Raw genomic sequence first — 61,549 nt, 5'->3', positions numbered from 1 at the left:
TTTGCATACAGCAGGCAGTAACATAGGCTATGCTGCATGCCTCTACATCAACCATATCTTTGGAGAAGCCCAAGAGGACAGGTAGGCTTTGTTATACTGTCTTCCTACTCCGACAGGTTTCATTTAAACTAAACCCTCTTTCATATTTTCTCGGACAATGCATGTGTTTAACATGATGAGGAACAATTTGTAAGGAAGTTATTGCCTATTGAAAGTATTTTCAGGATGCCAATTGTAGTATTTGAGGAATTCCAGTTCTCTCTCTCTCTCTCTCTCTCTGGAGGCTTCATATTCAGGCAATTTGGTCGAAATGGAGGAGTCTGAGCTGGTACAACAAGGCTTGAGCCACAAGAGAAACCCTCCAGGAGACCGGACCCCACCCACGAGCCCCGGAGTCGCAGTGAACCGAGCGTCACCGAGTGGGGCGGACCACCATCATTTCTGGCACGGCCCCCACAGACGGTCTTACTGTCAGGAGAACGAGGAGTTGGAGCCACCTTTACCACTGAGCTCTGACATCGGTTGGCAAGAGTTCTACTCCCCTCCGCCGCAGTGCCGCTGCACACACCTACAAAGTAAGAGGAAAGAGTGGCTTTCTTTAAGTTGACCCTTTTCTAGTGATCGACCAATGAAATGCACTCACATTCACGTATGGCGGCCGCCCACTTCAAACAGACTTTCTGCTTCTACTGGTCGCGAAAAAGGGCAGGAATACACCAAAGCACTTTCCAAATCCTAGGATTGCAATCATATAGTGCACACACTATGGGATTTAGGAAGGACAAGTGGTCATAGAGGATCAGGCAGCACACACTGTAGGAGGCAAAGGTAAAGATTGCAAAGATAATATCAAGTGTCCCAGAGTTTATGACCACGGCCGTACTCGGCAAAACCAACTCCACTGGACTATTGTTTGCATGAGGATAGGTATAAAAAACAACTCCCCATCTACGGACACTCTCAAAAATGAAAACACCTTCCGCCCTAATTCGCGGAGTGAGCGGTCGTCGGTCGAGGGATCTAAGAGTAAAGAAAATAAAACGCCTCAAATCTCGATCAAGTAGAGAGGAATCTTGTGAGAAGCTGAGAGGATTTGGGACAGATTTGGCAACACGGCTTATAGAGGAAGAGATGTCGGATAACAGCGTTACCCAACAATCGCCATTCAGTTTTTTGCAACGTATGTTTTCATGTTTTTTTGCAACAAAAATCGGAATTGAATCACCTTTAAAGTTCACTTCAAGGTGTCAAGCACCAGCATTCCCCGACCACGTTACCCCTTGAACAGATTATGATGTCATAAGGCAATTCTTCTTGCAGTTAAGCTTTCTTGTCCGACCCCAGGTGCCGGGCCTGCTGCAGATATGAGGTATTCCCACTGTGCACGAGAGGGACAACACAGGAAGTTTGCATATAGCTCCACACCTGACTACGGCTACCAACCTCGGCCACATCACAACCCTTTTACCTTCCAACATGGAGGACCGTGGCATTATCCCCCAAACTGGTATGAGAAACTGAGTTGGGAACTGGAGGTGGACTTGAACGTTTACTCATCAATAGTCTCTTTTGCAAATTCGTTTTTCTTCCCTGGCCAATAACGCATAATGTGTGCTTAAGAGTGTGTTTATTCCAACCAGGCTTCATCCTCGTGGAAACTTGACGGGAGACACGGTGTCCCGAGCAAGTTTCTCGGTTAATGTCCCGCAGTTCGCCGTCCCTCCAGCAGAGGGCGTCTCACAGCTCAGCGTGATGAACCCGGGCTCCCAGGGGGCAGCAGCTTTCTCTGAAGCAGGCGAGAGGAGGAAAACCGTCAATATGCCTGACGAGTGCCGTGAGTCGGCGCCCGATGAGTGCCCTTTTTTTTAAGCATTAAATAGCATTTTCATTACATCACACGTGCTATTCCTCTTGCAGGGAACATTTTTATAACCTATTCGGTGGACACAGTCCCCGAGATGGTTCCCTTTGTGGAGTTTCTCACCAAGCAAGGTTTTCGACCGGCCGTGAGTTATTAATTGTACATTGTGTTATTAGTTAATTGTCTTGTATTCGATCTCACTGGATGGCTTCACGAGGTTTGCTGCACATAATATTAACACAGGGCTTCCATAACGATGAAACGTTATTGAAAACCTCAACCACGGTCTGTCCGGTCTCCACAGATTGACATATTCGAAAACCCCATGAGATGCATGGACATCAACAAATGGATGGACAGCTACCTGAAAGATGTGGGTCGTAAATGCTCATATGATATGATATGATAATAATAGCTTTAAAGGTTGTGTAATGTTTTAATCCGTGATGCCTTTATAATTTGAATTGGAGTGATAAGCAATTATTGCGTCTTTCCACAGCAATCCGTCCTGATTATCATCGCCATCAGTCCCAGGTACAAGGCGGACATTGAAGGAGCCGGAGTGGACAGACATGGTCAACAGACCAAATATATTTATTCTTTGGTGAGAATACGGTGCTGTACTTTTGGGGAGGTGAGAGGTCTTTGTTTAGCTGCATGTAACATTAAAATAGCGTGTTGCTTTCCAGATGCAGAATGAATTCATTCAACAGGGGAGCTTGAATTTCAGATTTGTGCCTGTCCTCTTCCTTAATGCAACCCAGGTGGGAGAGGTTACAAAAAAATAAACCAAAAAATAATAGTTCATGTAATTAACTGTTAATTCTATTAATGTTCCATGTTCCCACCTCCCTCTCCTACTCTACCCTTTATGTGTGTGTGTGTGTGTGTGTGTGTGTGTGTGCGTGTGTGCGTGTGCGTGTGTGTGGTGTTCAGAGCCACATCCCAGGTTGGCTCCAGAACACACACGTTTACCGCTGGCCGGCGGACAAGGAGAGCCTGCTGCTGCGTCTTCTCAGAGAGGAGAGGTTCATCGCCCCCACTGTGCCCAGGGAGCTTACCCTCATCATCAGGCCTGCTGCGCTGAATGCCACTCTGTGAACATATACTGTATGTATTGTTCCAGCACATCCCACAGTTGCTAGATCGGACCCTGACCCCGGCCATCCACATGATGTAGAAGAAAATGTGATTCAACAGACCAGGCCACCTTCTTCCATTGCTCCATGGTCCAGTTCTGACGCTCCCATGCATATTGTAGGGGCTCTCAGCGGGGGACAGGGGTCAGCATGGACACTCTAACTGGTCTGCAGCTACGCAGCCCCATTCGCAGCAAGCTGTGATGCACTGTGTGTTTCTTACACCTTTCTATCATAGCAACATTAACATTTTAACCAATTTGTGCTACAGTAGTTCTACTGTGGGATCGGACCAGACGGGCTAGACTTCACTCCCCACGTGCATCAATGAGCCTTGGGCGTCCATGACCCTGTCGCTGCTTCACCGGTTGTCCTGTGGGAACTCCCCACAAGTTTTGGAGATGCTCTGACCCAGTCGTCTAACCATCACATTTTTCCTGCTTCCAACACATCAACTTTAACAACTGACTGTTCACTTGCTGTCTAATATATCCCACCCCTTGACAGGTGCCATTGGAATTAAATGATTAATGTTATTCACTTCACCTGTCTGTGGATTTAATGTTGTGGCTGATCTGTGTGTGTGTGTGTGTGTGTGTGTGTGTGTGTGTGTGTGTGTGTGTGTGTGTGTGTGTGTGTGTGTGTGTGTGTGTGTGTGTGTGAACAAAATCACAATAACAAAAGTAGCTGTCAGGGTGATTCATATTTGGTTGATTGCCAGCTCGCAGTCTGTGTCTCACTTTGACGCGTGAGATTTCAAACCAACAAGTGCCAACTAACAATTAGGTTCTCAAGAGGCCAAATACAGTAGTTGGACGCGTCCGTGACCAAGAAAAACAGAATTCTTGTGTCGAGAGGAACGCTCTCATAAATCACGTGAGCATCTGCCAAACCCGGAGAAACTGCAGCAGCAAAGAGGCTCTGGGTCGCAAGTGGATGCTTGCCCACACGGACGGAGGGACTCTGAACAGGATGAAGGATAAAAGCCTGAAGTAGCACAGATATTTATCATCCTGTCTGTGAACCAGCCTCAGCAAAAACTACACGCCGTGAGTGGAATTCATGGCAGAGCCGCCATTTAGGAACTTCTTGGGTCTGAGGCAAACCAACAATTGGACGGCGATTGCGATTGGAAGAAACAAAAAACAAAATTCAAGTCTGATGAGTCATCGTTTGCCCTACAGTACCGTATACCCAACATCTGGAGGGTTTTGCATTTGGAGATAACCAAAGGATCGGTCATGGTATCGACTCCCATCTTGCACGAGCCATTTGCAGCCATTTATACAGGACCTGGTTTGGGGGATCAGAAGACCATAACGGCCCCCGAACGCGCGAGCAAATCCAAGATGGTTTCACGATCATCGGGATGCAGTCGACCGCCTGCGATGGTCCGCAGAGCGCCACTGAACCGGAGGGATGGGACGTCCTACTCCTCATCCAACCCAGTGTCCGGTGTGTGTGCTCCAGTGTCCAGGATTATTAAGGCCTTTATCATCTCGCCTTTCTGAGTTTAACGCTCTTATGTCTCGCTTTGGTTTCCGTTTTTGTTTCCCTTTCAATGCCTGTGTGCGACTGACTCCTCTTATTTTCGTTGCTTTTGTTTTTTAAAGTAATTTTATTTTTTATTTTTGCTCCGGTGTCATTTAGTTTCAGCTGACTGCTCCGTATTTAAAATGGCCGGTGGCTCAGAGAGCGCTGGGGCCGTGGTGTCAGCGGTCCTCATGTTATCAACACGTTCTATATGAAGCGCAGTTCACACTCTTGTTGAGTCGCCATCATTCAACACGTAAAATAAATGGGCTTGTTTTTCTTCTTTTCTTAAAGGTGACTGGTGCAGAATTGTCCTTCCAATAGCAGAGCAATACATGAACAACGTCAACAAAATTATATGTGTTAGAGATGAATCATATGCGGGTACTGTCGGGAAGATAATCGCGTTATATTTCCCTCTCATGCGTTTTGGTTCTTTTGCATGGAAAATACAAGTTATTTCCACTTTTAAAACCTCCGCAGTGTACGACAGACGCAAATTTATTTTGTCCTACATACGTGACCCGTCGTTCTCCCTGATTTGCCTGTTGCTGTACGAGCAGGTAGATCCCGTCAAACAGGTTGAAACAGGAGTCGTGCAACAAGGAAACATGGCGCACGGCGCTCTCTGACTCGATTCTGACTCTGATTCTGGATTAAAGATGTTTGCCGAGGTGTTTTTAATACGACACATAATCACTGAGTAGTTATTGGTTTTGATTACATTTTGAGAGAACCACGTTCATACGACACTGCAATCCAAAACCGTCGGCGGTTGCAAAGCAGATCACAAGATGGCGCCATTTCAGGACGCGCACCAGGGGCACCTCATTATTATTATTTTTTTTTTCCCCCGACCCAAGCGGCGTCGCAGGGTTCGGGGTTGTGAAGTTTGTTCTGCTTTTATTAGGACGTGTTTATCTCGGAGGCGGCGATTGCAAAGTCGATTTGGAGAGGGAGGGAAGAGAGACGACATCGGTGCTGGAGATCAACGTCGTCCCCTGTGTCGTTAATTCAGCAAGAGAAATAAACGACTATTTTCATTTTGTAATTTCTCGCTTGTATATTTTTTCTCTCCACAGAGTAGTTTCCAGGGCTTTTCCAGCAGCAGCCGCTCCGCCCTCCCTCCCATTTGGCCAGCATGTCACACACACCCACCCTCAAAGGCCTAAAAAGGCCTGGCAGAGCGGCTCCAACTAAGAATAACCCGGAGATTCAGGGGGATAGGGTTACCTCGGGGCCTCTGCGTGATCCGCTTTGACCTATACCCATGTGAGGCTCCGGGGGGTTGGGAGGGTTTTAGCGTGCGTTCACCCCTCCGTCCCCAGCCCCCGTTTCGCTCTCCATCACCTCCACCGTCCCCCAGACCCCCCTCTGCAAAGCTGCCGCCGCGGCAGCTCCCGAGTTCCCCCGCCCGGCAAACGTGCCGCTCTCAGCCGTCTTCCCGGTCCCTTTCTTTCTTTCTTTCTTTCTTTCTTTCTTTCCTCGGAGAGGGTCGGACCCGTGCGTCACGCGGGCCAGCGGGCGGGCAGCTCACCCATTCATCCCGAGCGGAGCCGGAATAACTGATCTGACCGGGGCCGCACGTCGACGCAACGAGTGGATGCCGACTGGATTTACAAAGGCGACCGGTTCTTTATCTAGAGGCACCGCCACCTCCGGCAAGCCAAAGGAGTAGAATCGCCTTTTTACACCGCCATGGCTGAAGGTAGGTGCAACCACCTCCGCCCGTCTACCTGCACCTCTACCCGCCTGCTGACGGCCCTCTGTGTGTCACACAAAGCCTAGAACAATAGCAATAGATGCAAACCCTTCGATGCGTGACGGTGCTGTTTGTATGATGTTACCCCCTCTTTGGGAAAAGTGCTGAAAGCCGGTTGCTATAAATACAGGATATCATGTCGCCTGTCGGGGCACCTCTGGGCTTGAGATTTCCATGGCATCAAAGACAAATCTCCATCCTGATATTGTATCTAGAGGGCTGTTATTAACAGCTAAAAATACCAGAAGCACTATTTCGTAAAAATCCACTGTTTCCCATAAGTACAGTATGAGTACAGTATAGAGTACAGTGCACCTGTCGACATTCAGTGACAATGCTCGGTCGTGACACCACCTGTGGGAGGATGGAGGTCTTAATCATAACGGCCGCATTGAATAGCCGTTTAAAACGCGATCCAGCGTTTGTTTTTGAGGAAGTGAATCGCGCCGCGCAGGCGTTAGTCTGGGGTTTATTTGCGGTGGAGGTGTCACCGAACACCTCGGCACACGGCGCTCCTACTCGACACCGCCGCTCCCTTCACGTCTTGGACGGCGATCGCGGAACGTCGCCAAATGCCTCCCACAGCATTTTCCACCGCAGGTCGGCGGAAAAAAGGCGATCCCCTTGGCGGAACGTTGGGATTGCTTTTGTACTGAAAAGGGACCTCCAACCTCAGGTGAACGTCAGGTCCCTCCTACACCCGACTCCATATTTAATCAATCCCTTGGTGTTATAAATCAGCAAATCATCCAATAATATGTTCAAAGTCCAGGGACTCTCTCATGTTATGCTGAAAACTGGAGCGTTATATGCGGTGACGTTGAACCGGGAAATATCTCATGATGATCCCTCTTTTTGGACAGGCCGTACTCAGATGACTTTCCTGGTCATAGAGTGCAATATAAACAGGATATGTCTATGCTTATCTGTGTGTTTGTATGATGCCTTTCCCGTCGTTTGTAAAGAACTTGGAGTTTCCCTCGTGTAAGAAACGTGTGACACAAATAAACTTGCCTTGCCATGAAAATGTGTTTCATATCATAACATTGTAAAAATAGGGCGTGAGATAATCCATGCGGGGGGTGAAACGACTGCTATTCCCGAGATGGGATCCTGTGCACATTTGGGAGACAGGACAGTCATTGATTGAAATTCTCCCAAAATGTCCCCCACTAAAGGAAATACTGACTTTGATATTTGATGGATTGTTGTTTATAGTTAACAGTTGCTTGTTCGTATAAGTTGCTGTACATAACGGTTCTCTAGTGCACTGTCAGTTTTTGCTTGTAAAGTGAAGACGGCGTTGACTCTTCCGAACTTCAAATCCATGAAAGCAATTTTGACGCCCGGCGTTGTCCGAGGCCGGGGGGTTCAAACAATGATATTTTTGGGGACGTTTGCTTCCCGGCAACGAGAGGTTTTATTATTCCGCTGATGTTTTCACTTTCATCTATCGATCAGCGTCTCCTTCAGTTTCGAATGGTTCAACGGGTGCAAACACATTTTGACCTGGTTCGGTGTGAGACGCGTTAGAAAACAGTTCCACAGTTCAGGATTGAGGACACTAGAATGCTAAGACATGGACGTTGTAATGCAGTTTTCTACGTATGAAAACCACAAAAAGCCGCCTGGGTCCGGGGTTGCAGTTTTACACTTTCACACGCACACGGCACCTGATGAAGGCGGATGATATGCAGTATGCATGGGGTAAAGGGGGATCTTTCTCTCCCTCTCTCCTCCTCTGCAGCCCGTGGGTCCAGTGGGGGGTCCAGCGGGACCGGTGGGGGGTCCGGTGGGACCTCCCTGAGGTCCAGGGGTCTGGGTCTGCTCAGGAAGCTGCAGGTGTCGATGGAGCTGCTGGTGGCCGTGGTGGCTCTGCTGGGCTGGCTGGTCGTAGGAGTCGTCATGTTCAACGTGGTGGAGTACAAGGCAGTGCCTGGTTGGTCTCTCTCTCTCTCTCTCTCTTTCTCATTCTTTCTTTCTTTCTTTTTTTCCTTTGTTCTTTTTGTGTCTTTCCTCTCTTTAATTTATTTCTTTGTGTTCTTCCATCTTTTGTTACCTTCTGTTCCTTTCCTCCTTTCTTTCTTTCTTTCTTTCTTTCTTTCTTTCTCCTCAAATACATACTGTACATTGTTAGTGATTATAATTTCCTTGTTACACCTCGTTACACTCTGTGTGTGTGTGTGTGTGTGTGTGTGTGTGTGTGTGTGTGTGTGTGTGTGTGTGTGCGTGCGTGCGTGCGTGCGTGCGTGCGTGCGTGCGTGCGTGCGTGTGTGCGTGTGCGTGTGTGTGTGTGTTCTTAGACATTCAAGAGATTATTTTGGACCCCGTGCGAGCTGTGAATGATGCTGTCGATGAGGTGACCAGTCTGTTCAATAAGTTTCAAGGTACACACACAAACACACATACGTGCACACACACACACACACACACACACACAGACACACACATGCACACGCACACTATTACAGATGATAATGATGACACTGAAGTAATGTTATTCGTAATAGTATAGTAATTATAATTTTTGTTGATTTGATTATATTGTTTTTTTGTGGTTGATGTCTTTTCTAGATGTATCCTCCGGTTAAAGCAGCAATAATGACTAATTATAAAAAATATAACGATGAAAGTTTTCCTCCATCAACCGTACAGACCTGTTACCGTGACAGCCGCCCCATAACCTCTTGTCGCTCCCAGAATGTTCCCCCGACCTCAGCGACCCAGCCTCCGCGGCCAACTACGCGCTGGAAGAAATAATAGAAGCGAAGGACGGATTTGTGCGGAAATTTTCTGACGAGGACGGTACGACAGCTGCACCCTACTGAGCCACGCGCTGCCTATGTCCACGCCTGCTGGATTTACCCGTTATTCAACACGTTCACGCTTCATCCCACAGGAATCTTCTACCTCAGCTACGTGGACCCGGTGGTCTTTGGCAGAAAAGCCTTTCACTCTGCGAACGCCTTGATGGGTGGCCTGGTGGGCGGTGCCAGGGACCTGCTCTGCGCCATGTTGGACACTGTGCTGGACACTATAGCGGGTGTAAATAAAGGTACTTCTAGGTTTTGTTTAATACTAAAAATACACAAATAGAATGAAAACAGATTATTTGCAGTAGTTACTTATCTAGTCGTTATTTAACGGCTTATCTCAAAACGAGTCCTAATCCTGTTCCGAAACAGGATTAGTCTTATTTAAGACAAATTATAAATGTTTGACTTTGAAAAAATAAACCCTACCTCAGGGTATTAACAATATACATATATTATTATTATTATTATTATTATTATTATTATTATTATTATTATCATTATTATTATTATTATTATTATTATCCTTAATATTATCATCATCATCATCATCATCATCAACATTATTATTATTATTGTTATCATAATTGTTATCATTATTTTTGTTATTGTTTTTGTTATAATTATTATTATTATTATTATTATTATTATATAACAACAATAATTCCTAATGGGTGAGACCTCTCCTAAAAAAAATGAAGACAGTTGATAATATGCTTTTACTCCTACGTATGCCTAAAAGTAAGACCACTTTACCAATTTTTTGGGGTAGTTTCGGGTGCAATCAACAACAGACAGAATCGTAATGTAATTGTGACTTTATTCCCTTTTACTGACACATGAATTCTCTTTTTCACCAACTTCTTCAGGAGAAACTGACCTTAGCTTGGTTGACCCCGTGGTCGTAGGCAGGAGTGCCTTCACTTTTACTAACGACCTGATGAAGGGAGTGACGCGCTACATCCAGGATGTGCTCTGCGCCGCCGTGGACACTATTCTGGATGTAGTGAAAGGTATTTGCTGCTAACCTCTAAGAATATTATAATATGTAACGTTATTTACTGTGTATGGATTGATGGCCATCGTCTTGGGAGGGTGCCTCAATGCTAATTCAACACAAAGGCACATGACGCCACATAATGGAATTATTAATTTATTATAATAACTAATAATCAATAATCAATGACTCACATTTGTTTTTTATTTGTATTATTATTTCAACGTAATAAATTATTTTCTAATAAATAATTAATATTAACAAACACTGTTTATTACGGTTTATTACAGATCCTACCGAGTGTATTTATATTTTTTCTTCCATTTTATTCCATTTTTATTTTTGCTTTCTTTTTAATTTCTTTTTTAACTTTACATTTTACTGTATGCTCAATACCAACTGAGAGTCAGTGTGAAGTGGAGTCAAATTCCTTGTATGGGTAATCATACTTTTTTATTATTGATCAAATATTTACTATTTGTGGCGTACAATTACTTATTTTTCTACTTTGTAATAACTATGTTGGACCTGTAAAACCCTGGCAAAAATTCACAGTCGTAAAAAGAAAGTAAAAACGACCATTCAGATTACACTATGTATATAAAAAAAATTGTTTTATATATAATAATCAAAATAATAACCTATACTTATATATAAGTTTTCATACACAACATGCAATCACAATGTGCTTTACTTTAAGAGAAGGCAAGCAAAGCAAACCAGCACAATGCATGTTTTAAAAATAGGTAAAAACAAGTAAATATTCTCTTCAATTTCAGTTTTCGTTCATCAGTCGAGACCTTGACGGTTCACGATAATTCCTCCGCGGAGGATTTTCAGTCGTCATTTCTCTTATTTATTGGTCTCCAATTATTAGTCTTGAACTACTCCGAGCGATTCTCAAATAATTCTCAATATACAGGTTAGATATTGCTCTCAGAGTCCCTTCCTCCAGTTGGAATCGGATGCCCAAACTTTCTATCAGTCCTGTACAATAATATGAAGACAAGGAGTAATAACAACAACAAAATCATGTAAAAAAGGAAAAATATGCAATTAAAAATACATCCAACACTGTGCAAAATACAATTATGAATTTGGTTATTTAACGCAATTTTTACTGTTTTATTTGCTTCTCAGGAACCTACGACATCAGCTTCATGGACCCTGTCGTCATCGGCAGAAACGTCTTCAGTCTCACCAACGACTTGATGACTGGAATCGGGGGATTCCTCCGCAACGGACTGTGTGCCATCCTGGACGCCATCCTGGATTTAGTTAATGGTAGAGCTATATTTTTGTTTTTGTTTTCTTTTCAAAATAATTGCGTTATTTTGGTTAAATGTAATCCTCAAACCATATAATAATAAGTGTATGTTGTAATTGACTTTGGGCATGTGCTTCCTATTGACGGTAATACAACCTGAGAAACGTAACTTTAACTTTAACTTTAACAATCTGTCCACGAAGTTGAGTTTTCAGACTAATACATTTGTGCTTTCTAGCGACCACTGACCTTAGCTTTATTGACCCCGTGATGATCGGACGAGACGTCTTCCGTGTTACTAACGACTTTGTTGGTGGAGCCTTGGGTCGCGTGCGCGATGTGCTCTGCACTGCCCTGGACTCCCTTCTGGGTTCGGCAAAAGGTATCGTATCTCACCCCGGTGCTAACCCGTCGCTGATCCTAGACTGTAGTTGATTGCTGGTAACTCCTTGATTCCTCAGATCTCCAGGAGGCCGTTGGGTTCAGCCCCGCGTCGGTTCTCAGCAGAGTCGTGGAAATCACCACCGAGCAGATGAACCAGCTCGTGGCCTACTTCTCCAACCTGCTGATGGGGGAACAAGGTACTCACATTTATTATTATTACTATTATTATTATTACATTATTATTACTTAAGAGTAGGATACTAATACCTTATCCTTAAGTAGAAGTAAAAATGCCCTAAAATAAAGTCTACCCTGTCAAGAAGCCCACCGTTCAATATTCAAGTTAAAGTACTATATCTACATATCAAATGGACTCAATTGTCAAAGGTAAAAGATCATGACCTTGTACCTTAAGACCCACTGTATCCTTAATGCTTTAACCACTTTTGGTTAAGATACTGTAAAAATGTTTATCTCATTTTGGTTGCTTTCTTCTTATTATGGGCACCCGCTTGCTTGTACGTATAAAAAACTATTTTAAGTAAAAATAATTTAAACTATTTGCGCTGATGTTTGCTTTGTAATGCAGTAGAGTACAATTCTCCTAAAAAGGAATCATTCAAGCGCAAATACAGCCTCAAAATTGTACCCAAGTATGGTATTTGAATGAAAGTAAATTTTTTTCTTTTTCACCCCTGCTGCTATTACCTCTGTCACAATGAAAGACAATAACACAAGGAACAGATATAACAATCTCAAACACTTTTTTTTTTTACGTATCCCAAGACTCGTGTTATGTATTGCAAATATTTTAGGAATCATTCCTGAAGTGACCATCGACCCGATGCAAGTGATCACCGACGCCGTCGTGGAAATGACCGACAAGAAAGACCTGTTCCTGGGTTTCATGTCGAGCATGCTCACTGGCGATCAAGGTAGTAAAAAGAAACAAAAATGTAATTACGTTAAAAATAACCTTGATAAATAAATATGCAACATAAAAATATGTTTTACATTGTGTGTTAACCGTTTGCATTTTTTAAAAGGGGAACCTGTGGCCACATCACCCGTTGTAAATGTGGTGACAGAAAAAGGTTTGTGGGGTTTTATGATGTTGTATTAATTATTTTTAATTACTGTGCGCACTACCGCTTTCACATGTTTTTTTCATACCTCTGTTTAGATGACAAAGTGCATTCATCATCTGACATACATTTAGTTAGAAGGAAAGGTGAGTATTAATTATTTAGATAACAAGACTGAAGATTGTGCATTAAAAATGACAATAAATGTCATAAAAACATATTTCCTTTGAATTCAGGTGAATTTTTGCCACCATTTGAAAAAGGTAAGCAAAATGCCTTTATACATCTTAAAAATAAAGATTCTCTCAATTAAATTTTAAATTGCTCATGTTTGATAGTTCATATTTATTTTCAATTATTTTCATAATTTCTAAATATTTGCTAGTAGTAAGTGTGGTTGAAGTGTTTTTGTTTTATCTTACTAATCTAACCTGCATAGTATTTATTTCTGGTATTTCATGCATGACAGCATTAAAATGACATTTCCTACTTCTCAAATAACGGAAAACCTAAATTCGATGTCAGATCCATTTGAGTGAAGTCCATTTTGCAACTATCGAGCCATTACTGTAAATACAGATCCCTGCATGATCAAATATGCATCATTACTACTGTATGAGTTTAATAAATAAATATGTGTATCCAACCAACTGAACATGGTTTTGGTGAATTTGTCTTTGTCACACTCACAGTCCAGTGAATGCAGCCGTTAGCCAGCATTTCATGAAAGTTTGTCTGCGTTGCCCTACGTCAGCCATGACTCCAATCGTGAACTTTTTTGTTCTTGTCAAATGTTTTAATTTCTCTGACGTATTGAGCATGAAAAGTTGTCATTAACGCGGGTGCTTAATTTAATGTGGGTGCATTGTTTCATATTGTCCTCATGTGCATTGTTCAAGCATCCCCTGTATTGGATTTAATGTAAAACAATGTGATGAGTGTAAATGGATTGTATGTTCCACACGACTGTCATTTTTCTTTCAATTTCAAACTCAAATGTATCTTTGCATGGCAGCATAATCCATATTTACCAAAAAAGAAAACGTATTGTGTACTATACAATTTTACTAATATGACCGGCATTTCATTATCATATCCCATTTCACTCCATAATTCCCTGTGTCAACCCCCCCCCCCCCCCCTGGATATGTATCTCCATGTTGTATACCACAGTTAAAAGTTGAGGGGTAACGGGCAATGTCACATGGTTTGGTAACACATTTGCAGAGATGATGCATGCGGCCAAAGAGGAAGCTCCCGCTGCTCCAGATACAAGTGTTAAGGCGGGAGGGATGCCCACTGACGCTTCAGCTGAAGCAGAAGAACAACCTGGTACTTTTATTTTGTGTGTACATACTGTTAATGATTATGCTCACCCAGTCAGGTGAAAAGGTAGAGGCGGTTGCAGACGACTAAATTTGTTGGTATCACATCACTAGCATCACACGCTGACAAAACAGAGGAAGAGCCATCACTCACGGGCGACAAAGAAACCTCTGATCGTCACGACGAGGAGGTGGAGGAGGCAGAAGGAGAAGAGGAGGAGATGCTGGACACTGAGGATGAGGAGGAAGAGGAAAGAGAAGATGCAACAGCCAAAGGGGCAGCGGTGGAGGCACAAAATGAAACTTTATCCAGGGAGGCAGAGGAGGTAAGAGGAGAAGAAGATGACAGTGATGAAATTGAGGAGGCGCTGGCAGGTGAAGAAGAGACAGAGGAGCAAGAGCTGGATGTTCAGGAGGAGGAGGAGGAGGAGGAGGATGGCATAGATGAGGCAGCACAGGAGGAAGAAGCGGACACAGCGGACAAGACAAAGGAGGGAGAGGGATCAGAGGAGGCAGATGTGGAGGAGGAGAAAATTGCAACAGAAGAAGTTGCATTAGAGGAGGAGGAGAAGACAGGGGAGGGCCTCTTAGAGGAGGAGGAAGAGGAGATGAAGACAGAGGAGGACCTCTTACAGGAAGAGGAGGAAGAAGAGGAGATGAAAGCTGAGAAGGACCTTTTAGAGGAAGAGCAGGAGGACGAGGAGATGAAGATTGAGGAGGAGATGGGGAGAGAGGAGGACCTCTTAGAGGAAGAGGAGATGAAGACAGAGAAGGACCTCTTAGAGGAAGAGGTGGAGATGAAGGCAGAGGAGGACCTCTTAGAGGCAGAGGCCGCGGGAGAGGAGATGAAGGCAGAAGAGGACCTCTTAGAGGAAGAGGTGGAGGAAGCAGAGATGAAGGCTGAGAATTACCTTTTAGAGGAAGACGAGGAGATAGAGGAGATGAAGGCTGAGAATTACCTCTTAGAGGAGGAGGTGGAGGAAGAGGAGATGACGGCAGAGGAGGACCTCCTAGAGGAAGGGGTGGAGGAAGAGGAGATGAAGGCAGAGGAGGTCCTCTTAGAGGAAGAGGTGGAGGTAGAGGAGATGAAGGCTGAGAATTACGTCTCAGAGGAAGAGGGGGCGGAAGAGGAGATGAAGGCAGAGGAGGACCTCTTAGAGGAAGTGGTGGAGGTAGAGGAGATGAGGGCAGAGGAGGACCTCTTAGAGGAAGAGGTGGAGGTAGAGGAGATGAAGGCTGAGAATTACGTCTCAGAGGAAGAGGGGGAGGAAGAGGAGATGAAGGCAGAGGAGGACCTCTTAGAGGAAGTGGTGGAGGTAGAGGAGATGAGGGCAGAGGAGGACCTCTTTGAGGAAGAGGTGGAGGTAGAGGAGATGAAGGCTGAGAATTACGTCTCAGAGGAAGAGGGGGAGGAAGAGGAGATGAAGGCAGAGGAGGACCTCTTAGAGGAAGTGGTGGAGGTAGAGGAGATGAGGGCAGAGGAGGACCTCTTAGAGGAAGAGGAGGAGATTAAGGCCCTGGAAGAGCTCTTAGAGGAGAGGGCGGAGGTGGAGATAGAGCAGGAGCTCAAATCAGAGCTAGAGACAAAATCAGAACTCATATTAGAGGAAAGGGATAAAGAAGGAACAGAGGAGGGAGAGGAGCTGAAAACTGAGGAGATCAAATTAGAGGAGGAAGAGGAGGAGATCTTAGATGAGGAGGAAGAGGGGGAGATCAAAACAGAGGAGGAGGAAGATGAGGTTGTCCTCTCAGAACAAGGGGAGGAGTCCAAGCAGAAAGAGGAGGACCTCTGCCTAGACGATGAAGATGACCACGCCGACGAAGAAGAAGATGTTGATGAAGATCATGAAGGATTTGGGGCTGAGGATCGGGACTCTGAGGAAGGGGAGGAGAGCTTTTTCCTCTCTGGCAGCGAAGAAGAAGAGGGTGTCGAGTCCGGAGAAGAATTCGAAGAAGACCTCGACAGCGAGGAAGAGGAGGCTGCAATGGCCAACATGAGCGATCAAGTCCTAAAGGCTGACCGAGCCCATCCAGAGGTGGAGACGGAGGCCGGGGCTCCCGAGGAGGAAGAGGAGCAAGAACACCAACAGGAAGACAACATGGAGTTTCTGATGGAGGAAAACACGGAGGAGAGGGAGGGCGGAGACGACGGAGACGAGCCGTCGGAGGAGAAGCTCCGTCTTGAAACCCCGGCGGCAGAGAAGCCTGACGGCGCCGCCGAGGAGACGGACGTGACCTCGCCGCCCGTCTCTGGCCGAGACGACGACGGCAACGCCGTCGACGACGAAAACAACAACAACAACGAGAGCAGGAGGACTGAACCGCGGCGGCGCAGGAAAGCTCAGATTGGGCTCGAGAGGATCAGGGGGGCGGGATCCATCGCCGCCGTCAAAGACGAAGAGACCCACAAGAGCAAAAAGCGACAGCTCGCTCAGCTCGAGAAAGGTAGAACAGTTTCCATTCTCATCACATGTGTTTCGTCATTCTTTCACCACCAGGCGTGATCATCATGTGAATGGCATGCCAACAGGGGAAGGTGGTAGGAACCTGACCGTGATGTCATGAATACGATGCATCGTTGTATAGCATGTTTTTAATAACACTTTCTTTCGTTCCTTTAACATGTCACGTTTTTAATTAACATTTGACAAACTCTGTTCTTTTGCGTTCTACATTCTTAACAAACGATTTTATCTTCACTCTGCTCATCTTGGTTGGTAACTAGATAACCCATTAAGGTTTCATTGGAGACATATTTAGAGGATCATTTCAATTGTGGGTAAATACTGTATGTAAATGAGTATGGACACAATGATACGTTTAGAGGAGATGCCCATCGTGACTCGGATGTGAAGCGCTGAAAGTAAAGAGGATCTTTAAAGTCCCTCTAAAGCAATAATACATGTGTTCTGAATTTGTCAAACCGCAGAAAAATGTGTTATTAACCACCCAGCCAAATTTGAATGGTTAAAAAAATCGCCAAGTACATAAAATTTGGTTTCAAAATCATGAAAAAAAGGCAGTTCCCTCTGCTCTGAGACGCTGGGGGCGTGTCCGCTGAAGGCGCTGAAACCTGTTTTGGGTAACCCGGTAACCCTAACAGGGGTTCCCAAAAGATCGCTCTGATTGGAGCTGCGGAGGATTTATGTGTGTTATGTTTATACATGAGTGTTAGGGGAGGGGCCATGCCAGGTGGCAACGTGTTATGCCACACGTCCCTGATTTAGCCCCACCCAAAAAATCAGGACCAAAAAATGGTGAGAAACAGTTTAACGGTCCAACTCCACAATTCAGGACTACAATCTTTCACAGTCTTTTTACGTGTTTTCAGCAATTACTTTCTAACTCGGTGTGATGAGTTTAGAAATAAATCACTGAATTTACTTTACAGGGACTTTTAAAATGCTAAAGGGGTCTCCTGAAGTCTCCTTAAATTGTATGTATTGTGTTTAACTAGCTGTTATTGATTGGTTCTGTATTAAATAATTGTATTTGCCTTACCTTTAAGCCATTTCATTTAAGTAGTACTAAGACCTACAAGTTGTAGTATAAGTATTTTCGTGTTGTAGGTGTGCTGGCATGTACATGCACACACAGGGCGAGCACACATTTACAATTCCTCCATAACTTGTCTAGTTTTTACTTATATCCTTATAAGGGAAGATCCTCATTTGGCTGCAAAGGTTCTTTGGTTGCAAAATAGATTTTCCATTTCATAGATATTGTATTTGTACAATTATTGTATTTCCTCGGTACTCAATACAGAGGATCAATGCTTAGCACTCTGATGTTGCTGTGTTAAAAACTCGAACATTATTCATCATTACACTGAAAAAGTCAATCAGCCTTCCACTGTGCTTATGTGATAAAAGTCATAAATGATTAACTTGCCCTTCATTTTATGCAGTAATGGCCTTTCATGCTTGTGTGTGTGCATGTCCATTTTTTTCACAACTAAATATAATATCATTCTACAATCTTTCCACACAAGTTTTCCATACAATAAGAATTCCTCAGACTTTTTCTATATGATATATTATAGTTCTCAAAGAGGCAAAGCACAGACGGGCGACCCAAGAAGTGGAAGATGCCCTGATAAAAGGTAAAAATCTGTAATTGTCTACGTTAATTTGAACCTTTTTTAATTCTAGCATTTTTTTTGCGGTACATTATACTCGCAATTCTGCATTTATCATGAATACATGCACAAACATCCCATTGAATGTGCTCTCTTCTTTCCATCTTTACATTTAGAACTCAAGGCCACAGAAACCAAAAGGGAAGCTGATAACGACGACTCTAAATCTGAGCCAAAACCCTCTTTGAAGAAAAGTGAGGCACCACTACCTAAAGGTATTGACACTTGGGAAATATACATATATTGAAACAACAATTATGTTAGTTCCAAGAATGTGAGATTAGTTCAAGGATCTTGAATTAAGGTAGATTCATTAATCAAATAACTATGTCATTTAATGTCGAGAGAAATTCTTGAAACAAGTTAGTGTTCTATTATATTACTGTGGTGTGGGGATGGTGTGGTTTGAGGTCCTGGGTTTTTGTCCTGGGTCCAAAGTAATTGGAGCCCGGGATCAGAGTGGCTGCATACCTGTTGCTTGTTGGTTGGTCTAACGAGCAACAGGTAAAACCCCCATACCCACACACACCCAGGAGAGGAGTCCTTGTCATAACACGCATCCATCTGTCCCTGGGCTTTACAAAAAAAAAAAACAGGACAGGTGTGGCTGCTCAAACCACACCATCCCCACACCACAATTACTAACAGATTCATTTCCATACCAATACGGTTTGATTCAAAGCAAGATATACTGTTCATAATGATTCAAGATGATCTGTTCTGCTGCGAGAAACAATCCTAACTGTGCATCCTTGCAGACAAGTGTCAATTAGTATCATCATATATCATATATTAATGTAGATTAATGTGGTTTAACGTGGCTCATAAAACCAATCTACTGTAGTTAATGAAACTCAAATAAGCTGGATTTGGGGATAGAATTTCAGATACTTTTCTTGTAGTTACATTACATTGTTGTATGTTTGCATCTAGATGAGGCCAAAATAGAAGAAACACTTCCCAAAAAGGAGAAATCAGAAGAGACACCATCTAAGGAAGAGAAGGAGACGCTTTCTAAAGTAGAGAAAGAAGCTCAAATACAAGAAATAAAGACACCTACAGAAGAGGAAGATGAGAAGAAAGCTTCCAAAAAGGAGGAAGAGCCAATGGAGCATGCTAGGGAAGGCGAAGAAGTAATGAAAACCTCAAATGAAGAAAAAGTGAAATCAAAAGAGAAAGATGTAAAGAAACAGACAAAACAGAGGCCCTCCAAAGAAGAAGAAGAAGAACCAAAGAAATCCCCCAAAGAAGAGAAAGAATTCAAGAAATCTTCAAAGGAACACAAGGAAGTGAGGAAACCTTCCAAAGAAGAAAGTGAACCACAGAAACCCTCAGAGAAAGAGAGAAAGGTAAAGAAAGAATCTGAACAAAAGAAGAAACCACAGAAAATATCTAAAGTAGTAGAAGAAGAGAGGAAGCCCTCTAAAGAAGATAAAGATGTAACCAAACCTTCCAACATGGAAAAGGGAGCAAGGAGGCCAGAAGAGCTGGAACCAAAGAAACCCTCAAAAGAACAGGAAAAGACAATTAAACCATCTAGAGAAGAGAAGGAATCACAGAAACCCTCAAAAGAAGAAAAAGAAGTGAAGGAAGTTAGAGAGGAAACTGAACAAAGTAAGCTCTCTAAGAAACACAAAGAAGAACCAAAGCAACTGCCTAAAGAGAAGGAAGTAGAGCCTTCCAGGGAAAATAAAGAAGTGAAGAAACCTTCGAAGGAAGAAGAGGAACCAAAGAAACCATCTGAAGAAAAGGAAAAAGGAAAGAAGCCATCTAAACATGAAGAGGAAGTACAGAAACTCCCAAAAGAGAAGGAAGCAAAGACACCTTCCAAGGAAGACAAAGAAGTGAAGAAACTTCCCGAAGAAAAGGCAAAGGCAGAGAAGCCATCCAAACATGAAGAAGAACCACATAAACTCCATGAAAAGAAGGAAGTAGAGAAGCCTTCTAGGGAAAAGGAAGAACTGAAGAAACCCTCTCAGGAAGAAGAGGAACCAAAGAAACCTTCTGAAGAAAAGGAAAAGGCAAAGAAGCCATCCAAACATGAAGAAGAGCCACACAAACTCCCTAAAGAGACTGAAGTGAAGAAGCCTTCAAAGGAAGAGAAACAACCAGAGAAACCTTCCAAGGAAAAAGAGGAACCAAAGCAACCATCTGAAGAAAAGGAAAAAATAAAGAAACCATCTAAACATGAAGAGGAAGTACAGAAACTCCCTAAAGAGAAGGATGTAAAGAAGCCTTCTAGGAAAGAGAAGGGAGCAAAGACACCTTCCAAGGAAGACAAAGAAGTGAAGAAACCTTCCAAAGAAAAGGAAAAGGCAAAGAAGCCATCCAAACATGAAGAAGAACCACATAAACTCCCTAAAGAGAAGGACATAGAGAAGCCTTCTAGGGAAAAGGAAGAACTGAATATACCTTCTAAGGAAGAAGAGGAACCAAAGAAACCTTCTGAAGAAAAGGAAAAGGCAAAGAAGCCATCCAAACACGAAGAAGAACCACGTAAACTCCCTAAAGAAAAGGGAGTAAAGAAACTGTCCAAGGAAAAACTCCCTAAAGAGACTGACGTGAAGAAGCCTTCGATGGAAGAGAAACAACCAGAGACACCTTCCAAGGAAGACACAAAAGTGAAGAAACCATCTGAGGAAAAGGAAAAGGCAAAGAAGCCATCTAAACAAGAAGAAGAACCACAGAAACTCTCTAAAGAGAAGGAAGTTAAGAAGCCCTCTGGAGAAGAGAAAGAAGTAAAGAAACCTTCGAAGGAAGAAAAAGACGTGAAAAAACCATCTGAAGAAAGGGAGTTAAAGAAACTGTCGAAAGAAGAAACTCAAGTGAAGGAACTTGAGGGGGAAACTGAAGCACAGAAACCCTCTAAGAAACTGTCTGAAAAAGTAACTGAAGCAAAGAAACCATCTAAGGAAGACAAAGAAGCAAATAAACCTTCTAAGGAAGACAAAGAAGTCAAGAAACCTTCTAAGGAAGACAAAGAAGTCAAGGAACTCAAAGAGGAAACTGAACATAGTAAGCCCTCTATGAAACTGTCTAAACACAAAGAAGAACCAAAGCAACTGCCTAAAGAGAAGGAAGTACAGGAGCCTTCCAGGGAAAAGAAAGAAGTGAAGAAACCATCAAAGAAAGAAGAGGAACCAAAGAAACCATCTGAAGAAAAGGAAAAAGTTAAAAAGCCATCTAAACAAAAAGAAGAACCACCGAAACCCACTAAAGAGAGGGAATTGAAGAGGCGTTCTAGAGAACAGAAGGAAGTGAAGAAACATTCTCAGGAAGACAAAGAAGTGACGAAACCATCTGAAGAAAGGGCGCCAAAGAAACTCTCTAAAAAAGAAGCCGAACCCAAGCAACCTTCAAACGAAGAAAAAGAACTGAAGGAAATTACTGCGGAAACTGAACCAAAGATTCCCTTTAAAAAACTGTCTGAAAGGGAAATTGAAGCAAAGAAACCATCTAAGAAAGAAGAAGAACCAAAGAAGCCATCAATGCATGAAGAACAATCACATAAACCACCTAGTGAGAAGGAAGTAAAGAAGCCTTCTATGGTAGAGAAAGAACCAAAGAAATCATCTAAAGAGGAATATGAACCCAAGAAATCTCAACACGAAGAACCACAGAAACTCCCCGAGGAGAAGGTAGTGAAGAAACCTTCTAGGGAAAAAGACCTTAAGAAACCTTCTAAGGAAGCAAAAGAACCAAAGAAACCATCTGAAGAAAAGGAAAAAGGAAAGAAACCATCCAAACATGAAGAACAACCACATAAGCCCCTTAAAGAGAAGGAAGTAAGGAAACCATCTGAAGAAAGTGAGCCAAAGATACTCTCTAAAAAAGAAGCTGGACCCAAGAAACCTTCAAAAGAAGAACCAGAAGGGAAGGAACTTAAGGAGGAAACTGAAGCACAGAAACCCTCCAAGAAACCGTCTGAAAAAGAAACTGAAGAGAAGAAACTGTCTAAGGAAGACAAAGAAGTGAAGAAACCTTCTAAGGAAGAAGAACCAAAGAAACCATCCGAAGAAAAGGAAAAAGTAAAGAAACCATCTAAACAAGAAGTACCACAGAAACCCCTTAAAGCGAAGGAAGTAAAGAAACCTTACAGGGAAGAGGAAGAAGTAAAGAAACCTTCCAAGGAAGAAAAAGAACCAAGGAAGCCACCTAAGCACGAAGACGAACCACATAAACTCCCTAAAGAGAAGAATGTAAAGACGCCTTCTAAGGAGGAGAAACAACCAGAGAAACCTCCTAAGGAAGACAAAGAAAGGGAGCCCAAGAAACTGTCTAAAGAAAAGGAAAAGGTAAAAAAGCCATCCAAAGATGAAGACAAATCACACAAACTCCCGAAAGAGAAGGAAGTAAAGAAGCCTTCTATGGAAGAGGAAAAACCCATGAAACCTTCTAAAGACGACTATGAACCCAAGAAATCTCAACACGAAGAACCACAGAAACCCGGAGAGAAGGAAGTGAAGAAACCTTCTAAGGAAGACAAAAACGTGACAAAACCGTCTGAAGAGAGGGAGCCAAAGAAACCTTCTAGAAAGGAAGCTGAACCCAAGAAACCATCAAAACAAGAAAAAGACAAAAAGGAAGTTAGAGAGGAAACTGAACCAAGGATTCCCTCTAAGAAACTGTCTGAAAAAGAAACTGAAGCAAAGAAATCATCTAAGGAAGACAAAGAAGTGAAGAAACCTTCAAAGGAAGAAGAACCAAAGAAACCATCTGAAGAAAAGGAAAAAGTAAAGAAACCATCTAAACAAGAAGCACCACAGAAACCCCCTAAAGAGAAGGAAGTTAAGAAACCTTCTAGGGAAGAGAAAGAAGTAAAGAAACTTTCTAAAGAAGAAGAACCCAAGAAACCTTCAAAAGTAGATGAAGAAGTGAAGGAAGTTAGAGAGGAAACTAAACCAAAGATTCCCTCTAAGAAACTGTCTGAAAAAGAAACTGAAGCAAAGAAACCATCTAAGGAAGACAAAGAAGTGAAGAAACCTTCTAAGGAAGAAGAACCAAAGAAAACATCAGAAGAAAAGGAAAAAGTAAAGAAGCCATCTAAACCAGAAGAAGAACCAAAGAAACTCCCTGAAGAGAAGGCAGTAAAGAAACCTTCCAGAGAAGAGAAAGAAGTAAAGAAACCTTCCAAGGAAGAAAAAGAAGTGAAGGAACTTAGAGAGGAAACTGAAGCGAAGAGAGCCTCTAAGAAACTGTCTGAAAAGGAAATAGGAGCAAAGAAACCATCTAAGGAAGACAAAGAAGTGAAGAAACCTTCAAAGGAAGAAGAAGAACCAAAGAAGCCATCTGAAGAAATGAAAAAGGTAAAGAAACCATCTAAACAAGAAGAAGTACCACAGAAACCCCCTAAAGAGAAGGAAGTTAAGAAACCTTCTAGGGAAGAGAAAGAAGTAAAGAAACTTTCTAAAGAAGAAGAACCCAAGAAACCTTCAAAAGTAGATGAAGAAGTGAAGGAAGTTAGAGAGAAACCCGAATCAAGGATTCCCTCTTGGAAACAGTCTGAAAAAGAAACTGAAGCAAAGAAGCCATCTAAGGAAGACAAAGAAGTGAAGAAACCTTCTAAAGAAGAAGAACCAAAGAAACCATCTGAAGAAAAGGAAAAAGTAAAGAAGCCATCTAAACAAGAAGAACCGACAAAACTTCCTGAAGAGACGGAAGAAAAGAAACCTTCTAGAGAAGAGAAAAAAGTAAAGAAACCTTCCAGAGAAGAGAAAGAAGTAAAGAAACCTTCCAAGGAGGAAAAAGAAGTGAAAGAACTAGGAGATGAAACTGAAGGAAAGAGAGTCTCTAAGAAACTGTCTGAAAAGGAAATAGGAGCAAAGAAACCATCTAAGGAAGACAAAGAAGTGAAGAAACCTTCTAAGGAAGACAAAGAAGTAAAGAAACCATCTGAAGAAAAGGAAAAAGTAAAGAAGCCATCTAAACAAGAAGAAGAACCATCGAAACTTCCTGAAGAGAAGGAAGTGAAGAAACCTTCTAAGGAAGAAAAAGAAGCGAAGAAACCTTCAAAGACAGAAGAAGAACCAAAGAAACCATCTGAAGAAAAGGAAAAAGTAAAGAAGCCATCCAAACAAGAACAAGAACCACCAAAACATCCTGAAGAGAAGGAGGTGAAGAAACCTTCTAAAGAAGAACAAGAAGTGAAGAAACCTTCTAAGGAAGAAAAAGAAGTAAAGAAACCATCTGAAGAAAAGGAAAAAGTAATGAAGCCATCTAAACAAGACCAAGAACCACCAAAACATCCTGAAGAGAAGGAAGTGAAGAAACCTTCTAAGGAAGAAAAAGAAGCAAAGAAACCTTCTAAGGAAGAAAAAGAAGTAAAGAAACCATCTGAAGAAAAGGAAAAAGTAAAGAAGCCATCCAAACAAGACCAAGAACCACTGAAACTTCCTGAAGAGAAGGAGGTGAAGAAACCTTCTAAGGAAGAAAAAGAAGCGAAGAAACCTTCTAAGGAAGAAAAGGAAAAAGTAAAGAAGCCATCTAAACAAGAACAAGAGCCACTGAAACTTCCTGAAGAGAAGGAAGTAAAGAAACCTTCTAAGGAAGAAAAAGAAGTAAAGAAACCATCTGAAGAAAAGGAAAAGGTAAAGAAGTCATCTAAACAAGACCAAGAACCACTGAGACTTCCTGAAGAGAAGGAGGTGAAGAAACTTTCTAAGGAAGAAAAAGAAGTGAAGAAACCTTCAAAGACAGAAGAAGAGCCAAAGAAGCCCTCTGAAGAAAAGGAAAAAGTAAAGAAGCCATCTAAACAAGAACAAAAACTACCGAAAATTCCTGAAGAGAAAGAGGTGAAGAAACCTTCTAAGGTAGAAAAAGAAGTGACGAAATCTGAACAAAAGGAAAAAGCAAAGAAGCCATCTAAACAAGAAGAATCACAGAAACTCCCGAAAGAGAAGGATGTGAAGAAGCCTTCCAGAGAAGAGAAAGAAGCAAAGAAACCTGGAGAGGAGAAGACACCTTTCAAAGAAGAGAAAGAAATAGAGAAGGTGCCTGAAGAACCACGGAAGCCATCAGAAGAAGGGAGGAAGGAGGTGAAGAAACCTCTGAAACTATCTAAAGTAGAGAAAGAAGGGAAGAAGCCCCCTACAGTCGCGAAAGCGCCAAAGGAAACATCTGACCTGCCGGAAGCGGAAGCACAGAAACCCTTGGAGAAAGAAAAAGAAGTCAAGAAGCCTCCAACGAAGGAGACACAGGTTGAGCCTTCAAAGAAAAGAGACACAAAAACAGGTTTGAGTTTGTACACGGGGGTTGATATTAATTACTGGTTTTCATTTGTGTTTGCATCATCATTGTTTCTCCCACCCAACGTTGAGAGACACATGCCAGTTGCCACATGTCACATGCCGCAGGTGCCAGTGCAAGCACCCTTATACTCTTAAGCCTGTTAAGGTATTCAATCCACACAAGCTGGCAGGTTTGTGCCTGGTGCCACACACTTGAAATTTCAGAGGTCATTATTTTATTTGTAGATATCAAAGCGGCATATCCACAAACATCTCCAAAATAAGTTAACGAACCAACCAAAGAAGTTAAGAGTAAAGAACAGAGAAGTCAAAACAGGCTGAGCTGATATCTTCAAATGTTGGGAAATTATAGCCATTGAGGTATTCTGCAAATAAAATCATGATATTCTATTTTGTCAACATCGCTCAGCCCAAATAGTTATTTTTTATTGGTCTTTGAAAATAGTATTAATCATGCAAACAACCTGCCCTGTCCATGTCTTGGCTACTACTACATATTTATAGCCAATTATTCGGTTTAATTATCCTCACAAAAAGCTCTGTTAATCCAACACTATCAGAGCCAAACAACATCATATGCCACAATATTTGTAACACAAATTCTGGGCTTTTCTGGTCCAACTTCATTCATCTTTTCTCTTTCGCTCAGGTGATAAACCCAAGCTGCCTCAAAGGGTTGTTAGGGCTGCGAAGAAGGAGGATGTTTCTGTCTTGAAAAAAGAACATCTTAATGTTACAAAAGAAGGTGAGATAACATGCAGATGATCCTCCGGTAATGCCAACAGCACTTGTTATAGTTCAATAACCCCAGGGGATAACAATCATTGTGTCCTTGAGGTTGTGAACTTATTGAATTACAAATCCTTGTGTGCTGTATTTAGTTAAAAAATGCAGAGAGGGTACGAGGGCAAAATGTTACTTCTCAGAGAGAAGGCAACACTGAATACCATGACTGAATTGGCATACAATAAATAAAAGGCTTTAATATTTTACCTTAACAAACTCTGGGTGATGGGAATACATACTTGCACTTTATTATCCATTACCATATTAGCACTAAAATTTGATTAAGGGTTGAAAATAATAGAATGCCATATAGTTATTTCATGTAAGACGTGTTGACACGCCTAATAGGTTTGATAAAGCTTTACAAACACATGTTTTTCGTATTTTTAAATCATTTACAAAATATATTTCATTAGCTCATTTGCCATAGTTATTTTGAATTACTTTAGTAAAAACATAACTTGTTCAGTAAATATCAGGTATTCAAAAATGTGTTTTAGAGAGTATTTAAATAAGCATTATTATAGTATGTTTATCATATATTTTTACTTTATGTCAGTTTTACCATTTACCAAATATATGAATTGGATTTACAATATTATCAGCATTTCCGTGTGTGAGTAAATTCAGTAAAATTATGCTGTTATTTTTATTCAGTGGAAGCCCCAAAGAAAGAGGTAAAGAAAGAAAAGAAATCCAAGCTTCCTGACAAAAAGCCACCAGTGACCATCAGTAAAACAGGTAAGAAAGTGTTGTAGTGAATTTGGGGAACTCCTCTATGTAGGTTTGAAACACATGAATTCAATCAACTTGATCAGCAGTGCTTTGCAACTTAAGATAAGATTTAGGTGAAACTTAAATTGCATCATGTTTTTTTATGAAGATGAACCCAAGAAGCCTGTCAAGGTGCTGAAAGCTGATGCAAAGAAAACAGTTGCTTTCCTCCAAAAGGCACATCTCAATGTAACAAAAACAGGTACTAAATATCCCACTCAACTTATTTATTGGACATTGTTCGGACAAGCATGAAGGTGACCTGATTGCATGATGGTTCAGGCGCTGCCGTCGCAGGATCAAGTCCGGATTTTTTGATCCAAGAGTTGTTCCTTTAATCAAATGAATGGAGAAGACGACCAAGCGAAGACTTGCTAGCGAAGAGATAAGTCGCTGTATGGAGGACTTGAGGGTTCCATGCCGTGTGAGCTTTTCAAAGGTGGCGCTCTGAGGGCGCGCTGCAGGTGATATGATGGTTCAGATGCTGCCTTCCAGCACTGCCGTTGCATGTTTTAAGGCCTAGTCCTTTAATGAAATGATTGGAGGAGACAATCAAGTTTCATGAGACTCAGTGGCTCAAAGAGGTAAGCCGCTCTAGGATGGCTTCAGAGTTTGAGGACCTCAGGATGCCCCTACGTTACAGGAAACATTATAGAGTGTCCCTATAGCACAATAGAGACAATTTGTCATTGAGGGTTCGATATCAGGTGAGCTTCTGAAAGCTGGTAACATACAGTATGTGTGCATTTAAAAGCGCCAGGAGACCAGGGCCAATTGTGAAGGCAACCTGGTGACAGAATTGTTCAGATGCTGCTTTCCAGCGCTGCCATTGTAGGTTCAAGTCCTGATTTTTCCTGTCCTATTCATTTAATCAAAAGATTGGAGTCGACAACCAAGCTTTGTAAGACTCAATGGCTCAGCCGCTGAAGCCGCTCTAGGAGGCTTTCAGGGTTCAGAATCAAGACTCAGACTGTCACGGCAGCACTGGAAGGCGGCATCTGAGGCATCATGGTCTCCTTCACGCTCAGACCTGGTCTCTGGGCGCTTTTCAAACACACCCATGGGGTGCTGCCTTTCAAAGTCAAAGAGTTGTATTCTCAAATGCAGAGTATAACACAGGGTCGTTCTGAACAGTGGAATTATTGTGACAAGGCAAGACTCCAACTACGTAGAAGGCATTGAAAGAAGATATTAATTTGTTCAAAAGCTCACTCGGCACCCTGAACCCTGAAGTCTTCCTACGGCGGGTTATCTCTTTGAGGCACTAAACAAGGTTGTCTCCTCTGATTAGAGAAACATTGGCGGTGACTTGAATCGAAATATCTGGACTTGAACCTGTGACGGCCCATCGCACCACAGAGTTGCGCTAAGTTGCAGTTTATCTGTGATGACCGGCCACCCCCACAGTCATATTGTATCGTATACTGTAGTTCTTGGTAATTATATCTTGAATCTTCACACAACATCGTTTTATTTACCTTTATTTGGGCATTTAGAGGTTCAGCCTAGGAAAAACATTACCGAAGAGGTAAAGAAGGATGTGAAGATTGCACCACTTAAAAAGCAAGCACCTAACCCTACCCCTACCCCTACCCCTAACCCTAACCCTAACCCTAACGCTAACCACCTCGAGAAAACAGGTATAAATGTTCAGTCCAATTCACGCTTATCTTCTTTGGCAATAATGATGCGCATTAATATCAACAGTAATATGGGTAGTTTGACATGCCAAACAACTACCGCAAGTCAAAGTGTCTATTTGACAGTTTTCTTTCATTTAATTTCTTAACGCAATCTCACCAATTTCAGGTGAAACACAGAAGCAGCGAGTGGAAGATATAAAGGCAGTAAAGAGAACTGAATTGCCTGACAAAAAAGAAACCACGAAAACAGGTCAGTTCATGATCTGAATAAGTTAAGTTTCAGTAAATTGGTTAAACCCATGTGAGTATAATTTATCAAAGCACACTGTTTTGACTGCAATAGTTAAGAAATGGCAATTGTGAGTTCATATGTTATGATTGTATTAGTTATAACATTTTTTTGCTGATTGTGCTTCATTGTGATAAAAAAAGTGATAAAACCTTGAATGGCAGTTGTTTTATTGTGATTATTTTCTGTAATGTACTTGGTAAAGAAGATAAATTGACCATATGTAATTCTGCTTATATTTCTAATTGTATTAATTACATTTTTTTTTTAAGAATGTACCTTACGCCTTGGGAAGGTGTTAGGAGGCACTTTACTTTTTTTACATAAAGAACATTTTCTTGTCATTCTGTGCCCAGCGGTGGAAACTTCACTGGAGCCTGAGGAACCAAAGGCGAAATCCAAACCTGAATCGGAAAAGAAAGGTACAGCAAAGATTCAAAACTCGATGAACATAACTGTTATATATACTTTATATCGGTATATCCATTATTTCTCATTGGGACATACCAAAATAAATCCTAACATCAGTGAACAGAAATCTGTGAATTCACTATTTGTTTCGTTGGAAACGAGAAGCAAAGTTCCCTGATTTCATGAGCGAGTTCACGCCATCTCCTGTCGTTACTATGACAACTGCATGTACATTACAGTACAGTGACTGCAACTTATTTTTTCCACACAGACACCGAAGCTGCAAAACAAAAGAAAAAGGTGTCGTCCGCAAAGAAGGGTAGGATTGATTTACTGTCCTGTAGAGTTCATAGTTTCCACCTCATGAGACACATGGAGGACTCATCATGGACACACTGTCTCATCATCCTAAACTATTTTAATTTTGTTTAAAGATGCTGAGGTTACCAAAGTGAAATCAAAGCCCGCTCCCGCAAAGAAAGGTATTTATTTTTTCTTTCCTTTTTTAGATTTTGTATGTTCTGTAAAGCACACTTTTTTACATATTCTATTTGAAATTGTACATATTTAGATGCTGAGGCTGACAAAGAGAATGCTGTTCCTGTAAAGAGAGGTAAATCCGTTAATGGAACTAGTAAGGTATTTTTTAAAGTTTACAGTGCTGACCTCCACTGGAATTTGACAAACTTAAAGGCAATATAGTTATAAACATATATAGTTATATAGTTAAAGCACTATACTTATATATATAATTAAGACACAAAAAGGTAATGGGTAACCTAGTATGTTTGAGGGAAACAAATAAATGTAACATTTGGCCGTAAGGCATGTCCCTTATCACGGTATTTCTATCGTACAGAGGAAGAAAAGATTGAACCCGCTACATTGAAAAAACGTAAGGCTGTACACAACATTATATATATTTAAAAATATATATATTGTAATGTAACCATAACGTAATGCAATGTAAATAATTATGTTATTATTTTCATGGACAGACCATGAGGCCACTCAGAGAAACGCTTCTCTGGTGAAAGACAAAGTCAAGATTGTTCCTCTGAAGAAGGGTATTTATTTTTCCTGAAACTATTCGGATTAACTATCTTACCTTTCAGTATCCGTCACATTTTTTTCTAATATCTAATATTTTTGATCTCGGTATCAGGACATTTCATTCAGAATAAAGCTTAACAACTGCCTTCTTTCATTCAGAAATCACAAAAAGGAAAGTCCAAGCAGCACCAACGAAAAAAGGTACTGAAAATCAAAAGGAACAACTAAGGATAATTCATAATAAAAAATAAAAAATAAAAAATAAAAATCTTGCTTTTCAGAAGCTGAGGTTCCGAAGGAAAAGGCCAAGCTGACTCCGTCAAAGAGAGGTAGAAAATCCCCTCAGAGATCCAGATGTTCCCAGCGTAACCTCAGTACCTCACCAACACCATAGACACATAAACTTCTTGGTTTGGCACGAGGGCAACTTCTCGCAACTTGAATGCACGAACAGCATGTATGCATTCATGCTGATTTTCAAATACTACTTTTAATATCCTTCTTCTCTTCTCCAGCAGATATGGAAGTTGCACCCAAAAATGCCTCTCTGACAAAGGGGAGGGGCAAGGTTGTGCCTTTAAAGAAAGGTGCAGTATATCTTGTTTTCTTTTTAATATGTATTTATTATTTATTACTTATTTATATATTTCATTATTTATGTATTCATTATGTATTATATTTATTTAGATTTGGTTTGTGTGGTTTGATGTACAACAATTTCCCACAAATAGGAATTTTGCTTTTTATAATGATCACTATGACGTATTTATTTATGTTGACATTTAAACCCTTCATTAAGGTGTTAATTTTGAGATGATTATAATTCTTATATATATAAAAAATATATATTTTTTTTTTATAAGTTAATTTTTATTTTATAAATTATGATACACTCGGTGTATAATACTTTGGTGAAATGCCATTATATTATTTGATTTAGAACCAATTGCTCAGAAGGTCAAACTAGTGACTCCCACAAAAGGTTTGTTTCTTTAATCAGATGATGTTTTTATAAGTAATTTCTGGAATGAAGGAAAACATACTTCCACGAGGAATTACAATGGTCACAATTTTATAAAATAAAAAATACTGCTTTTTCCCCAGAACCTGCGACTGAAAAGGAAAAGCATCGACCAGTCCGTGCTCGAAAAGGTATTCTGAATAGTTAAATAACTCTAAGACGAAAAGCTCCGTCCTTGAAACTATTTTCCATAATGAAACCATTATGTTTTACAGTTGATGCAGAACCTGAAGACGCAAAGAAGAAATCCAAAGCAGCTCCTGCAAAGAAAGGTCAACTTTATCATCCTATTAAGATTTTACTTACCATCCAAACATCAGCAGAAGCCTTTTGTTCCTGGAATCATCATTTAAAATAAAATTGTGGATTTTCATTTCAATTTGTATAGTTTAAAAAAATGGACAAAAGTGAGCCTGAATAATTGTATTATTTAGTGAATATTTCCTTTGTTCTCCCTTTTTACTCAGAAGCTGAGGTCCCAAAGGAGAAGGTCAAATCAGCTGTCACCAAAGGTATTTTTATTTTTTTACCCGTGCTGTCAGCAGGCTGGATGATTGTGCCATTGCATCCAGGTGGAGTTCACCACCAAATTCTCAACCTGCAAAGACAATCTTTATTAATCATAAAGAACCGCCCACCGCCACTTATTTTTAACGCAACCATACTGCGGCACTTTCACCTGCCACACGCCACCCGAGTTGTGTTTTCGGGGCCCTCCGACACAGAGACACGGACGATGGGGTTGGAAACACACCAGTATATTGTAGAGAGGGGGCTAGGTGGAACAAGCCCGGAGCAGATAGACAGCATGTCATGACAAGGGCTCCTCTCCTGTGTGTGTGTGTGTGTGTGTGTGTGTGTGTGTGTGTGTGTGTGTGTGTGTGTGTGTGTGTGTGTGTGTGTGTGTGTGTGGATGGGGGTTTTACCTGTTGCTCGTTGATTGCTCTAGCCAGCAACAGGTGTACAGCCACACTGATCCTGGGCCCCAATTACCTAGACCCAGGACAGGTGTGGCTGCTCAATCCACACCATCCCCACACCACACATACCTAAGCTTCAAACCACAAAACTGCCTAAAACCCCCAAAGAATATAAGTAGTAGTGCAGTGTGGATTGTACATGTAATGTAAACAGTTTGTTGAAGACATTTTCTCATGATATTTAATTGAAATTAAAATTCTTTATTTTACCCTTCCAGAGCCTGAAGGTTAAAGGTTACGATTATTTTTTTCTCCTCTTAAGTTACAATAAATAGTTTTAATCTTAGTTTTCTAGAAATAGCAATTATTATGAGTCATAATTCTCGTTTTCTCATGTGATACAGTGCGGCAATGCGCTAAAAAGAAACCATTTTGTGGTTGAGTTTTGTCGCAGACATACATAAAGTATAACATAAAAATGGATTTATATCCTTACTTTTCATTTCTTTTACTTATATCTTATAGATCTAGAAACTCGCAAGGAGTCCAAGCCAGCACCGGCAAAGAAAGGTACAGATCCACTTATTTTTCCATGTTATTTCCTTTCTGAGATGAATGTTTGATTTGTTTATGATGTGTCAATTATTCATATGCACGTATTGTATTGAAACAGAGGCTGAAAAACCTAAAATAAAGGCTGCTCCAGCGCCGGAAAAGAAAGGTAAAGTCAATTCATGTACAAAATCATCAGTTTATTATTTGATTTCTTTATTATGTCTTTATTACAATTCTCTGCTAAATACTCTCCTAATGAGTTTAATGCAAGTAGCGTATGTTAATCAAGAAAAAAAAAATCCGAAAAGCTCCCGATGTAAAGTCCACAGTGTCGGTGTGTGTCAGTAATGGTGTTTATTTTTGATTAGTTTAATCGTTCACTAAAAGCTTCTTTTTGAAAACTCTTCAGCGTCCAAAGCAACTCCAGTCAAAGCTGCTGCAGGAAAAGGTGAATTTTTCTCTTCACTCCCTTGAGATGAATCTCATGAACAAATACTACCAATAGTGCAACTCACATTAAGCATTGTAACAGCTCCAAGTCATCCAGCTGGATGATGATTCATGTGACTCACTGAAATACCTCTGATTGCCGTTGTCTCTGTGTTAGAGTGATTTATTATTATGCTATAATTGGTTTCAATATTTTCCCCTTGCACTTTGTGCGTTTCCAAAGCAGAGCCCGAGGTTTCAAAAGAAAAGGTCAAAGCTGCGGCAGTGAAGAAAGGTAGAGCACGGCATCGTTTTTATCATGACATTCAACATTTAAACGCAATCAGAGGACCTGTTTGATACGCTGTGTATGAGTTCAAAGGTGAATCCCAGAATCCATGTGATCTGAAGTCAGGATCCAGAGTTTATTCTCAGAATTATGGGATTGAGCTCAGAACTCACAGTTTTCCCGCCAGTCGGCCCTAATCCTCTTCCATATTTTGTCATTGTTTACAGCAGATAGAGTTCTTAAAGAGAAACAAGAGGCTGTGAAAACAGGTATTTTGATGGGTTGTTAAAATACTACATTCGTGAAAAGAGCAGTCGGTGTTTGCGCTCCCATGACACACTGATCGACAACGATCCCCCGTTCCGTGTTTTTTTCAGAAAAATCTGTGAAGAAGGCCGCCGCCAAAGAAGAGGGAGTAAAAGGTAGAATGCACCCACATACATAAGGGATACTGTACAGCCAACAAACACAGGTCCAGTGTCACACTGAAGGGGGTTCCCTTGCAATGAGATGGAATGTTAATTTTAAATGATTTCATGAATAGAAAGTCTAGTTCAACAGCTTCTACTACGAAAAACCACATGGCGCACTATTTGCACTACACACAAAATAATGTTCCTACGTATGACCTATGACCTATTTAAATTTAAAAAAAATAAAAACTTAACAGGACAGCGGGAGAGAAGGGTAAAATGCGGGAGAACCCCGTTAAAAACGGCAGGGTGGACAGGAACCAGGGGGAGAAGTGGTTGCCCGCGACAACGGACATTATTAATCAGATCCGTGGTGATTAGCAGAAACAACTGACCGCTGATTGCAGCTATTGACCAATCAGAACCAAGCATTCCACAGGGCGTGCGTAATAATGCGTTATATACTGTATATGGTGATGTCGTCTTGTATTGGTATTGCGCTTCGACCAACACCGTGTTCTCATTTTGGCAGAACCTTCGATAGCCGACAGCTACATCATGGAAGGTAGGCGGGCTCAAATCGCACAGGGCCCCCGAGGTCCCATCACCAATTTATTCATTCACTCTCACGCTCAGTTAAGTTAGGGCTTGACGCCGTCCTCCTCCTCCTCCTCCTTCCAGACGAGATGCCCTACTTCCAGTGCTTCTTTGTGGACGAGGACGAGGCCCCGTTCCCCTTCTACGCCTTCTCGCCGCTGTAGACGCGCCGGCCCCTCGAGACGGACCCCGGCCCCCGAAAGTCGAGCGTTTGCGTGTTCGCTCGGAGGCGAGTCGCCGGTCCCCGGGGGCGTCGCCCGAGCGACGGTTTCAACGGTCAAACAGACTCCGCCCGAGGACGGAGGGCGACGGAGGCGTCTCCTCGCGGGACGGTTCTCATTTTTCTCTTTTCCCATCATTGGTTGAGCTCTCGTAGTGAATACAGGCAGCCAGTGGCATTCCTTTCTGTTTCTACGTCAGGTGTTTGTCCAATGTGTTCAACTGGAGCGATTGATATGAGTCTTGATTGCGGTTGAGTTTATTTTCTAACTAAGGGGACATGTGCAAATATTTGTAATATACTTATTGTTAATTTCATGCATCTACTTTTCATTTTTTTATTTTACATGTGCATAATATCACCAGTTAAAAAAAACAACAACCTTTATTATTGTCGCACCAAGCTACAGATTGATTTAAGACTGTAACAGGGTACACCGTGCCTTCACCACGCCGAGGTGAGGGAGGATTTTGGCGCTCCTATTATTTATTTACTTGAAAATTTGGTTCATAGTCGTACCTTTTGAATGATTCTTACACATTTGTGTTTTATTTTTGTTTCCCTTCATTTTGACTTGAATGGCACGGTTGAGGTGTGCAAGGCGCCACACTGCTTTTATTGCCAATAATATTACGCTGGTGCCTGCATTGATCTTTGATAATTCCGTTCTTGATAATATTTTCTCATTTTATTTCCGCGCTTCGTTGTTTATGTCAGACTTTCCTCACTTTCCTTCTAGTCTGTTGTAGCACAAATAAGATGGAATCAAGATACAGTGATCAGAAAAACAACTTTTTTTTTTTTTTTCTTATGACGTTAATTTTGATCTTTTGTTGTTGTTATTACTATTATTTATGGGTGGAAAGGAATGACCGTGCACTGCCTGTGAGAGCTCCCAAATGGGAGGATCGAGGCCTGGACAAGTCTTATGAATGTATTGAATTTGCCTGACATCTAAAGCAGCTCCTCATTCTGATACGATGCTTCCCGTTCGGCGTCGCGGCGTCCGATCTCGCGGGATGAGGCCGGAGATCATTTTTTACCGAGCGGCGGTGTTTACGTTATTTGAGTCCCGAAGGATTTCGGCGCGCGGCGTCTCGTTGTGAGTTCCCCCCGCGATGCCGTCTCCTTTTCATCCGCACCGGGTTGCAGCACCGTGATCAGTAGTGATCGAATAATGTTTCATTGACTAGAAGGGAGCGGGACACATTTCCATCAGATCAGCGATACGTTCAAAAGGAACGTTTGCTTTTCGCCGATCGACCAGAACCGCTCTTACCAGCTCATTGTTGAGTCATTTATAACGATAATGACGATGAGCAGTGACAAAGATCAGGAAAAGCTTTAATGGTTTGAACTGTTGTATGATAAGTAATTATACTTTATAATTGATTATAACTTTTTTTTATCTCAATAAAATAATTGTAGAAGTAATTCAATAAATATATGAAATTAGATCAATTAATACTATGTTCTGATACCAGGTAATATGAGAATGATATTAGATCTAATAATTGAACTATATGACTGAAACTAAATGGCATTAAAGGAAGAAAGGTTTTATTTGGGGTGGATTTTGAATGGTAGGTCGTGATTAAAAAGCCAGCATTTTTTCAAATCGCAGACTGATAAAAGTTGAAGACGAAAGAAGGTTTAAGACAAGGTTGACGTTGGCCACCTGTAGACGTTCGTTGCGGGTTTTAGAGCGGAGAGCGTTTGCGAGCGTGAGTAAAGTCGGACGTTATTTCGAGGTTTGTCTGAGTCAGCTCGTCTCTTTTATTCTGCAGCAGCTGTTGTTGTCGTTGTCGTTGTCGTTGTCGTTGTCGTTGTCGTTGCTTACACGCGCGTCGCTCCTCGGATTAGGCCGTTGTGACACATTAATGCAGATTAATACAGGACGTCGCCCCCCCCAAAACTGGGGCTCCGCTGTGCTCCGGGCTCTGCCGATTCAAACTGAATGACGGGAACGCATCTGAAAACGCCCCAAAAACACAAACAGGCTCACGGAGTTCACTGAGTTGACTCTGTTTGTTTGCTTTCTAGTTTCATGAGGAACTTTAAATGGTAAAATGGATCTTTTGTGACCCTTGAAAGGGTTTGTTTGTGTGTGTGTGTGTGTGTGTGTGTGTGTGTGTGCGCGCGTGCGCGTGCCCAAAACCAATGCGTGTCACAGTCGTGGCTTTGTTGGAGCTGCACATTTTAAGCCAACGCAACGGTTTCATTGTTGATCAGACGTTTTGAAACAGCGACCGAGATATGTTTTCACATTTTGACGTTTTGAGGGTTTTTTTTGCATTTCGATAATAATATCGGGGTGAATGTAGTTACAGTATGAAGAGAATGAGAATTTTAGGAGGATTCTAAGCCACCCAAAAGCGACATTTTTGTCCAAACTCTTGAGTCGCTGAAAGGACTGCGCATGGTGTGCGTTTGTTTTTCTGCTTTTAAGTGATTTCCTTATTCACTATTTTTGTTTATGTTGATTTCAAATTAGATACCATTTTTAAAAAACAAGTAAAGATAGATCCCTGTGAAGATGGCAGGGCAGCAGATGTGTGGAGTCTGGGTATTATGAGCTATGAGTGTGGGTATTTAATAAGCAATTAACATTTCTACCATTAAGATGTTACTCATGAAGATTGTAAATGCAAATAATTATCAAAAGTATTCATATAATATACGAGTAATCTCACTGTGTAAATAGTAAAATGGATGGAAAATTCAAGGGAAATGACAGTTAAATGAGTTTTATCCTTGAGACATTAGTCAAACCTCACCAGAAGGAATTCCTGGAATATTGAAATGTACCTGGAGGAAATAAAACCCGTTCTGGTGAAATCACTGCCACAACCTGTACTTTTCTTTTACAAATATGTGCACCATCCAAGTCCTAGTGCCAAGTACGTATGTGGTATCTTTGTATTAGTAGTATTTAGTTTCTCCAAGTACATCTGTGGTATTTTGTGAATATATAAATAATGAGTTGACAATTTGACATTATTAAACAGAAATGCCAGTGATCCCTATTTTTTAAACCCTAAAACTATTTTATCTTTGAACGCTGCAGCTTTCCTCAGAACGTGACCTTCTCTGTGTGGACAGTGAATTATTCATGTTCACATCATCAGCACAATGACAAGACGCTCGACTATCATTCTGTTCAGCGATATAACTCCATAAAACCACATAAACGTTTTGGAATTGCAGCAATTTCGCTGATTAAAGTTAAAACTGAATTTATTTCAGAATAACAATAAGTTGCTTTGTGTATTTAGCTGGGATATAGCAATTCCCTGAGATGTCACTTAGAGGGACAATTATTCAACCAAATAAATCAGCTGAGGTTGATGGGTTTGTGGCTTATTGATCTACCAGAACTTTGTGTGTGTGTGTGTGTGTGTGTGTGTGTGTGTGTGTGTGTGTGTGACAAAACAATGGGAGCCAGACAGCAAGACAGACACAACGACCGACTCAGAGGGAGAACAACGGGATGGTATTTTCCACGATATTTCCCCTAATGAGGCCGGAGAGAGAGAGAGAGAGAGAGAGAGAGAGAGAAAGAGAGGAGAGGGGGCGAGGGAGAGAGAGCCAGAGAGAAAGAGCGAGAGAGAGAGGAGAGGGGGTGAGGGAGAAAGAGAGAGGGAGAGAGAGAGAAAGAGAGAGGGAGAGAGAGAGAGAGGTTACTACAGGTCAGCTTGTACCACTGACACAGATTCCACAGAACGAGGACAATCCTGTCCTTCATTAAACCTCCCTCTGTCATTCTGTCTCTCCTCCCAGGAATAGGACTACCGCCTCCCTCAATTTAATTGCAAAACACGACTCCGTGAAAAGCTTGTCTTGAGCGATACAGCCGTGTGCGTACAGTAAGCGAGGTGGAGGCGGGGACGCTCATTAATTTGTGGGGGCAGCGGGCAGATCACTTCCACTCCGGTTCCCACGGCTTGCGCGCCGCTGGGCCTCCTTTCACCCAGCGAGTCGGAGCAAATGAGAAGAACCGACGCCGCTCAGCAGGCCGCACACAGGGCTTCATCTCCGTCCGAGTTGCCGGTGTCGATGTCAAACTCCAGGAAGCGACGAGGGCGGTTGCGGAAACACCACGACACAAGCTCGAGGACATCGGTTCCCAGTGTCGCGCCATATGGCCGTATTATTAACCACCAATTAGGGGACACTGGTTTGACACCAATTACCCGGCATCCCTCCCTCCTGCGCACCTCGTCCCGACGTCCTGTCACGCCGGCGCCGGACCCCAGGCTGGAACAGGGTTGGTCCAGAGCATCGAACGATGCCGCTACGTAATGACACCACACTTTAAATCTGATTATCCAAAGGCCAGTGATGTCATCCCTCCTCCTCCCTCCTCCTCCTCTTCTCCCTGCTTTTTTTGGGTGGGTTACTCCAGGACATCCTCACTGCCCCCATCACCCAGCTGTCACCTGGGAGCGACCAGTCACAAAGACCCCATTGTCCTCGCCCCCCACCCACACCCTTTTTTATTTTTATTTTTTTAAAGGCCTGATACAAATGTAAAACTGTACACAAGAGAAGAAACCTCACTGCAAGGCAATTCTCTTGATATTCAATGGTGCTACACCGTCAAAAACCCCCGAATAACAATCGCAATATTTCAGAAAAGCATCCGACCGAGACATTTTCTTTTTAGTTGCGTCATTTATTTGCCTTCTCGTCAGCGATCAAACAGGATGAATCGGTTTTACAGACAACCCAAAGTACGAATTGCTTAAAAAATGTGTTTCAAAAGAAGATTCCCACAAAAAAAAAAAATAATAATAATAATAATGATAATAATTCACGACAGATTGGGTGCAAATTGCTGCGTACAACGGAAGGACATGAAAAAATTGAAATACAAAAGAATCTTTGTTGATCATCCGCAGCGCGCGGCGAGAGGGGCCGCGAGGTCCGTTACGCCTTCTCGTACGTGCGGACGGCCGTGACTCCCTCGAAGGTCAGGGTCTACGAGGAGGGGAAGAGAAAACATAACCAAGTTAGAAATCTGATGTTCTGGATGAGCAGGCAATCCCCCCGCCCACCTCCGGGTGACGTTCTTTGATTTCAGCGCCCGGCCACGGAGCGCGCCGCTTCCCTTTTGCGTGTAGCTCGTCTCTCACCATCACCATCTTGCCGTCCTTGATTTCTCGGACAAATCTGGTCTCCTTCCCGTCCCACTTCTGCACGTGCACCAGGTTGCTTCCCTCCATGGTGAGAGTGGACTGGAAAAAAAGAAAAAAAGTGAGGGGTTGGGGTACCTATTCGACCTCCCATTCGAGGCCGCGCCACGCGACGCGATGCCACGGATGAACCCGCCGACGGTTTCAGAGTGTTTCCTCGGCGCCGGGACTCACTTTGACGTTGCGGTCGTCGGCCGTGGCCTCGTCAAACTCCTCTCCCAGTTTGGAGGAGATCTCCGTGTTCTTGAAGGTGCTGAGGGTCTTCACCTCCACTTTGTCCCCATCCTGGCTGATCACCACTGTGGGCTTGGTCACGTTGCCCACTTGCCTTGTGGCAAAACTGACACCTGTAAAAAAAAAAATAAAATAAAATAAAGTTTTTAATTAAAAATTTAAAAAAACAAAACAAAAGAATGAACAATTTTGACAGTAATGACTTCAATGATGGGATTTTTTTTTTCCACTGTGTTGAAATGTGATTGAAATGTGAACAAAATGGAACCTCTTATGCACTTGGATAAAGATGCACTTAGATCATTTTCTGGGACATTATTACAGATAGTAATAATCTACTAAATCTACTGAGAATGAACAACAATGTGTAAATATTACTCTACATACCACAACTCAATATAATATAGTATTACATACTGTATAAAGTGAATGTATATGGTAATAATAAAAATTAATTTTTATTTATTTTTTTAATTTCTCATTAAAATTTAATTTAATCAAATTGTTACTCACCAAGTGCCTTCATGTAATCATCAAAGTTTTCACTGTCGACCAGTTTCCACGTGGCACAGAATGCATCCACCATTTTCGTAATATTATAGCCGTCCGAGACAAATAAATGCTAAATTCCGGGTTTTGACAGACACGCAGTACACAGGACAGGACAGAGAAGTGACCAACTGCCCGCATGCTAGATTAATACCCAAAAGGGGGCGGGGCGTCCCTGTCATCCAGTGCTGTGATTGGTACATTGATACACTTTGTATTCCGATTGGTTGGAAGATTAGTGAGAAATTGGATGGTTTGTTCATTGTATACTGTACACTGTTATCCGTTATCTTATCTGACCATGTAAAAAACTAAAATAATCATGATTTCTTCTTATGTCTCAGTATAAGTTACAAGAAGCCTTGAATTTGTGCCACAGTTCTCCATTGTGGTCTTCTTCTTTTTTTTTTTTATAATAATGAACAACAGTTATGGATTCTGGTAAGTTAATTATTTTCTGTAATTCGCCTGATGGACATTAGAGGGCAGCACCGATATCAGTTGGACAGTACATGCAGTACAGTGTCTTATTGTCTTATCCAGAGCCGGATTCCCTTAAAACCAAGTCTGAAAAACAATCAATTGATACCATAAGTTCAGTGAATAACGTATACTTTTATTGTTGATAAAATACTGAACATAAAATCGGACTTGAAATCAGGACAGCGTGTCTCTGTAAACATATGGATGCTACAGTAGACTTATCCTCGATGGTACAAACAATCCTCTATAATACAAAAATGTCCTATTGCAAAATTGGCTGCAAAATTAAACCAAATCTATTCCCACTAGAAAATCCATGGCACCGATTCCTGCCAGATCAATGAAAACAGTATTTCTGGAGCAGTGTATAAAAATGTCTATCGGTTACCAAAATAAAATACAGCAAACAAAGCATATTCCTTTCAACCTCACTAATAACACATCAAGTTACTTTCATAATGTGATTTTTTTTTCCCCTCCCCAAATAAATGATCTTTGTTTACTGACGTTCAGGACATAGTGTTCGCCAATGGAACACCGATGAAACGGTATATCAAGAATACCTTGACAGATGAGGGAGGCATTCCTGTCATGTCAGAGTGCAACTTGGCAGGTAGCTGGCAATTTAATAAATGTTCTAATCAAAAATAGTTTGGGAGTACTCGTCCACAGTAAGTATTTCGGGACAAAACCCGTGAATCGTTGAATTACAACTGCAAGTACAGATTGCCTGCGTTGATTTTAGTGGCAATATAAAAAAAAAAAACACATTTAAAACAAATCATTTAATCTGGTTGCTAATTTAATCATTTTTCAATTAAAACAGACTTCATTGCATTTTCGTTCTAGTCACAGGGGTAAATCCAAATCGGTGGTTTTCAGCCTTGTTTCACCCTAAAAATGTTCAGCCAAAAGATGAACCATTCTGTCTCACCATTTAAATTTGGATGCAGTCCACTGTGTAAAAACTGGGCACAGTTTGGGGTGAAGGAAAGAGGACGAGAGGAAGGGAGGGAGGAGGGTGGAGGTAGTGTGAATGAGGTAGGGAAGCCGGAGCAGCATCTTCTCTATTGTTAGGCCGACCTGGCTCTCCATCAACGGCCCCGAAATCCAGAGCATTTTCCTTAAATCTAAGAATACAGTATATTGGAAATGAACAGTAAAGGTCGGAGAAGAGAAAGACTTTGATAGTATGTCTGCAACTACCAGTCATTTGGGGTCGTAGTAATGTTTTGAAAAGAAAAGAACCGAACACTATTTAATTTTACAAACTTGTCAGTCCCACCAAATTGACCTGATAGCTGGCTGCAAAGTCTTCACACAATTTAATCTTCCACCCGCAGTAGCTTTACAGCAACGGGAGGCTATGAAAATGAAAAGCTACAGCATGCGCACGTGAGAGTAACTTTCACAGAGCAAAAACTCAGTTTTCCCTTGGGCCACGGTTAAAGTTAAAATATATTTAAAAAAAATGCTAAATGTACAGTTTGTTTGTAAAAGAAAATGATAAGCGCTCAGTGAAAAAAGGAGGACAAGCAGATAAAAAAAAAAAGGATCAGTTGATAGGATTTTGATAGCCAGCAGAGAAACGAAACTAAACGGTCAATGAACCACAACATCAAAAGATCAGTAATGTTGCATAGACGTAATGCAAATTACATGCACGGTTTACCACGTAGCAAAGAGCAAAGAGCGGGTTCCACCGCAAACGAACGCTCAGAGCATAGAGTATATGAAGGTTATGAAACAGGTAGATTTAAAAGTCTGAAACCTTGCAAGGGGCCCAGATTCAATCATTTTGGCACAAGACTCACCCCCAGCAGACTCTCCTCTTGACAGAGAGAGATCCCAGAATTGTGCAAGTTATTATAGGGAGTCTTAACTGTTAGATCCACCAGAAGAGGGCGGGGCTATCTGAATGTCCCGACATTGATTGACAGCGCCACCTCGGGCTTCCTGCTCTTCGACGGCCCGGCCTTCTTCTCCGGCTTCGCCGCCAGCGCTCCATCGGAGCTGACGCACAGTCCTCTGAAATTCAAACGTGTAAAGTGGATTTTGGAAGCGTTATTAAAGGAGTGATTAAACAAAAAAATAAAACATCAGGTAACAAGTGGCAATGGGCAGATTACACAAAAAATAAAAATAAAATCCCTTGCAGCGCTTCTTTTTTCAACGACCAGGTTCACCCTCATGTTTGGTTAAAAAAATAGTGAAATAATTTTTATCAAATTCAGCGACCACCAACATTGGAAACAGCAACTAGAGGAGCACACATAAAACACAAATACATAGAATGGCTGTTATGTCTCAAGAAGTGCCAGCCAAGGATCAAATATGGGATTTTTTTTAACAAAATCATCTCATGGATTACCACTTTAAATCTAACATCGCTATAGCAACGATGATAGAACTTTCTATTAAAACGTAATATCTCAGTATAGAAAGCGATGCTGACCCTTTCCTGCGCTGCTCCGCCTGCTCCCTCAGCCTCTGTTGTCCCTGCTCGTCCTCCAAAGTGCAGAACTCCCTGTTGCCATCGAGCAGCAGGTTCTGTCCGAAACGCAGAACAGATGTAAGACAAAACACGAACACATCAATTTAAAAACTGTGTTAAACTGTGTCAAAAAAGTGTTACGAAGTTACGCGGGTTACCTTGATTCCAATCGTGTCGCCGTCCTTAAGGTGAAGCGGCGCTGCCAGGAGAGACTCCATCTTTTTCTTCTTTTTCCGTTTGGACACCTGCTGGCTCTGGAAGAGAGGAGCGTCCACCCAAAGTCAGAAGGAGAAGAACGCACCGTTTTCAAATGTTTTGAACGTGCGGTTCCTTCTCTCTCCTCCCCCACGAAAGCGGGACCTCCTTACCCAGCTGGAGATGGCGTCCCAGGCGTGCTTGTCCGGCTGGTGCTTGGCCAGCAGCAGCGTGTCGGGGGAGAGGCCATAGTGCGCAGCCAGCGCCGAGCGCAGGGAGGACGGGGAGGAGTCGCGGGATGCGTCCCAGACCAGCTCCTCCGGGGGGTAGTAGCACCGCTCGCCCGGGACCCCCATCTGGACGCGCAGCAACACCTCCTTGGGGCTGGAGGAGAAGAAGGGGGCGATGGGGGGGCCGGGTAGAGGTTCTGGAATCACCGGGCATTACACGTTTCAGGTACGTTCTGAAACACCTAGACACGGAAACCTTACCCAAGATCCTCCTCTTTGAGGAGCTGTTGCACACAGAGGTCGGTACTGTTTGCAAGCCTCAACTTCCTGAAAAAAGGGAACCGGAGAGAGAAGTAGTGTGAGAGGACAGCAGATGGATGGAGGAAAATAACATTTTGCCCCATTAGAAACATTCAAGTGTCTATTCATCTTTCGCTGGGGAGAGAGGGAGAGAGGGAGAGAGGGAGAGAGAGAGAGAGAGAGAGAGAGAGAGAGAGACTTGACCTGAGTGTGACTTGTTGTCCTCTAAGAATGCGGGCTGGCCTCCGATCCTCCAGCTGCCAAACACGCAGGAAAGCCGGAGTCGGCACACACACACTCTGAAGGGACGGCAGCGTCAACACCTGGTTAAAAAAAAAAAAAAAAAGACACACACACGCATATAAAAACAGAAAAAAAGAAAAAAGAGGGAACCGTCACATTTTATAACGGGTAAAATAGGACATCTTGTCCTTCTTCTATAACAGATTTCCTTTGACGCACGCATTCACTCTACCTGAGACTTGAGGTCCTCCAGCGTGGCCTCGTCTGGAATCTCTACATCTCCCACAGCCCTCAGCGCCACACTGAAGCCACCTGTTATGAATACAGGGGGGAAGAAAAATAAGACCGGAAAAAATTAATAAATAAAGAAAATCAAAACTATACAGGAAGTTAGCGAGCAGCTGCTCTCACCTGCTTTAATATCCTTGCACGAGTCGCCGGACGCACGATCGAAATCTGATTTCGTAGACGCGGCGGAATTGTTTCCCGGATCTAGACGGAGCCACACTGACAGCTTGAGAAAGCCCTGAGCCAGAGAGACGACAATTCACGGCCGTTAAAGCCAGAAGAAGGAGCGGAAACTGAAGAGACTGAAAGAGTCAGCGATCACATAAAAGATCAAATGGAGCAACCTTTGGTGGCAACTTCCCCTCTGTGATCACAAAGGCGTCTCCAGAGCTAATCTTCAGCTCTGACAGGGAAGCGTCCTGAGAGAAAAACACAACATTACAACCAAACGCATCAAAAAAAAAAAATAAATAAATGTGACCGAAAAGTAAACAATACACCACTAAAACAAATTCATCCACTTGTAGTTTTTTGGTTGATGCTTTTCTTCATATCCGCCTACAATTCAACGAGTGCATATTTGGGTTTTTTCCCGATGTAGAAATGGGAGATTTGGGGAATTTAAATCTAGAAACCTGGCAGTCTTTGTGCTTTTATTTTAAGCTTGATCGGACCATGAAAGGCGGCAAGAAGAAAACCACCAGTCCACCGGGATATAAGCTGAGAAACTGCCAAGACGGCATTTACCCACTCACCTCATCCATGAGCGGCTCTCCAACCTCCTCGCACCAATCCAGCCTCCGTAAGTGCCAACCGTGGCCTGTAAATACATGACAGGAAGACAATGGAAATCAATCCAAGCATCGGAAACTACCTAAAATAATTTAATCTGTATTAATTTAGTTCAGAGTTTCAGGGTCAAAATGATGAAATTGACATTTTGCCAAGAAAAGGAAAATCTTAAATAATGGTTAAAAAGTACAATGGGAAAGAAAGCCAGGCAGTTTTTTTTTTACCTTCAAGTCCGACAGCATCCAACATGGCCCTGAGACACTAAGGGGGAAATATATATATTTACACACACACACACATCATACACCCCCCCACAAACACGCTTTTGTCAACAAAGACAAAAAATATCTTGTGATAAACCTCCTCACCGCCATGACAGTGCAGGTCTGCTCCACGATGATCTCCATGTCAGCAGAGGGCACTGTGCTCACAGAGAAGTGCAAAAATAGCTGCAACACAAACACAAGTCCTCCACCCATTACGCAGAAATAAAAAATAAAAAAAAACATTATGTTTTTTTTTTTTAAAAGCACAATTTTATACCCTGATTCTGCCTTTGTTTTGTTCAGCTTCCCCCCTGAGGCCTCACACCGAAACAGAGTCACTCTTCCAAATTCAGCATCACATTAGGGTTGAAAGCATTTCAGCCATTTTTAGCTCATAGAGACAGATGTGATGGATTTACCTGCGATGCCTTTGGTGCTCTTCCAGGACAGAGGGTCAGGGCGGTCATGAGGCGGACTCCCGCCTCCCGAACACTCAGCTCCTCGCACACTGTCAAACACACGACACATCATTTACTCGCTGAGCTCCAGCGCTCACCACTTCCAAGCGCTCAACGTACGGCGACAGTTAAAAAGTGGAAAAGGTTATCATCAACGGACAAAAACTTTAAAAACTGTGAGAGCCAGGACAGTCATGATTCATTGATTCTGATGCTGGAACTGATGGTTAATGGTACTTACTCACAGTTTTAAAGGTTGTAGTTCTTTCAAATATATATAAAATATAAATAAATATATATATAAATATATATTTTTTTTTTTTTCTGTCCGGATTAAAAATATACCCCTTAAACCAGTTTCCTTTTTTGCCTCACTTTGACAGAATAGAGAGACTTTTCCGTTTGGACCACAGAATAACGACATTTCAACATCCGGCCCTAGCCGAGATCCTTGTCATTTTAACCATGGTTATGTTTGCCTCTGATTAATGTAAATATTGATACAGTACCAGGGGGAAGGTGTTTTCCCGATCGGTCCACCTGTCTCAAGCAGCACTCCACACCTAACCAGGCACAGGACGACAACGTTTAACTGTTAGGTCTATGAAGACCCACATATGTGTGTTAAAATACACACATATACACTCACAGGTGCATGACTACAACTATATCAAGTCAAATTCAAAGTCAATAAAACAAATTACTTAAAATGAAAAAGGTGAATAAATCCAGTTTAAGTAACAAAGACTCTGTTATATGTAGATACAATTATATTTAGTGTCTTGCCTGCGAGCTGCTCCTTTAGCTGAAGCTCCTCTATGGCCCTCTGCTTCACCTCACACAGCAACTAGACAGACAGACACAGAGAGAGAGAGAGACACACACACACACACACACACACACCCACACACAGAGACACACAGAGAGACCGAGAGAGAGACACACACAGTGACACACAGAGACACACAGAGACACACAGAGACACACACAGAGACACACACAGAGACACACACCATTCATTACTGAAAATGTAGAGACATGTAGAGATGTAAAGTCTGGAAAAAAAACAACTGAGATTTAATCACCATGTTTCCTGACGCAGGAACTTTGGCTCTCTTCCTCTCCTCCTCCTCCACCTGCATTCCTCCTCTAGTCGGTCGAAACTCCACCTGCAGCCAGCGGCAGTCTGACGGCGTTGTCACGGTGACCACATCCCCGCTCAGACTGAACACACTGCGGAGATTGGGAGGGAGAGGTATTGGCATCCACAGAGAATCACACACACGCACGCACGCACGCACGCACGCACGCGCTCCAGCCCCCTCAGGCTTCGTATAATATCTATATCACTAAATTCAACTCATGTAATATGACGCCGGGTGCTTCGGTGTGCAGTGTAAAACCTCAGAAATAATTTGAGACCACTCAAGGAAAATCAATGACAATTCAGTAAAATGTAACTCTTTCCAAAGAAGAAATATGCCAAGGAAGGAAGGCTAGGAACTTGGAAAATGTTAAAACATTTGTCAACACAACTCTGCATTGTGCGGCAGGAATGCAGCTTGTGTCGAGTTAAAACGTGTCGAGTTTTGAAAAGTGAATTACGAGAAGAAATTGTGAAAAGTAATTATGAGACACGAGAATTAATGATACCGGAACGGCTGTCGTGAGTGAAGAGAGGGTTGCAACGAGGATGCAACTAGATTTGACAATCTACACGTTAGGAACCAATGGAGTCGATAATGAATGACATCAATAAGAAGAATAACAAATTACATCGGAATCTGTAGTATTCAACAGCTTTCGTTTTGTTCTTTTCCTCCCATTAAATCTGCACGCAGGCCCACCAGGCAGAAGCACCCACTGACCTGCTTTCGAAGGTCTGCGGCTCCAGCACGAGCAGAGCGTCTCCGTCTTTCAGCGCCAGCTCTTTGAGGGTCCGCTGCATGTCCTCGGGTGGGAACACCTTCCACCCGCTGGCTCCTCCGCCTTCCCCTCCCCCGGCGTGTCCTCCCCTCTTCCCCGCTGCATGCTCCTGGCACAGCAGGCTTTCCTGAGGCTCCCCCAAGGCGTCCCTCACTTCCCGCAGGGTTGCTCCGCCCGCAAACCCCCTGGCCTCCTTTTTGACCCCCGGCCCCCCGTTCTGGATCGTTCCGTCCCCGTCCCCGTCGCCCACCCCGTTCCCCACCATCTCCTCGTCATCCAGGGAGGGCCGCACTACAGTCAACAGCACCGGCTCCCACTGGGCTCCAGTTAAGAGAGTGGCACCGCACACCTAGGGAAATAAGGACATTTGCAGATGAAATAGAAGCCATTTTCGATCTGATAAGAATCCTTCCAGGATTAAATATATTGAACTTAACTAAGTAAGACATTTTTGCAAGTATAGTATATGGAGTAGATAATGTTAATTTGTCTCAACTCGCCTCTCTGCCGTTCCACACAAACAAGTCAGAGTTGGTGTAGATGCCGGCGGTGTACAGAGAGAGGCTGTCATCTGGAAAGAGACAAACACACATAAATGTAAACTTTCAAAAGTACAAATTGCTTACGGCATTGGTTGGCTGCATGACGACCGCATTTTTGGGATACAGAGGAAAAGAAACATGGAATTTACAATATCTCCAGTAGAGTTCTATATTAATTAGACCCTGCAGAACATAATTCAACGATAGAATATGATGATAAATATATGTGTATAGTTAGTAGGTCTCGTGCAAATATTTGTCAACTCTACATCTTACCCTCCAGGGTGTTGTAAAGGTGTAGGCCAGCTGGGAGGCTCTTTGCCACAGTCAGCGCCATATCTCCTTCCCAGAGTTCCTGCATCTAAGCGCAAGTAAACAAAAATTAATGAATACACAAACATTGTGTTTTCGGAGAGGGGGGGAGAGTTCAAGTTGAGTGTCATCTGCATGGCAGTGAGAGGAGGTCAGACAACCAAGGGATTTAGTGTACAAGGAAAACAGAAAAGGACCCACGCCAGAGCCCTGAGGGACACCAGTAGAGTACACGGTCTAGAGAGGGATCAAATATTGTACTAATATTAGACACACTAATAACATTCATCTGTTGGGTAGCTTTACCTGGTATATAGCTAAGCGCATGTCTCCCACAGTCTTTCTACGGTCGAAGCTGAGGGTCGTAACCCCATCCTGTTCTTTGCTGATTGGTTGAAGGGCGCCATTGTCCAGCCTATAAGAAGGTGCCAAATGCAGCCGCAGCTCCACACTGTTGCTGGTATCGTCAAACTCCTCACTAGGTAGCCAGGAAGAGCATTGATATGCATCAATAGGGGAACAGATAATGTAAAGTTACAATTGAATTGTACAAATGTAACCTCAGTATTTTGTAATTCTGAACACAGTATAAGTTCTAGGTACTTAATCATTTGTGTGTGTGTGTGTGTGTGTGTGTGTGTGTGTGTATGTGTGTGTGTGTGTGTGTGTGTGTGTGTTACCGTCTGTTCTGCAGAATACGATTCTCCTCCTGAGCCATCTCCACTAGATGAGGAGGGACTTTATACAGTGGATTCTTTAATGCTGCCAATGCACACAATAGATACAATTAAAATACAATACAATTAAATACATTTTAGTTCATCTCCAAACCTCTTCTCGGAGTGGTCTCGAACAGGGCCTCAGAAGACCTTACCTCCGCTTGGCCTGTGCAGCTTGGTTTTCCTATAGAACAACATGTAGGCGCTCTCTTTGCCCTGGAACTGCTTCTCTATGTCGGACTCCTTGATGGGGGTCACAGCAGAGTCGTTGAGGTCAAACCAGTGGTTCTCCTGCTGGACGAAGTCATCAAGAAAGAGATGAAAAGGTTGAACAACTGTTCGATTGGTCTTGGAAACAAAAGGGTCAATAAAAATACCATATGACAACACGTGTGTTAATTTTGTTTTTCACTTCTTGAGGCAGGCTTTCGCGAGTCAAATTTACATTTAGCTTTCAGATTGGGGTAAATATGTGAGCAATTCACGGGAATAACTCTGTAGAGGTTCAAGTACCTGGGGTTCCTGCCGTGTATTAGTTTGGGTTTGCTCGGTTCCTGGATCAAGCGATGAAGACTGTTCAGTAGTATGAGCCTGTTCTGCTGGGCTGGGGATCTCGCTCAGTGGGCTTGGTGGGTTGGCTTTCAGTGCCACTCGACTGCCATTAGACACCAGGATAAACACGTCGTTGTGGGACTGCAGGAACTACAGCAGAAAAATTAAACATAACGGATAAAAGGTGATTCAATTCTATGTAACCTTTGAGGGATAAACTTATAACACTGATATTAGTGCCTACAGTAAAATAAGTTGGATTATTTTATATTGGTCTGTATAGCCTTCACTATTCTCATAACTCTTACTTATATGGTTCTACATTTATATATTACTAGAATGCCTACTTAAAGCGTCAGTGGCTTTGAACATCATTGCAGTGCCTCATAAAAAAATTAAAAAAAAAGAAATCAACATAGATTTCTGTTAGCACACACCTTCCCTATGGGACCATATTGTTTTCTGAACTTCTTGCTCCAAGAACAACCAGTCTTGTCCATTAGTTTTTGTCCGAGCTGATCCAACAGCACACTCTTCGATGACTCCTAGTGCAAGGCAAAAGAACAGCCCCTACTTTATGAGAGTTGTTGTTGTGATTCCTGGTGATTTATGATGTACAGCAGGTGAAAGCAGGTACAAACCAGCCAAACTGAGGGGATAGAGGTGGGAGTCGTCTTACCTGGGCTATAATAGCAGTGAGCAGAGACAGAGGGTCATCAGTGTCGAGTTTGGTCCCACTCACAGTGACCTTCTTTTGAGTCTTACTTTTGGTTTCTTCCGCCTTAAGAAAAAAATAAAATAAAAATAGACAGGGGTGCTGTCTCGATTAACTCACACATAGATGTGCTTAAAAAGTAAATTTCTGACATTGAAGTACATTTAATCTACTATGTTAACACTCTTAAAAGCCTAAGCTTTTTGCCATTGCCTCACCGTCGGTTCCCACTGACCGAGCTGGTCAATATCTCTGATGTATACGTGGTAATGGCCACCATAGCAACCACCCTTGTGAATAATTACAGAAAATAGTTCGTAAGAGTAATCAGAGTCCTCTCCATCGGTCTGTGGGAGAGAGTGACACAAGGAGTTAATGTGGAATGAAGACTCACAGTATAGCATACAAGACTAAAAAAAAAAGAATAATAAATAAAATAGGAAGTGAAGCTTGGTACAGACTTGAAAAAAGGGTCAACAAAGAGCATAAAAAAAATAAAAAAGGTTTTGAAGTATTCCATCACCTGTTCACAAAATGGCCGCAGGTTAATGTTGAGTGGGAAGGTATAGCGCCCTGTTTCCTTATAGCGCTCGCACTTGGTGAAGTCAAAGCTGAACCTCAGGAGAGACATGGTCATGAATGGAGGGAGTTTCCTCAGCTTGGCAGACTGAACCATGGGGGAAAGAACAGAAAAGTCAGCGCAAAACTACAGAAATAAAAGGGCAATCACATAAATATTAACAACAAACACAAGCCTGCAACACTATCTTCCGCCAGCAAGGTGACAACAACCTCTTACTGTGTGTGCGAATATAACATGAGACCGACCTTGGCTGCAGTCACCAGCCTGTCACACTGGGCACAGCAGTACAGGTTGTTGCCTTCAAACAACTCTTCCTCCACAAACATGTCCCACAGCGCCTCCTCCAGGCTGCACATGCCGCAAACACACACAGTCAGGTCCAGGAAGTCCTCCTGAGGGATGGAGGACAAGTTTGGTGGAATAGAGGGCGTTTGCATTCGCAGAAGGAGAGGCCATTTCACCACTTGGGTCTTATGCACCCACCTGCCGCTGACTGACTTTCCCACACTCTCTGCAGACAATGTTGTTGACAGTGGTTCCATGGTAGAGGCGGTGGATGAGAGTGCTCCCGCTGGTGCCAACCAGAGAGTGCTCCAAAGCACTGAACAGAATCCGGTTCAGCTCCTGCACATCATGCTGACTAGTCTCCTAAAAATTCAAAAAATGTTTTGTTTTTTTTGACCCATCCATTACATGCGTAGCATATTGGTAGACTATTCACACTTATTCTTGCTGACGGACCCACCTCATTGTTTGTCCATCCAAAGCTGTCGGTGAGGTCAGCAGTGGTTGCACTCTGCTGGTTCACTAGCAGCAAGCGGGCAAACAGTCGCTGCAGCTCCAAAGGGATGACTCTGACCTGGGTGAGAATAGTGAAAGCTTGATTACAACACGTGCGCACACACACACACACACACACAGGGAAACCCAGGTTTCAAGAGTAAAAGTCCTCCTCAATGTTTTGAGTCAACCACGTGGATTTGCTAATGGAAAATGATGATGTGATTCCTCCTCTTCTAATTATAACAACCCAAAGCGCCACATAACGAGTTGAAATCAGCTAGAACTGTGAACACAACATGGCAGCACTTTTACTATCTGAACCTGGAATTTCCCACCTCAGAACATCGGGGGTTTGCCTATAAACCCAGGGGACTTACTTTGGCTTCTGGCTTGTCTTTGTCTTCCAAAGCTCCCAATGCATCTTCTCCCAAACTGAACAGCTCCTCTGCACAGGTGCATACACACAACAACGAATTTCTAATTGTCCATAGGTCGGTCTTTGGTGACTATTTCCCACTGTTTCCCCCCCATACTGACCTCTGAACTCCGGGGTGAACAGCAGGGTCTGGATCAGGGAGTTGAGGTAGCACGTCCCGCCCTGGTTCCTGATACCGCTCAGAGCACTCTGGCCTCGGGGTGGAGGAGGCTCCTCCGCTCCCTTGGAGACCCTGCCCGCGACCGGACCGGGGGGGGAAGCCCCAATCTCCTCCTCTTCCTCGAAAAGATTCCCGAACATCTCCGCCAGGTGACGGCGCCCGTTTCGGTTTTTTTTTTTGTTTGTTTTGTTTGTGTTCTACTCTTGATTTTAGCTGGGTGTCTGCGTGTCAGTGGAAGGGTAAATACCCTATTGCTATCTCATTTTGGTCTTGCCAAGTTCTCTGTTGACAATGGCTGGGCTGACTCGGAAATAAGACGACTTCACTGGGCTGAACATCGCTACTACCACCCGATGTAATGACAGCTGTAGTGATGAGTAAACAAACGGGCTATGGGGCCGCGGTACAATCGTGTGCGATGTCAGACAAACGAGCCAACCAGTTATTATTGATTCACTTCAGCGACGCGCAAAATATTGAAAACAAAAAACAAAAAACAAAAAAGATTTATGGTTCCACGCAAAAGCCGTCCGACCGCGCGTTTCTTTCTATCTCGCCCTGTCTGAGAAAATACGAATGTAACGTAAATAAATCTGTCGCTGACGAACAGTGCGCAGCCATGTTGCTGAAGCGGAATGCGGAAGTGCCGAATTGTGGAACTTGTAGTTTAATGGTTGTTATGCCGCATTCCATCGCGCTCGGAACTCGGAGAAAAACAAACGCAAACCCGCTTGGAAATTTGCAGAGGAGCGGCGTGACAAGTCGGATTTCGAAAATCGGAATTTCAGGGCCGATCGCTCGGACCCGAGTTCGCCGAGATCAACAGATCAACGGACCACGGGTCAACATGGCACGCACCGTCAAACGGTGAACACAGTTCCCTTTGCGTGTTTTCTTTTATTATTATTATTATTATTGTTGTTCGAAAACACGTCTAACTTTCATCGAAACTGCGCTGTAGCTCCGTCTGCTGTGCGGATGTGTGTAGAGAATCACGAGATTAACAAACAAACACAAATTTGCTGCGGGATTCCATTTTCCCCGAACAGAAGAATCTAAACGCGTTTATCTCTCGATCTTCTGTTAGCGATTTCCGAGTGACGCCTGAATGCAGCATCAAAAAAAACTACATTCGCAAAAACGCTTGGTTTGTCAAACGTATTGATTGAACTGTGTTTTGCTTTTTCGTTTTTACACACGTGTCAATATGTTTAGAAAACGTTTTACTTTATTTCATTTTTTTTAAGATATTATAAGATATTCAATTATGTCGCTTAGCAGACGCCACGGCAGCATATGCGTGTTTATGCAAAGCCTTTTGAATTCTACAACGGAAAATGAAGTATAAGATGTTTCTGTCAAACATAAAAACAACAACACTTCCTTTGGTGAAGCATTTGATTTATTTCTCTTGAAATGCATCAAAATCAGGCGGTCTTTCAATGACCTTGAATTCCTCTTATGTTAATCGTTTGACTTATTCGTCATTCGTCATTTTAATAAGGGAATAAAAAAGATTTTTTACAAGCCCAATTTATTTGTCACATTCGGATCAGTGTAGGCCTCATACAGTACATACCGGCCTGGGTTCAAAGGAAATAACAACTTTTTAATTAAAATAAGGGTTCTCATGCATAAACAAATATTGAGTAATTCTGAGAATATTAAATATTCCTATCAAATAGCAGGAAATTAAAACTTTTTTTTTTTTACAAATATTCATAACTTTTTACACTTTATTCCCATTGAATTGAGGTACATTGGTTGATTATCTAGCAGTTACATTTTAAAAGAAGGCTGGATAGGTTGTTTGAGCCTAAGATGCAACAGGTACAGTACACAACAGCAATGATCACTCTCCCCCTCTCTCTCAGTCTCTCTCTCTCTCTCTCTCTCTCTCTCTCTCTCTCTCTCTCTCTCTCTCTCTCTCTCTCTCTCTCTCTCTCTCTCTCTCTCTCTCTCTCTCCCTCCCTCTCTCTCATTGAGTTTTCAGCTTAAACACTTTGGAGAGAGGTGCTTTGGCACTCGAGTAAATCAAATACGATTCTTCCCCGGAGGTGAAAAACTCCCAGTCACTGCAACCCGTCGTGGGGAGCCAGTGAACAGGAACAAATCCTTCATATCCCCGCCACCTAAAAAGAAAACAGAGAAGGGGGGAGAGAGGAAAAAGCGTTCATCAATAAACGATTCAAAGCTATATCAGCATTTTCAAAAGCCCACGGTTCGGGGAGTAAACGCAGTTGGCATTCTTTCCCAGGTGGGTAAGACCACAGGTATGCGTGTGTGTGTGTGTGTGTGTGTGTATGTTCAGTCCTTCACCGTGAAGCGCTTCAGAACCGCCGCTGCAGCCTGAAAACCCTGCAGCCTTTACACAACCCCCGTGTTTATCCTCCCCAGGAATTCTTTCAACAAGCACCCATTTGGCAATAGGGAAACGTCAAAAAAAAAAAAAAAAAAGCTAAGACAATTTCACCGTAGGGGGAAAGTTGGAGGAGAGGTGCTTTGAGTACCTGTAGAGAACGCTGTTGAGCGAGTAGGACTGGCCATCGAAGGAGTTTGCGACGATCAGGAAGTTCTCGTCGCCCAGGCTGAAGAACTCCCAGTCCACGGCGCTGGGGAGGGACACCAGCACATGGACGGATGAGAACAGGATGAACGACGGCAAGTTCCGCGGGCATATGTACAGCGCCGCCCGAACGATTCTTTACCTGTAGGTGACGATATCTTGAAAGCGGACGAATAGATGCGCGGCCATGTCCAGTTCGTAGATCGTGGAGTTGATTGCGTACTGACCGGACCCGTTGCCGTGGAGCCTGTGTCCGTTAGCGACAGCCAGGAAGACCCTGCCCCCGATCTGAAACATCTCCCAGTCCGTGGCGCAGAACGTCTACGTGGGTCGAAGCGGCGAGAGAGTCAACTGCGTCATCCTCCCCGACGGGAGGGCGGCCGAACGGGCGCAAAACGTCCGCTCGAAAACGTAACGCAACACTTTTAACACCAAGTTTCTCGTCATTTCAGATGATTCATCTCTAAACGCCCCCGAGCGCCCTCATGTGATCTCTCGGATCCAGCTGTGGAGTTTCCCTAAATCACGGCCCCCTTCTGCGGTTTCTCATTCTGCTATCAATGTGTCAGCCCAGTCACCGCATTCAAATATACGATTCGCTATCAGTTACACGTCAAAGGCCCTGTCGCTCAGACGGATCGCAGGACGACCACATGCTCTATTTTTGGTCCGTCTCAGATCCGTCGACACGTGACACATGACCTCTTTCCCTCTGTCTTTGTCTCTCTTTCAATATCCTTTTATCTCTCCTGTCTCCTTCCTACTTCATGCACAGACAAGATGGCTATTCATACTCAACTCAAAGATATAGATCTTATCGGAGGATAAAAAAAAAAAAAAAGAGCCCAAGCGCACGAGCACATGCACTTCATGGAAATTGCGCCGCAAAACAATACATTAAAAGTGCAATTCATACCGAGTCCCTCGTACACGCCTTCCAAATCCCCTGCTTTTTCAGTAATGGTTAGAAATTCCATTTCGTCCTTCAATGCAAGGAAACGTCCCAGCACAAAAAAAGGACAACATTATTATTTCACCACGTCGCCGATTTACCTTAATTGTCTGAAACACCTGGAAGCTCCCGTTGACCCACACGTAGATCACAGAGTCCACATGTGTGGTCACCCCGTCGAAGGCGTTTGCCACCACCAGGAAGTGGTACGGCCCGACAGAGAAGAACTCCCAGTCGTAGGCACCCAGGGTCTGCAGCGACTGGTGGAGCTCGAAGGTCTTTGTTCCCTTGTTCCACCTGTACACCACACTGTCGATGGTGTGGTTGTTGTTTCCTGTGGACAGGGGGCCACAGACAATGAGGGTGATACGGAGGACCAAACAGAAAATCATTCAATTAATGTGCAATTCAGCAACTATCAAAGTCAAACAATGTGCCATTCCATGAAAAAAAAAAAAAAAAAAAAGTATGTTTTTACCTTGTCTGTGATTGGCCACGGCCAGATAGGCGCGTCCACCGATGTGAAAGGCCTCCCAGTCCCGTGCACAGTGTGTCTGCAGCGTCTGGTGCATCACAAAGCGTTTCTTTCTCTTGCTCCACTTGTAAATCACAGAGAGCTCGGCCTGAGAATATACCTCTGCCTGCTCCTCCAACCCTCCTCCAGAGTTGGAAACCACAAGAAACACCTATAGATAAATAGATAGATAGATAGATGGATAAACAGGAATGTGCTTGAGGCATATTGTTTCCTCCACTCCGCTCCTCCACCCCTTTCTTCTTTGTACCTTTTTGCCAATGGTGAAGTGCCTCCAAGACAGAGCTCCATAGGTGCTGATGTTCTGGTAGAGCCTGAAGCCAGAGTGGGTCCACAGGTACACGGCGGACCCAGAGTCGGCTGAGCGATGAGCCAGAGCGGCCATCAGCCCCACGTCAGGCACATGGAACACCTGCAGGGCGGATAGGATGGAAACAAAAGTTGGGTGGGGTTTTTATTTGTTTTCTTTTTCCGTGAGATTATTTTGTGTAAAGAAATCCCATATTCGACAGTGTTTTCTAGACGGCGCTTTTTAAGAAATAAACCTTGAATGCATTTGCGTTATGCGAACACGCTCCTCTATTATGCTGTTTCCATCATTGGTGGTGGGATCCGCCTCTGCCCATGAGAATCCACGTACCCAAACCCTAACCCGAGGCAAGTGAATTTGGTAAAGCGACATAGCTGCTTATGGTCAGTAAACTGTCAGATATATGTGGGCATGGATGAACATAAAATCAGTTGATCAGAAGATGCCATACTTTAGAGAAAATAATTTTAAAAAATTAAAAAAAAACCTTGGAATGTTGAAAAAACTGAAAATTGAACCGTCGGAAAGAAAAAGTGGAATTGTGGGACTTGCGGTGTCACCCACCCGACACCCAACACAGATGATCTCATGGATTTCCACTTCATGTTCCCTTTGAACTTGAGCAGTAAGAGCCAACAACAGGCCGGTGAAGACCAAGTCCATTAGATATGATGACATGAGGAGAAAAAGACCTCATCAGCTGAACGAAAATAAAGGTGTCTCTTCTTTCACCAGAAGATGGTTACCTCTATGTCATATGTCTCCGAGGTGGTGGTGAGGATCTGATGCTCCACAACGTAGTCCAGCCTCTTATGCTCTGAGCCAACATTTGGGGGAGGGGAGGAAATTGGCGTAATGAGGGAACCATCTTTCAGTAAGGTCGAATATAAAATTGGCAATAAACACGTCTTTCATTGAGTCCTCACCCTCGAGCAAAGTGATCCACCGCGCGCCATCGCAGAGGTAGAGGCCTTTCCTGAGCGGGTTGAACCACATCTGGCCCCGACGTTGCTCCGAACACGAGCGCTCCACCCCCACCGACACTCTCACCTGTGATTCTGACAGGTAGAAAGTAACACAAACTGTCACGCCCGCGGCCGACCAGAGCCCGGGGATTCACGTCTCGCCGCATATCATGTGTCTTTTAAGTGAGTTCTCCGGGCAGATTACCATACGAAGGCGGGTCGCTGGCGGGCTTCTGCGCCCTGATGGGCAGGTCAAACAGAAGCGGAGGAACTGAGAGCGTCTGAGTCTGTTTGGGGTCAGGGGACGGACATATCTCCGGCGTGGCATCGGAACCGGGCACCAGAACCAGTTGGCGGACCAGACCCTGTCCCAGACAGAAGCAGGTATAAATAAATAGATACAAATAAAAGATTGTACATATTACAAAAAAATGCCCTAATCATACTATTATCTTATTATTATTATTATCTACTATAATTATCTAATTATAGTTAAATCAGTTTGACTGCTTTATCCTGATTGTAGCCACGAGGTATACTTTTCTTTTCTTGATGGGAAAACACTCCTACCGAAAATAGGCCTTTCCATCTCCCCCGACTGCCAAGGTGGAACCTTGATCCCCCGATATGGAGGTCTGCCGGAAAAGACCTGGACGTCGCCCTCGAAGCCAAACAACATACAAAATAAAAATTACAATAATGAGACGGCTCTGGAATTGCTCTGTTCTTAGCTCACAGATACACTCAGAGGAACTGCCTTGCACATGGGCACTGATATTCCTCCCCGCCGTATGTGCTAGAGGGAGTTTCAGCCATTCCTCCAAAAACCATCTATCAAATACTGTCAGCCGATATATAGCGCTACTGTATAGACGGAGTGATTTTGGAGCCCTGCCATCATGTTGCAATGAAAGATGTGCTAGCCCTCGAGGGAATTAGAGGAGAGGAGATTATTGCACAGAGGCACAGGATGATGGGTAGTGGGGAAGGGAGATAAAGAGACTCCAAACAAGAGGAAACGGGGGGAGCAGGGCGGACAAAGGAAAGGAGGCAGTGCCCGCAGGCCGCGCCGCAACTCACAATTTCAGTGGCGCGCCGCAGTCCACCGTGAGCCGGGCGTGGCGGCCGTCGACGGCCAGGACCAGCGTGTGCCACAAGTTGTCGGTCAGCTGCAGTCCCCTGAAGACCCAGTGCTCCGTGACCCTCCCGTGACCCCTGAAGAGGAGGTGCAGACGGTTCCTGGAGAGCCTCAGCCCGAGGAGGATCCTCCCTCGCTCCCTGGCCCTCTCCGCCCGCCTGCGCTTTACGGCCTCTTCGCCTTCATTTTCCGTTTTCTTCGCCTCCTCGTTCCCAGCCGTTCGCTCGCCCCTGTCCTCCTCCTCGGCCTCGTCCTCCTCTTTGCCTCCCTTCACAGTTCTGTTGTCCTCGTTGTTTTCGTCCACCACGGAAAAGATGTACTCATTTGTCTGGAAGATCAGCGGGCGAAACATTGAGACGTATTTGGGGTCCGCGGCGTGAGCCTAAGCGTCCACCTGAGGCGCGCGCATGTGCTGAGGGCGACGGACTCTTACCTTGAGCGCAATGTGCGTGACCTTTAGGGTCACGACGATGGAGAATTCGACGGGAAAGAGGTCACAGTTCACCAGCAGTTGGGGGGCGGGGAAGCTGAGGGAAGGCTCGGGGCGAGAGAAATGCACGCCCCTCATCCCTCCACCCTCCACCACGTGCACTCCCGGCGTGGGCTTGGAGGGGTCCTTCTCCAGGACAAAGGACAGGAGGTCCAGAGGGGGTAAGTCTACGGGGAGGACAGAGGGTGACAAATTTTAGGAAGTTGTACTTTTGCGCCATCCTTCAACCTACGGGACACAGGATATACCGCACTATAAACTCATTAGGTAGTTAGTCTTATCGCATCCTTTAGTCCTTGGATCCCCCCTGGTATGTGAGAAATAGCCCAAGGTGGTAGCCAAGCTGTAGGGGGTTGATTGGGTGTTATTAGGGAATGCTGTTTTTGGGCGGGGGGGGGGGGTGAAGACATAAATGAAACACAAACTATTTCCTTTGTGCAAGTCATTTCCCTAATAGCTTTCTCGTGGAACCCATTCAACACATCATATGTCTGTACTGGTCTGTCGACGTGAGGCTTGGCTACTATCGCACACATCTGAACTCTCACACACTCGCGCCGCACTGTAAACAGCTTGGAAGCATTTTGGAGGAATTTCACCCCTGAGCATTTCCCAGGTGTGACTCATGCGGGATGAAAGCATAAAGCATACACTCAAAAAAAAAAAATAATAATCATTAAGGTGTTAAAACCCAGCTAGTCAACAGACTTTTATGTGATAAGGAGATGGGAAAGTTCTGTGAGGGACATTTGTCTCCAACAGACAGAATGGAACGGAATAGAATAGAGGCATACCTGTACAGTGCCTCCATGTCTCTGCGGCCGTGCCTGTGACCCTTAACCTCAGGATTAGAAACAGAAGGAAGGTCAAGGATGACATCATACCCTCATATCCCCATAGCAAGTGGCTTTCCTGTCCTGTAAGATGTCTCCTTTGTCCCCGCGTCCACGCCTCTCTCTGTGCTGTTTCTATCTGCTTCTATCTCTGTTCTCAGAGAAGGCGCCGCCGAAGAACTGGGAACTCTGCAATGAACAGATTTTAGCGAGCATCTCCAGATCCGCCGAGGGAAAAAAAAGAGGTTTAAAAAAAAAAAAAAAAAAAAAAAAAAAGTCCGGTGAATAGACTCTCCCGAAATCGCACTGAAATCCCCACTTTATAGGTTCATTAAAACTTCCACGAGGCGTCTT

General features: G+C 43.2%; 4 protein-coding genes across 12 annotated transcripts; 1 reads left to right on the top strand and 3 right to left on the bottom strand.

The window, feature by feature from the left end:
- Window positions 1-5,873: 5,873 nt before the first annotated feature.
- Window positions 5,874-37,792, top strand: LOC307239077 (uncharacterized protein). Of its 9 annotated transcripts, none has more exons than XM_080012321.1 (43): window positions 5,874-6,241; window positions 8,043-8,234; window positions 8,599-8,682; window positions 8,996-9,100; window positions 9,195-9,350; window positions 9,978-10,121; window positions 11,246-11,389; window positions 11,611-11,754; window positions 11,834-11,953; window positions 12,572-12,691; window positions 12,803-12,850; window positions 12,940-12,987; window positions 13,078-13,104; window positions 14,069-14,173; window positions 14,281-16,611; window positions 18,209-18,268; window positions 18,421-18,519; window positions 19,238-25,534; window positions 26,201-26,296; window positions 26,995-27,078; window positions 27,221-27,313; window positions 28,921-29,004; window positions 29,400-29,465; window positions 29,726-29,773; window positions 29,889-29,936; window positions 30,026-30,067; window positions 30,314-30,349; window positions 30,453-30,521; window positions 30,667-30,708; window positions 30,789-30,836; window positions 31,023-31,094; window positions 31,448-31,489; window positions 31,612-31,659; window positions 31,744-31,800; window positions 31,999-32,040; window positions 32,974-33,018; window positions 33,122-33,169; window positions 33,413-33,451; window positions 33,677-33,727; window positions 33,949-33,990; window positions 34,099-34,143; window positions 34,667-34,699; window positions 34,816-37,792. In XM_080012321.1, exons 1-43 carry the CDS (start codon window positions 6,232-6,234, stop codon window positions 34,893-34,895), a joined length of 11,634 nt encoding a protein of 3,877 aa, XP_079868447.1. In that variant the 5' UTR covers window positions 5,874-6,231; the 3' UTR covers window positions 34,896-37,792. The 9 variants fall into 9 exon arrangements, with proteins under 9 accessions (XP_079868447.1, XP_079868446.1, XP_079868445.1 ...); XM_080012320.1 differs by having other exon boundaries at window positions 5,875-6,241; window positions 31,026-31,094; window positions 31,996-32,040; XM_080012319.1 differs by having other exon boundaries at window positions 5,875-6,241; window positions 31,996-32,040; window positions 33,680-33,727.
- A 1,837-nt stretch (window positions 37,793-39,629) lies between these two features.
- Window positions 39,630-41,035, bottom strand: fabp7a (fatty acid binding protein 7, brain, a). Its single transcript, XM_080012627.1, has 4 exons — window positions 40,894-41,035; window positions 40,321-40,493; window positions 40,087-40,188; window positions 39,630-39,931 (listed from the first exon to the last, which is right to left on the bottom strand). The coding sequence occupies exons 1-4, from the start codon at window positions 40,964-40,966 to the stop codon at window positions 39,881-39,883; spliced, it is 399 nt and encodes a 132-aa protein (XP_079868753.1). The 5' UTR covers window positions 40,967-41,035; the 3' UTR covers window positions 39,630-39,880.
- Window positions 41,036-41,502: 467 nt separating this feature from the next.
- On the bottom strand, window positions 41,503-53,983 carry usp40 (ubiquitin specific peptidase 40). Its single transcript, XM_080011881.1, has 32 exons — window positions 53,348-53,983; window positions 53,188-53,255; window positions 52,773-52,886; window positions 52,511-52,675; window positions 52,273-52,419; window positions 51,968-52,111; window positions 51,663-51,791; window positions 51,409-51,510; window positions 51,167-51,274; window positions 50,691-50,879; window positions 50,333-50,471; window positions 50,139-50,220; window positions 49,765-49,936; window positions 49,423-49,507; window positions 49,105-49,175; window positions 48,547-48,953; window positions 47,764-47,911; window positions 47,465-47,525; window positions 47,188-47,241; window positions 46,640-46,728; window positions 46,323-46,403; window positions 46,179-46,215; window positions 45,918-45,982; window positions 45,507-45,581; window positions 45,286-45,400; window positions 45,107-45,186; window positions 44,836-44,954; window positions 44,593-44,658; window positions 44,275-44,485; window positions 44,065-44,160; window positions 43,868-43,962; window positions 41,503-43,440 (listed from the first exon to the last, which is right to left on the bottom strand). Exons 1-32 carry the CDS (start codon window positions 53,544-53,546, stop codon window positions 43,323-43,325), a joined length of 3,831 nt encoding a protein of 1,276 aa, XP_079868007.1. The 5' UTR covers window positions 53,547-53,983; the 3' UTR covers window positions 41,503-43,322.
- A 1,401-nt stretch (window positions 53,984-55,384) lies between these two features.
- On the bottom strand, window positions 55,385-61,244 carry LOC307239388 (thrombospondin-type laminin G domain and EAR repeat-containing protein-like; the record flags this gene model as incomplete). Its single annotated transcript, XM_080012746.1, has 13 exons — window positions 55,385-55,538; window positions 55,917-56,018; window positions 56,115-56,293; window positions 57,026-57,258; window positions 57,403-57,610; window positions 57,710-57,871; window positions 58,516-58,586; window positions 58,696-58,827; window positions 58,940-59,099; window positions 59,305-59,395; window positions 59,815-60,200; window positions 60,306-60,529; window positions 61,157-61,244. The coding sequence occupies 13 exons, from the start codon at window positions 61,242-61,244 to the stop codon at window positions 55,385-55,387; spliced, it is 2,190 nt and encodes a 729-aa protein (XP_079868872.1).
- Window positions 61,245-61,549: the final 305 nt, after the last annotated feature.

The sequence above is a fragment of the Zeus faber genome, assembly GCF_960531495.2.
Source record: "Zeus faber genome assembly, chromosome: 13".
NCBI lineage: Eukaryota > Metazoa > Chordata > Actinopteri > Zeiformes > Zeidae > Zeus > Zeus faber.
Note: the sequence above shows the minus strand (reverse complement) of the source record. Positions and strands in the feature narration are given on the sequence as shown.

What these genes read in the sequence shown, in the direction of transcription:
- LOC307239077 (XM_080012318.1), top strand. An exon ending in CATGCTCACTGGCGATCAAG is followed by an intron (nt 12,692 to 12,802) that starts GTAGTAAAAAGA and finishes ATTTTTTAAAAG; the next exon opens with GGGAACCTGTGGCCACATCA. An exon ending in GGTTGTGCCTTTAAAGAAAG is followed by an intron (nt 31,095 to 31,447) that starts GTGCAGTATATC and finishes TATTTGATTTAG; the next exon opens with AACCAATTGCTCAGAAGGTC.
- fabp7a (XM_080012627.1), bottom strand. Translation starts at nt 40,966, where the DNA reads ATGGTGGATGCATTCTGTGCCACGTGGAAACTGGTCGACAGTGAAAAC. An exon ending in CCGACGACCGCAACGTCAAA is followed by an intron (nt 40,189 to 40,320) that starts GTGAGTCCCGGC and finishes CTTTTTTTCCAG; the next exon opens with TCCACTCTCACCATGGAGGG. An exon ending in AGGACGGCAAGATGGTGATG is followed by an intron (nt 39,932 to 40,086) that starts GTGAGAGACGAG and finishes CCCTCCTCGTAG; the next exon opens with ACCCTGACCTTCGAGGGAGT.
- usp40 (XM_080011881.1), bottom strand. Translation starts at nt 53,546, where the DNA reads ATGTTCGGGAATCTTTTCGAGGAAGAGGAGGAGATTGGGGCTTCCCCC. An exon ending in TTGGATGGACAAACAATGAG is followed by an intron (nt 52,676 to 52,772) that starts GTGGGTCCGTCA and finishes TTGAATTTTTAG; the next exon opens with GAGACTAGTCAGCATGATGT. An exon ending in TTGTGTGGAACGGCAGAGAG is followed by an intron (nt 48,954 to 49,104) that starts GCGAGTTGAGAC and finishes TTATTTCCCTAG; the next exon opens with GTGTGCGGTGCCACTCTCTT.